General features: G+C 35.5%; 2 protein-coding genes and 1 pseudogene across 2 annotated transcripts; 2 read left to right on the top strand and 1 right to left on the bottom strand.

Moving 5' to 3' along the window:
• Positions 1–8,726: 8,726 nt before the first annotated feature.
• On the top strand, positions 8,727–9,899 carry LOC149842593 (ATP-dependent zinc metalloprotease FTSH 1, chloroplastic-like; annotated as a pseudogene).
• Positions 9,900–9,945: 46 nt separating this feature from the next.
• LOC149842592 (serine/threonine-protein kinase BSK1-like) lies at positions 9,946–28,664 on the bottom strand. Its single transcript, XM_090000696.1, has 9 exons — positions 28,338–28,664; positions 28,118–28,253; positions 25,894–26,027; positions 25,336–25,441; positions 18,202–18,287; positions 13,834–14,022; positions 11,285–11,449; positions 11,051–11,164; positions 9,946–10,360 (listed from the first exon to the last, which is right to left on the bottom strand). The coding sequence occupies exons 1-9, from the start codon at positions 28,662–28,664 to the stop codon at positions 10,100–10,102; spliced, it is 1,518 nt and encodes a 505-aa protein (XP_089856822.1). The 3' UTR covers positions 9,946–10,099.
• A 22,642-nt stretch (positions 28,665–51,306) lies between these two features.
• LOC149842591 (nudix hydrolase 18, mitochondrial-like) lies at positions 51,307–62,937 on the top strand. The gene is made up of 4 exons (XM_090000695.1): positions 51,307–51,429; positions 51,555–51,638; positions 58,766–58,822; positions 62,824–62,937. The coding sequence occupies exons 1-4, from the start codon at positions 51,307–51,309 to the stop codon at positions 62,935–62,937; spliced, it is 378 nt and encodes a 125-aa protein (XP_089856821.1).
• The last annotated feature ends 5,796 nt before the right edge of the window (positions 62,938–68,733 follow it).

The following is a 68,733-nucleotide window of genomic DNA, read 5'->3' as shown; positions in this document are numbered from 1 at the left end:
GACTCATGTCACCCACGGCCATGTGTCATTTTGACATAGTTTTTAAATGTTATGTTTATAAACGGATCCGTTTTAGTTATTACATATTCGAGTCCCAATCCAAATCCGACTTTAATTAGGACATATCCTATTAATGGGGTATAATAAACTGAATGAATCCGTATAGTTACCTTCTTAAGAGGAGTTGAGATCAAAGGAGCTGTCAAGTGACATGACTAAGTGCCATAGCCAATCACATGTCAGCATTGCATTGCATGGGGCCCACAGTTTCAGAGTACAGGCCCCACATAAAACGCTGTTACGTTGTTTTCGCTATGGCACATAGCCGCTCCATGGATCCCTCTTCTCTTAAGAGGGATGCATGCACGCTTTCGTAGCAGGAAGCGTTACCCTTTTTTCAAGAAGAAACATGGAGAAAACTCGCTTCCCATTTCTAGAATACATGTTTTCAACTCGCTTCCTTCTTGCTCTCGCTCAATTTCTATCACTTTCCTCTTAAGTTTTATATTTTTTATGTCGATATTTATCGTTTGCATTTTGTCTTTACTTTACCTCGCTTCTCACTTATTTATATCACATTTTTGTTTTTCACGCACTTTCATAATCACTTTCAAAACAAATTTAGCTTGAAGCTTGATGCTACTTTTTAATACTCGCTTCCCAGCTTCCCCTTCATGCATCACTCTTTGTGTCGATTTTACTTCTTGGTAACTATGACCAGAATTATCAACCACATCCTTGAGTAACCTTCATTAAATTTAGAGTCTTCTTTACTCTTAGGGTGTGTATTTTGATTTGATACGTGTAAATTAATGTGAGTAAAAAGTGTAAATAGAATGTATGGGAAAAGTGAAGGTAGAAAGAAAAAAATGTAATGATTTTTTCAATGGTTCCAGACGAGAGAGAATTTTTCTAAAAAGTAAATTTTTTTTTTTACAGAGAGGGATGTTCCCTGTCAAAAAATAATCATTTAACACACTCCTACTGATCTGATGGTGTGACACCCGATTATCAAAATATTTAATGTAAATTTTTTACTAATTTCCTTCTCCTTAAACTCTTTTTTTCAAAAAATACACAGTAAAAAATTGTTCTTACTTTAAAACTATATTTTGAACACAGGTTTTCAAACCAAGATCTAAATTCATATAACAATTTGCATACTTATGCAAAACATTCATTTCACAAAATGTATCTTATACAAAAATGTTTATCGTTACGTATATTTATGTAGAAAAATTTTAAAAACTACAAAACAACTCTCGACCCAACATGACCACCAAATAGAAACAAAGAGGAGTTGACTCACCCAACTCAGGGGTTGAACCCTTAGGCATCATGGATCACTATGATTACCTACATTGCATGAATATTTTATTTCTCTTTTTATTTAGTTGTTTTTGCATAACATGTCATGCTCATACACATTTTTTGTTATAATTTTGTTATAACCAAGAGGGCATTACTTCTTCGGCACTATGGACATAGTTAAGTCATTCAAGGAGTGTTCATTCATCCATTTCATTTATAAAACTCCAGATAGTCAGTATGATGTTTGCATTAGAGTTTGGGACCCTTCGTCAAGGCGTCCCTCTCCCTAAGACCCAGAGTTTGGGACCTTATTTCACTCCTTATAGTTAACGTAGTACACTACTAGGCATATTGCAGCAACTTCACCTCCGCTTCGAGTATCAGAGTCTAGTGCTCTCTAAGTCACCATGGTGGGAAACATATTCATTCGATCAAAAAGACAGGAGCTCACTCAACTGTTTAACTTTCATGGGGTTGTTGCATGCTTGTTCACATCTGACAAGATGACTCAAGCCATAAATACTGACAAGCTCATGTCACTCTTCGTGACAACATATAGTGTATCTTGTTTTTAATTAAAGTTTCTTATGCAACACATAACATTTTCATGTACCCTCTTGATATCTTAAGTCAACACCTAAACAAGATACATCTAAGGTCATCACCATAAAATTTCAATTGTACATATACATACCTCTTTCTTCTCATTGGTATTACGATCCTTGTAATACTCATAATTGAAAATAGCAAGTCTTCACGTCCCATTGCAGTAAACAACATACAATAAGAAATATGCATCTATGCACAAACCGGGTCCCTCTTAAACCAACTGAAATCAAATTAGTGCTTCATTGCATAAAAATTACTCAAAATCAACAAACATTGGTACCGCCAATCCATACGCAATTGTTTTGACTGATTATCTCATATCCTAGGCTTAATAACTCTTATTCGCACAAAAATCCACCATATAAATCACATAACTCACTCAGAAGTTGACTCTTCTAAGTTCAGGAGTCAACTTTTGAGCCAAATATAACTTAAATAACATACAAGAGTCGGCTCTCTTGATTCAGGAGTCAGCTCTTGGGCTATAGGAGTCAACTCTTACACTGCAGGAGCCGACTATAGGGGTTAACTCTTATAGTGTAGGAGTCGACTCTTTGATTATAGGGGTCAACTCTTATATTGCAGAAGTTGACTCTTTGTCCCTAAAAAACATAAACAATTAGGAAAATGAGGAAGTCGACTCCAAATCTGCATGAGTCGATCCTTGGAGATAGAATATAGAGCATGACAAACGGGAGTCGACTCTGAATCTGCAAGAGTTGACCCTCGACTAGGACAAACCAAAAATCCAAGTTTCAAAGCAACAATATAAAAAAAATCATGATTTTTTGTCATAAAACATAAGATAAACAGTTCTAGCATAAATTTTTATGAGAAACATGTTTGAAATTAGCACTTAAAACTCATACCCACTTAAACACACATGTATGCTTTTAAAAATACCATTTTCTAACTATACAACACTCATAGGCATGCAAAATTTTTGAAAAACTCAAATTCGAACATGGTTTGTCAACTTCATAAAATCAAGTAGTATACCACAAATTTCTCAGCAGAAAACACTTATGATGCACACATTAAATCACCTCCCAAACATGCCAAAAATTCAAATAAGCTAGCATGGTTTTAAACAAAACTTCATCTACATGCTTACATGCCCTTGAGGTTCATGAAGTAAAAAAATCACACCTTGATAATTGTAAGAAAACCAAAAAATTCACCAAACTACAAGCTATAAGCACCCAAATTCGCAAAGACCCTCACTTAGTTGATGAATTTCTCCAAAACTCGTTGGCTAGGACCACCAAACGTGATTTTTGAAGGATGTAACCTCTCTTCCTCAACTAGAGTGTAAAGAATGTGAGGAAAAGAGGTGAAATCAAAGGGAGAGGGAGTGAAGTGTGGATGAGGGAGATGAGAAGAAGAGTGAGGAGATGAGAAAGAGAAAGAGGGAGAGAGAGATTAAATTAGTTTTAAATAAAACTATTTAACCTAAATCATTACCATCTTAATACATGTCAAACAAAGCACATTGGTGGGGGCTGAGCTGTGCATTTTAATGACAGTTGCCCTTACTGAAAATATCAAAATGCCCTTTTTACAAATTAAATTCTCCATCATAACCTTCTACCAATTTTTTTCTTAATTTCTCATCTAATTACCAAGATACCATTATCCATAAAAAAACAAGATATTTTAAGTAAATTCCTAACCTATCCCTTGACAAAATAGTCCTTCACATTTTCTAAAATTTTTAGCATGTTCCTTGCCCAAAAATTATGGTTTTTCTCCTGGATCAAATCATATCTGATTCAAACTTGATTTCAATGATTTTAGGGTCCATCCTTCAAGAAATCTAATATTCGATAATATTAACCATGAATTGTACGTAAAAACTCGTATAATTATATTAAAATATAAAATTATGGGTTACAAAAATAGGATGTTACAGATGGAGTTCTCTGACAACCAGTTCGTAGTGATCTGGTCGGGAGATGGGAAGCTCGTGATGTGGATGAACTCCATCTCTCAGATGGGTTCTCTCTACAATCTCATTGTGAGAGAAAAAAACCATCTACATAATGGAGAGAGATAAGGAGAAGAATGGTGGGATTGATAGTGGTGAAGGTGGTGGGCATGAAAACAGTGACGACAAGAATTATGTATTTGGACCAATGTGATTAAATCAAGGCAAGAGAGGTGTGTTCTGATGCAGCATAGCAAGGTGATAGTGTATGCATCTTGCCAACTAAAAAATGCACAAAGTAAACTACCCCACGCATGACCTGGAATTAGCTGCGGTGGTGTTCACTCTGAAAATATGGAGGCATTATCTATATGGCAAACAATTCGAGGTGTTCACCAGCCACCAAAGCAGAAAGTCAAGAGCTTTAGCCAGATTAGCAAGATGGGATTTATTCTCTTTAGTGGTTCACCAGAAAGTGGAGGCGCAGTGCCTTTTAGACCGAATATTGTTCATGCAGACCACCTTATGATTTGAATTATGGGATCAAATTAAAAAGAAGCAACTCTCAGATCCAGAGTTGGAAAAGATAAGAACAAAATTTTTAGATAAGGAAAATTCAGATTATAAGGTGGACAATCAAGGAATTTTAAGATTTTGAATATGTGTGTGCATTCCTAAGGATGAGGGACTTAGGAGATCGATATTGGAGGAGGCACATCATTATAGGTATTCTATCCACCCTGGTAGTACAAAAATATATAGAGATTTGAAAAAAAATTATTAGTGGAATGGAATGAAGAAGGATGTTGAGTTTGTCATCTTATACTTGATATGCCAATAAGTGAAGATCGAGCATAAAAAACCTGGAGGATTATTGCAACCACTGCCCATTTCACTATGGAAGTGGGCAAATATCATAATGAATTTTGTCATTGGATTTCCAAAGACCAAAGAGGAATTGAATGTGACTTGGGTAATCGGCGATAGATTAACTAAATCTGTTCAAGACAATGTGTTCTTTCGAATAGTTAACTCATCTCTTTATTCAAGAGATTGTAAGATTGCATGGAGTGTCAGATTCTATCATTTCTGATAGAGATTCAAAGTTTACCTCTAAGTTATGGCAAAGTTTTGAAGAAGCGATGGGGACGCAGTTGAAAATAAGTACCGCATTCCATCATCCAATGGATGAACAATCAGAGAGAACCATCCAAACATTAGAGGACATGTTGTGAGCCTGTTCATTAGAGTATCATGACTCTTGGCACAAAATTCTACCACTAATGGAGTTTGCATATAATAATAACTTTCAAGCTAACATTGGTATGGCTCCGTACGAGTCTCTTTATGGAAGGCGTTGCAGAACACCTCTATGTTGGGATCAGGTGGGCGAGAGGAAATTGTTGGGACGTGAATTAGTTTAGCAGATGGAAAAACAAGTCAAATTTATTCATGAGAAATTGTTAACAGCTCAGAGTTGCCAGAAAAGTTATGCAGATCAAAGGTGACGAGAGTTGAAATTTGCATAAAGTGAGCATTTCTTCTTAAAAATATCACCTTTCAAAGGGATCATGAGGTTTGGAAAGAAAATAAAATTGAGTCCAAAGTACATTGGGCCCTTTGAGATTTTGCAAAGAGTGGGCCCTACTGCCTACAAACTTGATTTACCTCCATCATTTTCAAGAATGTACAATGTGTTACACGTATCGATGATAAGAAAATATTGTCAAATCCCTTACACATATTAGATACGGTCGAATCGATATTGGACATTCATGAAGACTTGAGTATTTGTAAGGAACTAGTCAAGATTTTGGAATTTAAGTAACATGGATTAAGGGAAAAGGTGATCCTGATGGTTTTAGTCAGATGGAGACATCACAATAAAAATGAAGCTACTTGGGAGTGCGAGGTAAATATCCTGACACAGTTCCTACATTGGTTTATAGATAAGATTTGAGATGAATCTTTTTTTAAGGAGAGTAGAATTGTAACGCTGCCATTATTAGCCTCCTCTCCAACGATGTGAAATCGTGGAAGAGTGGAGAGGGGGAAGGTTAATATGAAGATTTGTTCCTCTTAGAGGAACAATTTCTCATATTAAAGCAGGTTAGTGGTGGGTGGGGGTGGGTGGGGGGGGGGTACCCTCACCTTCTCGTGGACTTTATAAAGAGAGCCCACGAGCTCTATCTCCCTCCCTATTTCTCAGTGAGAGAAAGAGAGCTTGACAGAGAGGGGGAGGGGGGGGGGGAGGGGGAGGAGGGAGAGGGTAGTATAAGAAGAAGGTGATGTGGGAAATCGTCTTTCGGTGACTGGTAAGTCACCTATTCTCCTCCTCCTAGTCGGCCAAATTTGGGGAAGGGTGAGACAGAGAGATGCCCATCCAGGTTGGTGTCTGGCCATATGAGGACGAGACGAAGAATTTGTCCCCTCTGTCTGGATCGAGTAACAACCCACCACCAGACTGGTCGGTCTGATGAGAATCAAGACGGAGAGCCAGGGCTCTCCACCTCGATTTGGCTAGATTTTACTTGGCCGACTTGGTCTGGGTGAACCCAGACTGAACCTGGCTATAGTGAATAGAATATATCTATATATATATATATATATATATAAAATCTAACTTGGTCCGAGCTTGATCGGACCGAGTCTATGGAGAACCGGCTTGCATGTAGCCTAGGCCGAGTTAGACTCAATCTGGGTGAGTTTTCAGACCCATTTCATGTTTAAGAAAAAGAAATAAAGATATGTATATATGTGTATGTATTATATACATGTATATATATAATTGTGTGTGTATATATATGTATATATATATATGTGTGTATATGTACATGTATATATATATACATATATATATATATATATATATATATATATATATATATATATATATAAACACATAATTATGGAGAAAACCTAGATAAGGGGTATCTTGATTTTCTACCATAACGTGGATCCAATAAGACCCAGGTCAGATTAGACCGGGTCAGGATTGAATCCAATTAGCAGATTTGGATCCATTAGAATCAAGCAGGAATAGAACAAGTTTGGATCCAATTCGGACCCAAACCTAGACTGTATGAGTCGGGTTTCAATTTTTGCACCAAAGCGGAGAACCAAGGTCCAAATCTGTTATATCGACTGAATCTTTATCCAGTTTGGTTCTATAATAGAATAGATTTGGATTTGGATCCAAGTCAAGGAATCCAGAACTGAATCAGAAAGGTTCAGGTTCAAATTAAACCTAGACCAAACTAGTTCTAGGTTAGGTTAGTGAGAAGTTTAGATTCGTAAGATCCATATTAGTTCAAAAAGTAAAAATAACTATTTTGCCCTTGTCAATAAATTCGGCATAACCCTTTACTCTGAGCCCAATATTGGACAAATCTTGGTGTGTGTTGGATTCAGGACATAGAGAGGAATCTGATTGTCTCGTTTCTATAGTTAAACACAACATAGAAAAACAAGTATCGATAGATTTTTTTGAGGAAGGGTAATTTGATAATTTTATAAAGTATGAGAAATGTCAGTTTGACAATTAAGTAAGTTTTATGTGTTGAACATGATTCAACTGCAGGTTAGAAGTTCAGTATCAACATATCGAGGTAAGAGATATTATAAACATGTTTAGTTAATAATACTATGTATGTTTGTTTCTTGTATGAGTTAGCTTACATGAAATCTTTTATGTTTGAGAACATAATTGTATCTTGTATTTTATACAATTGCATTCTATAATGTGTTTCATGTCACATGAGAGAGAAAAAGAATGCACATGAGTTTGTTGTAATGCCAAGAATGATTTCATGTATTTAAAAGTTCTCAATTCAAGTTGCATGTTAATAAGTTGTGATATTTTATACAAAAATACACATAGAAAATGTAAAATTACATACATGAGAACAAAATTGAGTATTTGAGAAAAGTTCTAAGAGTCCTTGCTTTCAGTTAGTTACTGGAAGCTTAAGTCAACTTAGCATGCTAGACTTAACCCCATAAATTTCTGAAAGAGGTGACAAATGAAAAGGGCTACCTGATGGTTGTTAGAGTAAGAGCTGCCATAAAAGTGGACCACCAGTGATTTATTGATGTAGTGTTACTACATCGTCTGCGTGCTTAGATCTTGGTGATATTAGAACTCTAGGAAGAGCTTGAGAAACTTAGCTAAGTTACAAGGAAAATATTGAGCTCGAGGTAGTTCATGTTAGAAAGCAATGAGTTGCTTAATGCATCTTAGGGATTATATTTCATACAATATTTGGGACTCTATGCAAGCCAGGATGTAGCATGAACAATGAACCCTAGAGAGCATGTATAGCTCTCTAGTCTAACTTCTCGGCTAGCTACCGGTGTGTCCTCTTTCATTGTAGTGCCTTGTAGCTTTCGTAGGAGCACAAATAGTGGTTCATAGTTTGGCCAATACTGTAGAATTTGGGTATTCTACACGGGTTGTTATGTTCAAAGTAGGTTATTATAGCCAATTTAGCATAATAGTTAGCATCAAGAGGATGATAACTTATGAGATTTGAAAACATTAATGAGAGAGATTTAAAAGAAATAAATATGTGTGTTATGTGATATAAAAAGCTAAACTAAAGCTAGGGGCTTAGAACCCACTACAGTTATAGGCTAAAGTTTTCAATTGTTTATAAATATTGCTTATTGAGTTGTAGACTCATCTCTCTTTTTATAATTACAACTGTAGGTTTCAGGTAATTGACCAGAGACAGACAGAGGTCGCTACAGTTCTAGCAGGTGTCCTTAGGTGACTAATGGAGATAAAACTTTATTTTATTGAACTTATGATATGAATGTATGATGTAGCCTGCTTTGAGTTATGATATTATGATATTAATTTAGAAAAAAAAATTATGCCATGGTTTTTATTGTGCTCACTTTGTTCTCTTCCCTCTGGGAAGTAATACCCACGAACCCAGACTCAAGATGTCCTGGATCGGGGTGTTACAAAAATCTTATGAATGAAGCTGCAATTCTTGCAGCAAGACGAGATCTTAAGGAGATCAACAAAGATAAAATTTCTGATGCTTTGGAAAGGATAATCGCAGGACCTGAGAAGAAAAATGCTGTTGTATATGATGAGAAGAAGAAGCTGGTAGCATATCATGGTAATAGTGCTATCTAAACACCCATCTATCAGTTTCTAGATTTCCTGGTCCTTGGCTCATCATATTAAGCTTGCTCTGTGTGTGTATGCGTGCATTCACATGGATGCAGAAGCTGGGCATGCATTGGTTGGTGCTCTTATGCCCGAATACGACCCTGTTGCAAAGATTTCTATTATTCCTCGTGGCCAAGCTAGTGGACTGACATTCTTTGCACCAAGCTAAGAGCGCCTCGAATCAGGACTTTACAGCAGGAGCTATCTGGAGAACCAGATGGCGGTTGCCCTTGGAGGGAGGTAACAATTCCCCACCAGAATCTGTAGTAAATGGGGTATTGGTGTGATTCAGATATTTCACGCATACTGAATTATTTGGTGGTTTTGGTTGTACAGAGTAGTGGAGGAGGTTAACTTTGGGAAGGAGAACGTAACCACCGGAGCATCAAATGACTTCATGCAGGTTTCTAGGGTGGCGAGGCAGATGGTTGAGAAGTTTGGATTCAGTAAGAAGATTGGGCAGGTAGCAATTGGAGGACCTGGGGGTAATCCTTTCTTGGGTTAACAGGTATGGGAATTTTGATGGATGAGTGTTGCTGTTTTGATGAAATGCTTGGATGCAGATACCATAAACACTTTGGCTTTGCTTGTTGGAAGTGCAGATGTCTTCCCAGAAGGACTACTCTGGCAACTGCAGATGTTGTTGATGCAGAGGTCAGGGAGCTGGTGGAGAAAGCATATACAAGGGCAAGTCATATCATCACCACCCATATAGACATTCTTGACAAACTTGCACAACTTTCTGATAGAAAAGGAGACGGTTGATGGGGAGGAATTCATGAGCCTCTTCATTGATGGCAAGGCTGGGTTGATGGGGAGGAATTCATGAGGCTCTTCGTTTATGGCAAGGCTGAGTTATTCGTCGCTTGATTTGATGTAGATTTTGCCACATGGTTGTATCATATGTTTAGCTGTATTGCACTACATAAATGAAAAATTAAATACATTAAGGGAACATACATCCTCGTCTATACATTCTTTCGGAAATTTAATTTCCAATGACCATGGTGATTGTCTGATAATTGCAAAATGATGCAAGTTACAGTGGAGTGGAAAGAGAAAAACAATGGTTATTGCTGCTTGCTATGTGAACTCCCTTTCTGTCTCTCTTCTAGGCCAGCAGTTTCATTGAGCATATCTGCTGCATCCTTGTGCATGTCAAGCTTGGCAAGGGCGACTGCTTGCATGTAGAAAGCAGTGGGCCACTCTGGGTACACACACTGTGCTTGCATGGCATCCCGTAGAGAAGCATCAGGTTGGTCACACAGGAGATGGCACAGACTGCGCCTTGCATAGACTGTAGGAGACACCATTGTTCCTCCATCAATGAACTGCACCAGGGCAAGAAGATATGGTGATTGGTCTTTAAAAAAATTTATCATGAACACGCATGTATATGGGACACGATAGTCATCTAATGAGAATGCTAAGGATGCTGGCCCTAGAACAGTTATTCTGCTTCAGTTTGCATGTTTTTTTTTTAAAAAGATGGCATCCATGCATGCATTGCTGCCTCCTATCACCTAATGCCATTGCAAGCCAGAATGTGGTGCACTAGCTCCCAAAGTCTCGACTCTCACCAAGGTTATTTATTGATGTAGAACTGTTTATTTCCAACCAATTACTTGCATTCATGTTGCTAACAAACTGCTCGGTAAAGTTTATTCTTTGCATGCGGTTGATATATCTGGTAGGAGCTTCCTACTTAGATCTCCAAATCTGCCCAAATGCATGGAAATCATGATATAGCTTTTCCAGCTCAATCATGATGACTGGAAGAGCTATATCTTTCTTTTTTAGGGTATTTCTTCAAAATCCTCTAAAGAAAAAGGATATATCTCTTTCAACCCAATTAATGATTGGTGACAACGCTAATGTACAAATACATGTATAAAGCATTCCTTTGATGCATATTCTAAATAACAATCTTATATAAAGATTATTTGAGAAATAGATGGGTTTATGCATTTATCTGCAAAGGATATGAGAGAAGGGATAACCGCTATCGGACCAAAATGTACCTGATTATAGCAATCAATGGCTGTTTTGAAATCCTTGTCACGAAATGCAAAGTCCCCACGCTTTCTTGCTTCCAACATGTCTCTCATTTGTTGTGTCCATTCTTGGAATGACAACTGCAGGGCGCATGCGCACGCACACACACACACACACAAAATCAGAAGACCGGTTTTGCAAGCTAGACAAAGAGATGCATATTTCCCACGATGATGAATCTCACAAACTATGCCTTATACCTCATTGGTTCCCTCATCATCTCGATAATGTGTCATCACCAAGATCTGATGTATTGCTGTTAGGTCCATCCTAGAACAGGCTTCACCCATTGGGGAGAGTGTGCGTTGTGGAGTAGGAGGTGCTTCCTTGGGCTTCAAAATTCCCAGCATCACATGAGAAGCTACCTTCATGACCAGAAACATGATCAGGAAAATCTAATGCTAAACATCATTAAGAAATTCTCGGAGAATATCAAACCAGTGAATTTAAAGCACCAGAAACCTATAACACAAATTTTGATTTTGGATTCACATTATGATTTGATTAAAGGAATGGAACACTCACAATTAAGTAAGCAATAAAGTGGCACTTTGTACATGGATGTTTCAAGCCTACAGTAAATAAAAGACAAACTGAAAGAATGGCAGCTATGCTAAATGCTAAATGCATGATACTTCATTAGTCCATCCAAATCTATCTGTTTCAAAAGAGTTCCTTGCAACTGGGTTTTGAAAAGATCTCAGCAGAATGTAGCAGATCAACTAGAAAACTGTGGAGGCTATGTAATATGGTACTTCAATGACCAGTGTGCATGCTGAAATTGGTATTTTAGGGCGCTGGCAACGGGTGCTACTGGATGCTTCCATGTATGCGTATATCATAAATTGTACATATATTATTATATATTTTCTTTTTCTTCAGTGAAGCTCTCTCTCTCTCTCTCTCTATATATATATATATATATATATATATATATAAAAGCTACTATTTTGTACCGTCAACAATACCATCCTATCAAGTAGCCCCATTGATTTTCTAATATTAGGTTGAATGTTTTGGAAATCTAATCATATAGAGGTGCTCTCTGTAGCTTTTTCTTTTGCTTTTTTGAACACATTAAATTAGGAGATCTTAATGGTTTGGAGGGTTTTAAAGGAATCTAAAAGTCAATGACCCACAATGCACCAAAATTTCACAATAAAAAAATATTGAATTTACATCAAGGCAATTTATATCCAAAACATGTTTCTTGATAAGAAATGCATTACAGGTTTACTGAATAAATAATTATTGGCAACTTTGACTTTCTACTACAGTATGGCACTATTAGTAGTACTAAAGAAAACCTCTCTCCTAATATATATATATATATATATATATATATATATACACACACACACTACAGAAAACCTCTCTCATTCTAATATATATATATATGGTGCTTCTATGGTGGTACTATACCACCATAACTTATGGTTGTACACACTTGATTTTCATAGATCTAAGTTTCAAATGCAAATCTAACCTTTGGATCATGTTTAGCATGTTCTTTTTACTATGTTCATGTTGTAAAGTTGACTGAAATCTGATGTTTTATAGCATTTCTAAAACCTTTTATTTTTATGAATTGTGAGCCATTGATTTTTTACCATCTTGAAAACGAAACCTTGTGGTGTATGAAACATGATAAAACCTTCTATCATAGTAATAAATCATACTACACAAGTGTACAGTTAAATCTACTGTTTGGTGGCTAGATTCATACAAACAAAAGTGTGTACCACTACCACCTCATGGTACAGAACCACCATATATTTTCCCATATTATATATATGGAAAATAAACCCATGAGTGAAAGATGTCATTTTTTGAGGGTAGGTCAGACCCTCTAGATGTGATCTACATGCTCAGTTGAGTGGCGACCACTGGCGTGTATATAAGGTTTTTCTGGCTGGTGAAAAATGAACGGCCTACAATGTACCAAATTTTCACCACTCAAAAGAACGTAATTTTTACATTTTGAGCACATATATGGGGTTAGATTTGGTAGACATCACCTGCCCCTATGAGATCCAACTAGGGATCTCAGAAGCCATGAGTGTGATCAACATTTTCCCATATCTATATAAGAAGGCCCCTACAGTTTTTTCTCTGTTTTTTCTCGAATATGATCATACACATGCATTCTACGTGTTTGATTTTGTAGTAATCAATTCTTGCATCGTCCGATTCCGACACACAGGTGGTTTGAAAATCAATGGTGTAAAATTTTTATAAATATCATAAATAACTAAGGCTTAAAAATATCACTTTTTTTAATCCAAAAAACATGATCCAAGTGTCGTTTCCTAGCAAATCGACCATGCTAAACACATCTGTGGAGCCAGATTTGCGACAAACCCGGAACCCCCCCCCCCATTCGCTCATGGTGGGCTGCAGTAGGGACGAAAAGGAGTAGGCAGATACCCTCTACTCTCTCAATCTCTCTCTCTCTCTCTCTATATATATATATATGTATATAGATATTATATATATTTATAGGGTGAGAGAGAGAGAGTCTGATCTCTGATCATGTGCTTGTTCAAGGATGAAACTGGAATGGCTTGAGGACCTTTTCTGCACCACAGGGCTTTTAACCAGGGATTTCATGCAATACCAATTTATCCTTACATCCCTATGAGGAAGAAGTTTCATCCATTGCGTTTAAGGAGACACTATACAGGACAATTTAAATATGAAGCAATAGCTGAAAGGGTATCTAACACAGAATCTTGAAAGAACCACTTACATCTTGTTTTGTCTGAAGTGGTGTCAGAGCAGCAACAAGATTTTTAGGTGTAGGACGTTCACGAGCTTCATATTGTAAACAACTTGAAGCTAGGCCAACAACAACCATTCCTTCTTCTGGTGAGAACTTCCCCTCCAAATGTGAATCCATCAAGACCAAAATGTTCTTTCCCCTTATCATATCAAGAGCCTGCATATATTTTTGACATTCTTATCAATATATCACGAGAGAACAAAGGTTTTGCCTGCACATAAAAGTACAACCACCAAACTAATTGAAATCCAAGCAGAACAATGCTGATCCCACTTTACTAACTTGTTTGCTTGATCTTCAAAATCAGAAGACCCAACCATTTACCTTTTTTCCCAAATTACATGCAAGCCAACAATCTTGAACAATCTATTACATCTAAGAACAAGACCTACGAGACATGAAATGTGAGGTTAGAGGAAATTTGACAATGAAGAAAAGAGTGCTAGTTTTGGTGAAAAGTAAAAACAAGTGGAAATATCCTGAGAAAATGTATGCAACAAGCCTATGCTGTAGCTAGACCATGTTTTTGAGCTCCATGTACCATGAATCTGAAAGGGTTTACCATGAGAGAGAAAGAAAAAAGAAGTCCCTAAAGACACTATTTGGTGGCCTCCCTATTTTCCGACTCGCATCTAATGAAGTTAAGGGTACTCAAAAAGTAGAAAAAGAGAGTAAAAAAGATCCACAGTGTACAAAGCCAGAAGTCTACCTCAAGGGGTGTCAACAGATTGGATTTCAGTCAAGTACTGACCCAGATCTAGTTTCATCAAACATGGTTACAAGAATGTAATTTGATTAGAAAATGGGTAGAATCCATAATCATGATCCAAATGTCACCTGCCACCTCATATAAATAGCAGAGAAAGGACTTGATCTTTGGTGGTTATGCGGTTGAAAACATTATTAACACTAGACAGACACAAGGTCCAAGTCAGATCCATCATAGACAAGGTTAGACCAACTAGATCTCTCTCTGTGTGTGTGTGTGTGTGTGTGTGTGTGTGTGTGTGTGGACATGTTATGCATGAACATGTCTGTAAATCATGTTGGAATGCCTGTGCCTCCAAAATGGCTGAGCACAAGGCAAGCAAACAGCCTAATAAATGTAACGAAAATGTGAACAAGGGGTGTGTTTGGGAACCTTGCAATGGGATGGGTGAAGCGGTTTCCATGCATTGGCAAAACATGGTTTTGAAAAATCATGGTATTGCCAATTCCATGAATTGTTTGGGAACTCCATGGTTTTCAGGTGGTTTTGCCAATGCAAGGAATTGGTATTGGCTACCAAACAAGCATGGTTATGTGAGTCCAAGGGACAAATGTGATTTTGGGTGTTTCTTTTCTCTTTTCACCTACACAGCACAAACATTTCCGTTTCTCCCAATCAAACTAGCAATCCACCAATCAAACTCAAAGAAAATAACCAAATTTTGCAAAAAAGCAATCATGCTGCAACGATTCAAAACCACAAAGAACATCACTGAATCAACCCATAATCAGATACAAGTAACAATAGAAGATTCTGCCAAAAATTCACAAAAAAAATTAACAAAAAATCACTGCACACAACAACAACTACACCTTCATCCCAAAACAATTGGGGTCGACGATATGAACCAAAAAAAGAAAATCATTCTGGGTCTTCCACATGAATCCTTCTCCAATCATTTTTATCCAATGCCATGTCCTCGGTGAGGTTCAAAGCATTCATATCCTTTCCTATCATCTCCATCCATGTCTTCCTAGGCCTACCCCGACCTCTTTTAACTAATATATTTTCCCATTTCTCCATCCTTTTAACTGGTGCATCATTAGGCCTTCGCCGAATATGTCCAAACCACCGTAAACGATTTTCTCTCATCTTATTTTCAATGGGTGCAACGCCTACCTTCTTACGTATCTCCTCGTTCCGAATCTTATCTTTTATTGTATTTTCACACATCCATCTATGCATACGCATCTCAACTACACTCATTTTTTGAATATGATGTCTCTTGGTAGCTCAACAGTCCCTACCATATAGTAAAGCGGACCTAATAGTCGTCCTATAAAACTTTCCCTTCAACCGCAATGGCATTCTACGATCGCACAACACTCCAGTTGCACTTTTCCATTTCATCCACCCAACCTTTATCCTATGATTTACATCTCTATCAATTTCTCCATACTTTTGAATGATACATCCCAAATATTTGAAACAATCATCCACCGGTATTTCTTGCTCACCAAGCTTCACTACACCCCCATCACTACTTCGTTGCTTACTAAACCGACATTCCATATATTCTATCTTACTCTTACTGAACTTAAAACATCTTGCTTCCAATGTCTGTCTCCATAATTCTAACTTAGCATTAACCCCAGCTCTAGACTCATCAATCAAAACAATATCATCAGCAAACAACATACACAACGACATATTTTCTTGAATTGATCTCGTAAGCTCATCCATCACTATAGCAAATAGGAAAGGGCTTAAAGCAGATCCTTGATGTAACCCAACCGTTATAGGAAAATTGGTTGTCACCCCTCCACAAATGCGGTCATTGGTTACTACTCCTTCATACATATCTTTAATTATACTAATGTACTTGAGAGAAACACCTTTCTTCATCATTGTCCACCAGAGAACGTCCCTAGGTACTCTATCGTATGTCTTCTCCAAATCAATAAAAACCATATGTAAATCTTTGTTCCTCTCTCTATTTCTCTTAATAAGTTGTCTAAGAAGAAGCATAGCTTTCATAGTTGATCTTCCAGGCATAAAACCAAACTGATCTTAAGAGGGAAACAAACTAAGAAAAATTAGCACATGAAAATTTTCATCCAATTTTATAGCAAGAACTCACGGTAAAAACAAGAGGACCAAAAAATCTGATAAAAAGAACCCACTATCTCCTCCCAAAGGGAAAAATAAAGGCAAAAGTGAACAAAAATAGTCATTGCCTTTCTTCCATCCCCGTCTCCTTTGACCATCTCCCCTCTTCCCACCTCTTCAAATCCTCCCCTTCCCTTCTTTCTCTGCCCACTCCCCAAGGGTCTCTCTCTCACACACACACACACACCATTGACCATTTTTTCCTTCTTCAAATCCTACTGTGACCGCTCTTATTAGCTTCACCCACACTGGAAAAAAGAAATGGTGTGCATCACGGTAACAAGCTTCTTCAAGGAGTCGCTGGTGAGCCTCTGCCCCACCACCATGCAGGTCCTCCACACCAAGGACGTTGTCCCCAACCACATAATGCAGCGCCTCATCCAGATGTCCGAGTACACCAGCCAGCAGCAGCGCCACCACCACCACGAGGCCGTCAATTCCGACCACCTACTGGATGACCTCCCAGAGATCCTTCGCACTAGAAAGAGGAATCACGATGCCATGAAAAAGGCCGGCGGAGTGGACACCATCATGGGCATATTCCTGGTTGAGAAGGGGATGGGGTGTTGTAGTCCATTCATGGATTTCGTAAAACCCACCTCCTACGGTGGGTGTTGAATCCGTGCATTGGGGAGGGTTTTGGTGCTGCCAAAACCCTCCCCATTACCCATGTTTTGATAAAATATGGTTACCAAACATCAGAGTGCATTAGTGATTCCACAAACCAGCGCCCATGCACTCGGATACTGTGTTCCCAAACACAGCCTAGAATACCAAAGATGGCAATTATGCTGTGAATGCAGGAAAAAAAGGAGTAAAACAATGTAACTTATATAAGGCATGGATTCCATTGATTTAGAGACCTTTAAATCATTGTTAATCAGCCATTCATGCCAGAAAAAAATTAAGTTATTTGAACTAATAAGAATGTCAAAGAACGGTTAGTAGAAAACTTATGAAGAATTGATCTTCAGGTAAATACTTACCAATATCTACGAGGACAAATCAGTTCAAGTGTTCTTGTCCTCATTCGATTCTAAACAGCCCTAATTAAGGAGTAATTTAAGCTGACAATCCAATCTCATAAAGTGTAAGCCTCCTTGTATATGGATTGGTTAATTTTTAGTGAATGGGGTTGTCTCCCAGCATAAAACATTTCTTTTGTATTAGCATAACTTTTCCATATCATAATTTGGCATTAATTCAACAAACATGACAAAGTTAAATTAGTTGTATTTAAAAAAAAAAAGAGAAAATGCACAAACCAATAATCATGAAACTAAATACATACTAATTAAGATGCAAACAAGAAGCGAAAAAAGGACAAACCACCTTTAATTGCACATATGCATACATAGATTGGAATGACAAAGGCTAAACGAAGTTAATAAATGCATGCTTTTGCTTCACTTAAACCATGCACATTATAAAGAGCAACACACTTACAAATGACTTACATGACTAGGAGGAATGTGTTTGCCACTAAGAAGATCCAGCAGAACCGTGCCGTAGCTATAAATTACACTCTCAGGAGTAACCCTTCCTGCAAGCAAACATAGATTCATCAGTATGTTATCATATCACTTGTTCCCTTACATGGCTAAGAAATAAATGTAAATGACAAAAACAGTATGTATGCAAGCACACAATCTGGTTGCATGTCTAAAATATATAGATGGATAAATAGAACATCAGAAAATTCATGATCAAGATGTGGCTTTATGGTTGAAACGATGACCAATGCCCGTAGTTCTTTCCAACATATTAGTCAGATTTATGTGAAGAAAAGATTGAAACTCATATACTAGCTTGTCAAGAGACAACTAAAGCAGCTTGGGGTCTAAATCATTCAAAGAAATTTGAGAATCACTGACCAGAACCTGCCTAAGCCACCTAGGCATCTTAGGTGCCAACATCATTCATTGATCAGGAGCATTAAAAAATATTATTCAAGAAACATTCTGTTTCACAAAATCCACCATGAACCATGCCGAATTCAGTATATATTAATGTCAACATTGATCGTGCAGCACATTAGAGGTAGTACATGCAAAAATATAGTGAAGGCAAAGAGGATGAAAGAGGACAGAAGAGGAGGGAAAGGAAGTGTTAAGAGATTATTTTGGTCTTTTATCACCATTATGGGATGAATTAGCTATGCTTGAGCCTAAGTGGGAAAACCCAAAAATAGAAACGAGACAAAACAAGTTGAGAGAGATTTTTTTTTTTTTGTATGAGATTAGGCCGGAATTCAAGCAAGGTCATCCCTCCATAGAACCTCTCCACCAATTATAAGTGAGGCTCTTGCCGAAGTGTGTCAAGAGGAAACAAGGCTTGGAGTGCACAAGACAAATGAAAAGGTTCTTGCTGTGTCAAGACCCGAGAACCATGTGAGGACATATAAGCCTCTTCATATTGAAAAAAAAACTTATGGAGATTTTGAGAAAAAATGCTAGAGGAAGAAAAATTGTGTCATTTTGTTAATGAACTAGGGCACATAAGAACATATTGCCCTAAACTAAAAAAGAAAATAGCTTAAGTGAGTGAAGAGACTCCTAAACAAGAAGAGACAAGCAAAAGAGGAAAAGATCTCAAAGACTTGTCAATTATACAACCAACAAAATATCTAAAGGCTACCTCATCTACATTCGGTGTTGACATGTCATCCTCTTCCCCTCCAAGTAAGTCCTCTTGGATTTAGATCCAGGAGCTTCATTTCATATGACACCTAATAAATCTTTGCTTTCCGAATATACCAATTCATATTTTTAATGTGTCTCCACAGTCGATGAAACATCCCTAAATGTTCAAAGCATAGAAAATTTGAAAAACTTTTCAAATGACAATTTTTTTTTAAATGTTATTTTTTCGGTTTATCAAATTTTTTATTATGGATGTGAGGTATTCTGCTTATCTAAGGCATGTTGGGTGTAGGATCCCCAGCCAGGGAAGCTAATTGGGCAAGGCCATAGAAGAGGAGACCCCTATTATATGGATTTCTTGTCTTTCTAAAAGATCATTTTGTAACCATGTTTAAGAGATTGACTTAAATCTTTGGCATAAAAGATTATGTCACCCAGGCATATCAAACTTATCTCTTTTTATGTTTTTGAAAAATTATTGTTAGGAAAAAAACTTTGTTTGTAATGATTGTATACTTGAAAAAATGAAAATGTTACATTTTGGATCTAGAACCCTTTAGTTTAACGAACCTTTTGAATTGGTGCATTCGGATGTATGGAGTCCCACTCCCGTTTTATCTAAAGGTGAATTCTCGTATCATGTTACATTTATAAATGATTTTAGTAGACATACTTGGATCTACTTCCTTACATTCAAATCCGATGTGTTTGCATGTTTTAGGGATTTTCATAATCTTGTAAAAAATTAATTTAAGACAAATATTAAGATCTTCCACTGTGATTTAGGGAGAGAATCTTAAATAAATTTCAAACTTATTTAAAAACCTATATTTTACACAAAAAATTTTGTCCTAGAACTCCTCAACAAAATGGAGTTGCCGAAAGAAATCATCGACATATTGTTGAGTGTTAAAAATGTAAATAAATGTATTATGTATATATATAACTAGATTTAGTAACTAGGTTAGTCTTTTTGGTTAAAAGTCAACTAGTCAACTTTGTTGACTAGTCAACATTGTAGTCAACATTCAAACTAAAGAGACATTAGGAGATGGGGCCTCTCCCAACGTCTCTAATAGGGACTGTTGGCTGTGTATAAATAAGGGATGTCTCCCCTCTCTTAAATAGGCTTCTTGCAAATATTGTGATTAATAAAATATTAATTTTTATCCCTTGTGCTTGCCCTTTTACTGGATGTTTATGTGTCAGCCAATTTTGTGGCTTGTGTATGTTCTTTTGGTGCTTTTGTAGAACTCTTTGAGTGTCCACTTTGTTGATTTGGTGAACAACTTCGGAGGACCTTGTTTCCTTTCATTGAGACTACTTGGACATTACTTATTTCAAAAGGAGTTCCAAAATTTTTTGGAGCTGAAGCCGCTCTCACTACGGTTCATTTGATAAATAGAATGCCTTCTCGAATTTTAGAAAACAAGTCTCCGATAGAAAAGCTTTTCAAAATTAGTCCGGACTTGAAAAAATTAACGGTTTTTGGATGCAAGTGCTTTGTTCTTGAAAAACATGATAAACTCTTTCCCAAAGTCATTGAATGTATATTTTTTAGATATGCAGATAACAAAGGCTATTAATGTTATGACTTGAAAAATGATAAACTTTATGTCTCTAGGAATGTTATTTTCCTTGAAAAAGAAAAAAGATTTGAACTTCAAGAATCTAAGGAGGAATCCGATTATGCTTTCTTGTTTGATTTATTGCCCAAACAAATTATTGTAATTGATTATTCAATTGAGAATGTTAATGTTAATTGCAGTGTTGATGAGGAACCAAGTAATGAACCTCGAGATGGTAAAAAATCTACCCATGAACTTATACGTTACCCTAGATATGGTAATGAGGAGCATCCATGTGCACTCGATAAATATAGTCAATCACCTGAAATAGAGGAACCTAGTTTTAGGAGATTCAAACATATATCTAGGATACCAAATAAGTTTGTCTCTTAAGAATCCTTCTCCCCTAGCTATAGGACATGTCTTTTAGCCATACATTCATATCATGAGCCTTCAAGATATAAAGAAGCCAAAGAACTAAAAGAATGGGTTGATGTATGAACCTAAAACTAGAAACATTACATAAAGCTAGTACATGGAAAATTCAACCGCTTCATAAGGGAAAAAAGACTATATGATGTAGGTGGGTTTTTAAAATTAAAACAAGGAGTGACGGATCTCAAGAATATGGTATAGATTATGATGAGACATTTGCTCCAGTAGCTCATATGACTACTGTTAGGACCTTAGTTGTTGTAGCATCAATTAGAAATTGGCCCATATACTAGTTAAATGTTAAGAGTGCCTTTTTAAATGGAAATTTGAATAAAGTCAATATGGATCCTTCTCGTGGTCTAAGTATTTAGAAAAATATGGTTCGCCGCCTTCGTAAAGCTTTATATGGGCTTAAACAAGCTCCTAAAGCATAATATGATCGGTTCAATAGAACTATGTTAGATCCTGGTTTTAAATCTGTTAAAATGTACCCATCAATTGTTGTAATTAGATATATTTTATATATATAAAAGATGATACATATATGGTATATATGTATATGTATCCTCCTATTTATATATATAAAATATATATTTTCCTTTTGTTTAGCCGTAGGGGTATTTTAGTCTTTTCCTCTGTTTTACGCACATTCACTTTATGAATGTGATTGTAATTTATTTTATTTTTCTTTTTCTTTTATTTTTTATTTCTTTTTTCTCAAGTACCAAAAGGTACCTTGGAGGGCCCACTCAAATAGGCGTTGGGCCCCTTCCAACGGTCACATTTGTGACCGTTGGAGGGGCTCCAACGTCTATGAGTGGAGCCCCTCCAAGGCTCCTTTTTGTTGTTATAAATAGGGGCTCTCACCTTTGTATTTCTTAATCCTTGAGGGAGCTCTTGCTCCATTGTAATGGGGTTTTTACCCCTTCTCCATTATTTCTTCAATGATATGCAACTTATGACTTTATGTCATATTTTTCCTTTTTTATGGGTTTTATGTGTTAGCACATTATGTGCTTGTGTTGTTTCCCTTTAATGGGTATATTTGCACTTCACGTGCATAGGTATGGGTTCATTATTGAACCCAATGTATTTCAAGTCATTTTCTAACAAAATCATGTTATTCTAACAGTGATCTTTTTATAAGATCTACATGTTCTATGCTTGTTATTCTACTAATGTATGTTGATGGTATAATCATAACTGGGAGTGATAAGAAAAGAGTTGAAGAAATTGAATTTATGCTTAAAATTTTTTTCGATATGACTTACCTTGGTTTCTTGAGATATTTTTTAGGTATTAAAGTAGCATATTCGCCAAGAGGATACATCTTATCTTAGATGAAGTTTACAGCGGATATTATTGCTCGTCCAGGAATCACAGATGAAAAGTATGCTAACACTCTAGAAGTGATTAATGCTAAAATAAGAGCTAAAGATGGAGTCTTGTTGGATGACCCAACACCTTATAGACAACTTATTGGATCACTAACGTATTTTTCTATTATTAGACTGGATATTGCACATGCAGTTCATACTACATGTCAATTTTAACATGCACCTTCTATCCACATGAGTATTGTGTTGAGAATAGTCTGATACATTAAAAATACTATATCTAAAGGGCTTTTCTTATCCTTTTCATAATCATTAAATCTTATTGCATATACTCACTCTAATTAAGGAGGAGATCCCAATAACCGACACTCAACTATGGGTTTTTGTGTGTTCTTAGGTGATTCCCTTACATCCTAAAGATATAAAAAGCAACAGAAAGTATCGTCATCCACATAAGCTGAATATAGGGCGATGGCTCAAAATTTTCAAAACTATATTGTGATCAAGGTTGTAAGTATCGTAACGTTACCCGTATCGGTCGGGCTCAAAGTAACATCGTATCGTAACGTAAATGCATTATAAACTTTTAATAAAAAAATTTAAAAAACTAAAAAAATAAAAAAAAATATGAAAAAAATAGCAAAAATTCTAAAAAATTCATATCACATGAAACAATGATAAATTGCACAAAATACAACCATAAAAACACATATGAAGCATTTATGTCTCCACAAGTCATAAGATCCATAAAAGTGCATGATTACATAAACAAAAACAAAACAAAAAAACCCCAAGTGTTTCTCAATACTTAAAAATTTTGCATAATCAATTTTTTTAAGTTAAACAAAAAATGAAGACTTATTTTTGCAAGAAATCAAGCCCTAAATCACTCTCAAGTTCTTTAGAAGTGAACACAAATTCACCCTAAGGAGTCTTCTTATATATTTTAAAAAAAATGAATTAAGTACAACATAAAATGCAGTAATTATGTATCGTAAGATACACCTTGTATCGGGATGTATCGTATGATACAAGGGGTGTATTGTACGATACACACAATACAGGTGTGTATCGTACCAATTAGGCACAAAGTAACGATATGTATCTTACCATATCGTACGATACAATACAATACAACACTTGTTGTGATAACAAAAGTGTCATATATATTGTCAACAATCATACATTTCATGAACGAACAAAACACATCGAGATGGATTGTCACTACGTTCGGGAGGAGCACCTGAAGGAAACTATTGATTAACCATATGTTCCATCTAAATTTAAGATCATGGGTTTCTTCACTAAAGCACTTAAAGGCGATTCATGTTTCTCCTTAATAAACTTTCGATGATCTCACCGCAAGTTTGAGGAGTGTTAAAATATATATATATATATATATATATATATATATATATATATATATATATATATATATATATCAGAGGTATTTTGGTCTTTTCCTTATTGTAATAGGGACAACCTAGTAAGGGCTGTTTTGTATTTTTGTCTTTTTTATTTTTTATTTTCTGTATTTTATTATTTCAGGCAATATAACTGTTGGGACAGTCCAACTAGTCATTGGACTGCTCCCAACGGTCATAAATATGACCATTGGAGGCAGCCCAATGGCTAGTTGGGCTGCCTCCCTTGGCTCTTGGCTCTATAAATAGGGTCATTCTCCATGTTGTTTGGCATGCTTTTGTAAGGATTCTTGTGACCAAATACAATTTATATTTTCTATGTTGCGACTCTTGTGGTTTGTATTTTGTGTTCATCTCCATTGTGAGATTGTGATTGGCCCATTGGCGGCCCTTTTGTATTTGAGTTCTCTTGTAGCCATTTATTGGCATTCTATTGTATTTATTGTTTCATTTCATATGGGGAGATCTAAAATGACAATAATAGAAAGATATACGATTAAGTTGACTACTTGCTAATGCATGACCAACAATAAACTTTCAGGAATGGTAGGCCAGACATGGAGCCCAGGTTGCTAGATTTAAAAGCTCAAGTCAACTTCATTTTGCCTGAGAGGCTGAAGGTCTCCACCCATGCCAATTTGGCCTGCCCAATGATGGGCCTCGCCTCTTTTAGGTTAGGTCTGAAGCTGGTCCAGCTCCAATGTTTAAGCACAATCACCAAGTATCAAACAGACTTTATGCCGGCATGAACTCGGTCCATTTGTAGCACTGGTCAAGGACCAAATCAGGACTCAAATCTGGCAAACCAATGTTTAAATGGCAGGACAGATCCACCTCCCTTGTCAAAATAAAGTTTGTCAGATATTGGGGATGGATCCAAAACTAAGACACTGATGAATCTCTGTTCAATCATCACTGGATCCTACCCTATAGTCTAAGACTCTAAGTCAATCTTGGTTCAGTTTTGTCACATATGACTTGGATATGTCTCACAAAAGCTAAATAAAAAATAAGCCATGTAAATATCTCAGCAGCTGTACATCATGATTCCAGTAATATCTCAACAGTAGCATGATATGCCAACATAATGGTGGTAGCCAGCATTATGGAAACAATTATAAATTCTGAGAAAAATGGAGGCAGGCAACCAGCAATTAGACAGCCCCATGCCAAGAAATCAGCTACCAGTTCGTAAATATTCCGGCGGCGTATATGCAAGGTTCGTGCTATAACTCTTTCCATCTCTGCTGTTTTTCATAAGACCAAAGCAAGAAAGTCTTGGATCACCATCCTGTAAGTAAAAATAAGAATATAAGCAGAAGCGCAGCCACAGTCGTGTGCGTGCATGCCCCACTAATGTTGCTCCCAGGAAATTCTTGACAAGGGAGTATTTAGGGATAAAACTCACTTCTCCTGGAAAATATTTTGAGCAAATCGTGAAGCTGTCTGTGCACGTGTGCATTCTTCACTAATGCTGGTCGCAAGAAATTCTTAGGGAGATTTTTAAAATTCATTTCTCCTAGAGAAAAAAATTACAAACAAATCAATGAAGCTGTACAGGGACTCTGCAAGCTATAAACAAAGTCCAAAATTTCCAGCTATTTCCAGCCTTTTCCAGTTGAGAGAAGGGCATGTTCACTCAATTAAACAACTCAGAGTAAATGGCACCAGCAAACTTTTCTAATACAAGACTCTTGCTGCACTTGAGACAAATGATCTTGGAAATAAAGCATATGTTATTACCTGATCAAAGAGAACTCTGTATGCATTGAGATCATGATACAATGGACGGCCTTCACTACTACAATAGTCCAAAGCCTCGGCTATATAAAGAGCAACTCGTAGGCGCATAGCCCACTCAATTGTCTGTGTTTCCCCTATTAAAACAAAACAAACAAACATGGGAGAGCATCAGAGATGAAAACCATCTTGAAGATAAACTCATTAATAGAGCTCTAAAACTAAGAGAATACAACAAATATCACACACACACACACAAAAATTAACATTGCAGTGCCTAAAATCTGTGTTCTTTTGTATAGTCTTGCAGTACACAAGTATTAAAATTTATGCTTGACATCACAAGTGGGAAAAGATCACTGAGTATACAAACCAAATTGACATGGATTTAGAATAGGGATAAAAAAACATGAAAATTTGAAATGAATTAAATATCCTAATACACACTTTAATCATGGTTATTTAGGCCATTGAACTCATTAAAGCACATCAATCATTGAAATCTCAAAAACTATGGGAACATAAAAAGAAGCAACAGAAATTGCTGCAGGAAGAAATATGCTCTTTAAAATGGATGACTTTGAAGTAAGATTCTAACCCGACATCTAGGTTTCCTTCCAATGATGGTAAGAGAACAAAAAACCAGACATCAATTTGCTTACTTGTAGGAAACTTGAGCTTATGCTTCATAAATCCTAGTTATTGGAGATATCTTTGTTGTCTAAGTTGTGCAGGTACGAGGAAATCTACCTTAATTTGTGGAAGACTAGATGCCATTGATGGGTTACCTATGGACTATTGAACTATTATACTATTGTATATTTCTAGGAAGAAATCATTAATAAATGACAAGATGAATTCATCAATAAAAACTCATAGCAAAATTAACAAGTTAACGAATGATCTATTAGATGGAACAAGGCCCTCAGATTCTCCAAGAGGGTAAAGATTCTACAGATTTTGGATGAATCATGTCTCCACAGACAAATACATGCAAGCTGACCCAATCATTCCCAAGAGTTGCAAATGCATGATCTTACATGAGAACCATCTCTGCAGGTTGTTCTTCTGAATAGGAAACTATTTCATTGAATATGTTTAGCATAAACCAGGTGTCATTCCTAATATCTGTCTAGGAGACTAGGACAAAGTTGACCATGCCAAACACACTTATGGGGTTGGAATCACGAAAAAAAGCACTAGAAAAGCCGGAAAACCCATTTGGCATGTTTGTATCTCTCTTCTATTATGTAGATGAATATTATAAAAACATTAAATGATAGATGGATATTGGTATTCTTAACGTATAGAAGAGCTTAGACGAAAAATCTAGCAGAAAAAATAAATAAATAGAACAAATGGTTGCATATTGTGAATATAAAGATACGGGCAAATAACTTTATCTATAAACGTATATGAACATATACATGGCATGCGACAGCATGTATCCTGTGTAATCCCGTGGGTCGTATGGAAACCTCTAAGACGTGTCTCAGTCATCACGGGCGAAGATAACAAAAATGCTAGACTCAAGAACTATATCTTATGCTGGAAAACAAAATGCCTCGAAAACCCTAAATAAGCATGCATTAACCAAGATGATACATTAAACCGCCTCTAAAAGATCCCATGAAAAATAGGAAAATGGAAAATACGTCATATGACAGTGAAATTTTTTCAAATGAAGCCAAGAATGTAAGGCTTATGGATTGAAGAAGCCCAAAAGGATCAATTAAAGAAACAGAAGCGTACACAATCGTTATCAATACATGTACTGGTAATAGTTTACTTATAAGAAGATAAAGAGGTCATCACAGCACAAGCTGGTACCAAGAAAGAGGATTATACAGGGAAATTTTCGCGAGGTTTGGGGACCACCAGACATCAAATTCAAGACAGTACATCCAATGCAAGGCAGACCCTGTCTCCATCCTGAACACACCCACCAATAGTTGCCAAGAGCTCACCCACCAGGGACCTGAAACCATGCAGAGCTATCTGACTGAAACTACACCAAAACAGTAAGCAGCTCACACTGTGCCACCCCATCATGAGAATCATTTCCAATGAAACACTTCTCACATACATAAGATTGGTTAAACTAACTCCATAAGAAAAAACATGGATTCAAAGAAGAGAAAGAAAATACACATGAATTGAATTCCAAACATATGAAATGTGATCAGAAAATAACCAATCTTCTGAAAAGAAGAAAAAAACTGCTTACAATGAAAGAGATGCTTGGCAAGCGTATCATTAGGCATGTATTCTGCAACCAAGAGCCTCTCATCGCCATCACAGCAATACCCGATCAAATTCGCGAGCCTCCGGTGGCGCAATTTCCCCACACCCCAAGCTTCATCCTGAAAACCCACATCACAAAAAGCTCAAAAAATTGGAAGGAAAACGCGCCACTGAATCAGAGGCAGGATAGAAGACGAAGCTACCGCGAACTGTTTGGGGTCGAGCCAGGCCATCTTGGTGAACTTCTTAACGGCAATCCACCGCTTGTTTTGTAGCCTCCCCTTGTAGACAAGGTTGGGGGCCTTCTCCCCACTCTCGGAAACGATGAAATCCGAGCTAAAATTGTTGGTGGCAACCTTCAAATCAGCAAGAGAGAACTCGGCGAAACTGGGAACCCCATCTGCCTCAGATTCCTTGGACCCATTTGGCGTCGACCCATCTTGCTGTTGCTGCTGTTGGTGTTGATTCTGCTTATGGTTTTGGTCTCTGCGGCCCTTCTCCGTAATGAAGCTAGACTCACAACACCCCATTGAGGGAACTTCTTTTTCCAGCAGAGAGAGAGAGAGTAAGAGACTATAAGAACAGAGGGAGAAAGAGGAGGAACAAATGAACCATCATAACAATCTGTCCGAAAGGCACCTCTGCATATATTTTGCTCAACTTGTTCCATTACAAAAATGATCATTGATAGCAACTATTTTATTGGGAAAAGCTAACCAATCTTACCTCAGGCATCCATCACACGATCGTGTCCCTCTCCCTCCATCGGTACATGCATAAGAAAAATCATTTTTCAATATGGGATAATTTTTACTGGGTAATCACAATGCCTGTACTCTGTTTTGTTATGACCAATGTTATCAGTATCGGTGCGTATCGGTCTGTATAGGCCGACACGCATCGGCAGAAAGTAGATTCATCTATTTTTAATAAATGCAAACAAAAATTAAAATAAAAGTAAATTTTTTAATAGTTTTAACATGTGTCACGTTATGATTCACAGGTAATAATTTTTTATTGTTTTTGGCCCATACAAAACGATTCAATTGAATGGTGGCCAAACGATTCAAGGCCGATACCGATACTGACAACATCGGTTTATTGGTTATGACCATTAGAAAATTGTATGGATCATGGCGGTGAAATGTTAAAAAACAGGTGGGACCAACAGTTGTTAGTTTTGCAATAAAAAAAGAAATAAAAACGAAAAGATGCACCATCTCTTTGTAGACAATGTGAACGGAATAATATATTTCTGAAGAATATATATTTACTGCAATTGATTGTACCTGCACTATCTCATGATGTAAATTGAATTGCATGATAGATTTAGTAAAAATCAACCATTGGATGATATTTTTTATCAAAGACATTTTTTTAGGTGGCAAATATCATTGATTTTTGCAAAAAAAAAAAAACAACCTTTATACATATTGGACTCCCATGATTCAAAAGTGGGTTCTTACTAAAACGGAGTATACATCTCACATATATATATATATAAGGTTAGATTTACCAGAAAAATAAAAAAAGGTTTTGTTCAGTTGAGTGCAGGTACAATCGATTGTAGGAAATAGGGTGCCTCATTGCACCAAATTTTTCCCTTTAGAGAGTGGTTTCATCTCATATCATGGCATCCAAGGTTTTCTCCCAAGTTTATTGTTTATTTATTACAATCCTGTAGGTCATGTGGTATGCTTTTGGATGATTTTGTATATATAATTGTGAATTCTAAATCTTGAAAGTGGTTAGATTAGATACCCATTTTGTTATTTTATTTGGGAAGAAATGATATCGTAAGGATTATTTTATCTCGGTTTTGTCAATACACATCATGGCATTAGGATCCTTTGTCCTCTGAACGTGCACTTGGATGCGTGTGTCAGTGCCTATGCATTCACATGTGCTTGTGGAAGCTTGCGCAGCAGAATCTTGTCATTTAAGACCCTTTTACTAACTGTTGAACTTATAAAAGTTTTTACCCTTTTCAAGGGACTAGCATTTAGGGTAGGCCTAGGTATGACTTCCAAGGAGTCCAATAGCAGGAGTCCCATAGCAATGTTCCTGCACCAAAATGTTGGCCAAAGTAGCCACTGGTATTAAGGTCAAGGATGCCTTTTTTAGTTTGCACATGGTGATTATTGACAAAATGGAATGCGTGGTAACTATATTCAATTGCCCTGCATTTTTCTGCTTGACATCTTTGTGGTTTGGGCAAAAAGTCCTACACTATCTTGGACAGCATAATGTGAGCTAAAAAGATGAAAAATATAATCTATGAATTCCAGCAAAGGTTATGCAAAGTGGCTATCGTCACTTTGTGCTGTACCTCAATTAAATTCTTGAATTGAGCAATATAAACATGGTTGCCTTAAGTTTTTCCATGGAGCTAAGGCCTTCACCATGAGTAGAAGGGGAAAACTATGTGCACAGATTTTTTTTTAAAAATCTTGCTAGCTCAGCTTTAGTATGAGAATGCTGTCATGGAGAGGAGGGAGGGGGTTACGAAAGAATTTGCACATGAAACTTGGTTTGTGGTAGGGAAAAACTGGGGCTTGTGTCAGCATGGCAATTTTCTATAATGATGATTTGATGTTTGTTTTACTCATGATGAGAAATGAGAGTAAAGGGAAGCCGGGTCAAAAATTTCTTATTAAAATTGAATGAAACAAAGAGGCCATAAGTTTTTTGTAGCCATGATTATTTTCAAGGCAAAATGGTGTTCTCAAACATACGCAGGTGCATTTCAATAGTTTTACTGTCAAATGTTTCAAATGTTGGCATGAAAAAGAAAAGAAAAGAAAGGGAGAAATTGTTTCATAAGTTTTAGGGTATGTTTCTTGTGCCCACAAGAGACATTGGAATTGTGTGATTCAAATTCACTAAGAGCCCCTTTTGATTTAAATTCTAGCACCAAATGATAAAAAGACTCATAAAGCACTAGGGTATATATAGGCCCCAACCCCACCAACCTCATAAAAGAGGCTAAACAACCAACAATGAATGACCCTTAGTAGCCAAAAGACTAGCAATAAATGCCTCAATGGCTAAGAGAAGAGAGACTATATGCTATGCTAAATCAACGGATAAAAATGACAATTAAATAGTCAGTTATCTAAAAAATGAACGAAGACAAAAGTCAACCATATGGAATAAAAAGGAAGGATATGAGAACATTGGAGCAATAAATTAGCTATGTAGGAACATTGGATACAGTCAAAGAAGGCTCCAATGGCTTGGGTTGACTCTGTCTTAGACCAAAACAATTAGTTAAGGCTCTTAAATGGGTTAGTCAAAAGCTAATGATGATCCGTCTTGGTCTTGGGAATAAAACTGTTCTCAGACAAAAAAAAATGGTTTAAGTTCAAAAATGACCATGACCATAACCAAACCAAAATTAAAATGGGTTGGGTTGGACTGAATCAAAACTGAAACCAAAACTCAAATTCAAGTCCAAAGTCAAATCCAAATCTAAATCCAATTCAAATCTAAAGTTCAAAGTTCAATTGATATACCTCCAATGGGCCTTGTTTATACATATATCTCTACATTATATATAAGGCATGAGACTAAACTTTTGAAGGGTTTAATAAAACTCACCAACTTAGTTAAATATAGGCAAAGAATAAAGAAAACTATGGTTTAATTGAATAGCTTTGAAACAAAAACTCAATAAACCCCCACGTAGATCAAAACTATAAAAAGACTCAAGAGTCTATATTGAAGATTCAATGCATAAATTAAGGTATATTTTGGGTTTGAACTTCTACATTAGTGTTACTTAATCATAGTCAGTCTGAGACCCAATAGTGTCAGCTTTGAATTGAGAATCCTAATTAACTTTCCAAACACAGAAATACACATTTTTATTTTAGGTAATCATAATGTATCTATCAATATATAAAAGTTGTACATTAAGGGTCGTGTACTATATCTTAGTTTCATGAGTGCTTTAGAGATAAAGCTTATGTCTCATAGAAGATAACCTCTACCTTCACACTCACGTAGGTGAGTCCATCAAGGGTATAAACCTATTTGAAATACCTCAACCATAAGGCCTATAGATCTTCATTAAGAGTTTAGTTTGAACTCAACCTCCATACACATGTTTCAAGCACCTGATATCAAAAATGAAAAAAATATAAGTGCTCAATGATTATTATTTTTATATGGTTTGACCTATATCATATGGTTATGTTTTCATCAACAATGATTATTTTTTTATAGGTTTTATCCCTATTTTTGTTGATGTCTTAAAGATCATTTCTTGAGAAATTCCTTTTGCCAATGGATCTGTTAAGTTTTGAAAATATTTCACATCTTTGAGATTACTCTTTCCTAAGCAATTTATTCACATAAATGTTCTTTAGACTTTACAAGTCTACATTCAATCTAAATGTGCTTCTGTGTTTACATGGAGCGTGCTCGACTAGCAATTATAGGTTTATAGCTTGAGGTCTCTATCAAGAGATTTATGAAATTCCACTAGAGGGGGTGAATAGTGAAATTTGATAAAGATCGACAATATAAAAATTAAAGGCAATAAGGCATAACACAGAAAACACATGATTTATACTGGTTCGGTCGAGTTACTGACCTATATCCAGTCCCCAAGTAAAACACTTGAGCTTTTCACTATAACATCCATGTTACGGGATAAATAGTACAATCACCCTCTTTCACAGAGGTCGACTTCTCTCAACAAAGAAGGGATACAGTGAATAACAGAAAGTTACAATACTTCCTAAAGAACCTTCAGAATGATATGAATGCACGAATGAAGATTCTCATAATGTTCTTTTCTTTTCACACAGATGATTCTTTTGTCAAAGAGCTTTTTTTTGACTTTTTCTCTTTCTTTTTTCTAGGCTCTCTTTTTCGAATATTGAATAGAAGTTTTTCTCTTTGTAAGCTCACATATGTATGTCTCTTATTTTGAAAGACTATTTGTTTGTATATATATAGTCTTAAAAAATAGTCATTGCCTTTTTTAAATGATTGTCCTTTTGAGATATGAGGTGTTAGGTCATTTCAAAAAACAACTTTGTGTGAAATGATAAGTGTACTATATTTCTCTTTTTAAAAAGTCTTCTTTCCATAAGTGTAGCATTTGGGGTACATTATTCGTTTGTTTGTTTGTTTTGTAAATAAGATATAATTTGTAATAGGTCTTTTCTCATAATAAATGATTTGTAGTACATTGAACGTTGGAGTGTAATCTATCATGTTATTTTGTCTTTACTCAATTTAATGATTTGTAGTATTTAATATGTTTCTTACAAATCGTCACTTCTTTAGTTAAATACATGTAAGTACAATAAATGCTTTGTTAAGTACTTTATTTATAAATGGTCATTTCTCAAATGCTTTTTGAGATGGCATTTAATGTTTACAGAAAGAATGATGGCTTTAAGTAAGTCGACATTCTTGAGTGTGGATTTTTATCATTAAATAAATAGTCATTTCTCAAATGCTTTTTGAGATGGCATTTAATGTTTACAGAAAGAATGATGACTTTAAGTAAGTCGACATTCTTGAGTGTATATTTTTATTATTAAATAAATAGTCATTTCTCAAATGCTTTTTGAGATAGCATTTACGGTTTACACAAAGAATGATGACTTTAAGTAAGTCGACATTCTTGAGTGTATATTAAATACATAAAAGGTCTTTTCAAAACTTAATTGTCTTGTTTAAACAATAAGTAGTTTTGTATATAAAATAGTATTTGTTTTCTCAATTTGTCAATTCAAGATAGACAATTGTATATTTTGTCTTTTTCTTTCATATTTGAAATCATTAGCTTTTTTATCATTTCAAGTTTTCTTTTTCATAAATGCATGTAAGAAAGTACAATGATTTGTTTCAAAAAAATGATTTTGAAATATCGTTTTCTTTTTATGAAAGCTTTATTTTTTGTAACTAGATGGCATGTATGATATTTAAAGCATATAATGTGAAATATGCAATATGCATGCTTCTGAAGGCTCTGTTACATATGACTCTAAAGAAGAAAAAAAGTCTTCATCTTGAAGTAGCCGAACTTCTTGGATAGACTTTATGAATGTATGACCCATCAACATTTTTCTTCAGAAAGTATGATTCCATCAACTAGTTGTACTTGATTAGGTTGTCTTCATACTTCTTAGGGGAAATAACCTTGCATCAAATACTCGTTAAATGCATGACAAATCATATCCAGTTATAATATAACATTTTTATGAAGGCATATCATCATATCGTATTAAGGCATGTATGACAGCATATCATATTATGTATCATCAAAACATAGTTTCTCAACATTCTCCCCCTTTTTTATGATGACAATATATGCTCCCCCTGTCAAAAAGCCATATGCATAATAATAATGATATCATAAAAAATGCATAAAAAGTAAAAATAGAGTAAAAGTTTGAGTTTAAGAAAACGAGAATATCTCCAACATAGGAGAGACAAGTTTTTCTCTCCCTTTGTCATAGACAAAAAAGAGGGGATCAAAGTATAAAAAGTATTATTACAGACCAATAAAAAAGTTCATTCAGAATCAGATGTGTGATTAAACTTCTGGAGTAGAGCATCTTGGCCGATCTTTAATGATTGAAAGGCTTGGTGCAGAAAAGCTTGGTTCCTCAGTAGGAGATCCTAAGAGTTTTGGACGTCGACAAGGGCGGAGAATATGTCTAGTTCAGAAGTTGTTGCTGGATCTGCCTCACCATGGCCTTCGTCGTCAGAGTGGTGTTGAGGTGACCCTTCCTCAGAGAAGTAGGAGTCATCAAATGCATGAATGGAATAAGAGAGGACATCATTTTGAAGTGGCACTTTGAAATACTTAAGAATGTGGGTGATAAAATAACCGAATGGGAGAGAACGAAAGGTACAAAAATTAATCATGTTATTAAAAATGATGCTGGACCAGTTTATGGGGAAGTTACAGAAGATCGCATAGATAAGAAGAGAGATTTTGTTTGCCACGAATCCCTTGGATGGTTGTTTGGGGAAGACATTGGAAGAGAGGATTTGTGACAACAGCAGAGCATGAAGTTTCAGATTGCTCGTATGCCACGAGAAGTGGGTGAATCGAGTGGAGTGGAGGACCTTTTGAAACACAATACGATCTATAGGTACTATGTTTGGCAATTCGATTCTATAGGAAGAAATGTTAAGAATACAACCTAACATGGGAAAGTCAAATAAAATCATTTTACCATGGACCATGGATGTGATAGTCGATTGGTCCTGGTTGACAGAGAGGTTGGTGCAAAAATTTTTGATTAGATGAGGATAATAGGACATAGAGTTGGACAATCCTAAGATATAAACAAAGTCTTGAAGGGAAGTTTCTAGGTCGAGGGAGGTGAATGCTTCAAAGTGGACTAGTTTACCAGTTTGGATTGACAGAGAGTTAATGAAGTAGAAGTGGTGAATGAGATCAGGATATCAATCATGTTGACATCAGAAGATCTTGAAGAAGATGTCATTGCAAGTAACTTGAGAGAATAAAAGCTTGGAGAGAATAAGAACTTGGAGAGAATAAGAGCTTGTAGGTTGATAGAATTTTTCGAATGAATTCGTGAAGAGTAAATCATTTCATTAAATAAAGGATGAAATTTATTATAATAATAAATGAATGACAATTGAAGTGAAGGAAGTTTGGATTTTAGTTGAGTTGAGAACTCGTGAATTGTAACTTAAGACACTTGTGAATGATAGATCAAATCACTCTTTGGAAGAGTGTGTTGATGAGAGCATATTATATTATGATAGATGACAATAAGAACATAGTTTCAAAAATAATTTTTCTATATAAGGAAATTTTTAATATAAGAGAGTCCATCGTATTGTGAAATTTATCATGGTTTGAGTATGGAGTGCTCTTTGGAAGTATAGTGTGTGATTGAAAAATAAAGAAGAAATGAATGGAGCCAAAGAGGTGAGTTACACGATGAAAATAATGATCCATAGATTTTAAAATTTTCAATTAAAGAGGCGATGAGATGTGAAGAGCCTTGAAAAAAATCGTGACAAGAAAGTGTGTAAGAATTGTATAAAGCAATATGATGTGAGATGGAAGATGAATAATGGCCTAATAAGACAAACAACAAGTTGAAAAACAAATTTACTTAAAGAGGATAGATTCTATATTCGTAAGGGATGCATTTTAGAAAGAGACAAAAGAAACTTATGAGAAAAGAGAGCAAGAGTAGTCAAAGATGACATACATGGATTTTCGAATGAGACATGTATGGAGAAGAGGACAAAAAATAATTGATGATTGACATGAGATGAAAGACATAAAGAAGTGTCATGATTGTCTTGAATTAATGTTTATAGCTCATAGATTGTTGAAGGTCATTTTTAAAGAAACTCGACATGAGAGAGTTCATTGTTTTGGAAAATAAGAAATGGGGTTGTCAAATCTTGTCATAGGGGCCAAAACCACGGTTTTGAGATGACAAAAAGGTGGATTCAAATTACATAGAAGAGAGAGAGAGATGGGACCAATGAAAAGGACAAATAATACTTAAAAAAATATAAGAGGAGAGACATGTTTGTCGAGAATGAGTTTTTGTATGGATTCTTATAGAGATGTGTAAAAGAGGTGATTGGACATAAAGTTGAATGTACTTTAAAAGATATGATATGTTTAAAAGGAAGAGTGACATAAAGCATTTGTTTTAGAGTTAAAAAGCTTGTGGTGTACGTGAATACATGAAAGACTTCTTTTTGGCTTTGGAAAAGGAAAAAGGTGATAAAAAGGAATGAAAACAAAACATGAGAAGAATAAAAAATATAAACACTCGAGTATAAATTATGATGATAGACTAAAATGCAATTCGTAAATGAGTGTGGGAAGACAAAAGATGATTTGACATAAAGAGTTTTTAACATCCTTACATGTTAAGCTTTAGTTTGTAGTTAAATTATAGTTTATTATTTGAAAAGGTGAACTCATGTAGAATGATTTTACTATATCTCAATTAGTCGTAAGAATTAAATTTATAAATCACTTAATTTACAGATTCCTAATTCTCTTCTAATTCGTATAAAGTCTTCATTTTTTAAAGGTTTAGTGAAAATATCTGCTAATTGTTTATTAGTGGGTATAAATTTCAGTTTAATTATGTTGTTTAAGACTTGTTCTCTTAAAAAATGGTGTCTAATTTGAATGTGTTTAGTTCGTGAGTGTAAAATAGGTTTTTTAGACAAATTTATAACACTTGTATTATCACATAAAATAGTTGTATTTTCAATTTTTAAACCAAAATCTTTTAAAGTCTATTTCATCCAGATGACTTGTGTACATGCTAGGCTTGCAGCTATGTATTCAGCTTCAGTAGTTGACAATGATACATAGTTTTGTTTCTTACTAAACCATGAAATTAGTGAGTGTCCTAACATATGACATGTTTCACTTGTGTTTTTTCTATCAGATTTACTTCCAGCGAAGTCAGCATCACTGTATGAGATTAAATCAAATGTAGATGACTTTGAATAAAATAACCCAAAATCAATTATTCCTTTTAGATATCTCATTATTCTTTTTACAGCTTTAAGATGTGATTCCTTTGGATTTGATTGATATCTAGCACACAAGCAAACACTGAACATGATATCTGGACGACTAGCAGTTAAATAAAGTAGTGATCCTATCATACCTCTGAATAACTTTGTATCCACAGTCTTACCATCTTCATCTATGTCCAATACAGTAGTTGTGCTCATAGGAGTATTCTTTGAAGCAGTTGAGTTCATGTTGAACCTCTTCAGAAGTTCATGAGCATATTTAGACTGATTGATGAAGATTCCATCCTTGGTTTGCTTAATATGCAGTCCAAGAAAGTAGGTGAGTTCTCCCATCATACTCATTTCGAATTCTTTCTGCATGGACTTAGAAAAATCTTCACAAAGACTGCTGTTAGTAAATCCAAAGATGATATCGTCCACATATATTTGAACGACTAGGGTATGACCATTCACTAGTTTTACAAATAAGGTTGAATCTGCTTTGCCTACAGAAAATTCGGTTTTTAATAAAAAAAGTTTTAAGTCTGTCATACCAAGCACGAGGTGCTTGTTTTAAACCATATAAAGCACGTTTTAGTTTGAAGACATGATCCAGAAATTGTTCATTTTCAAAACCTGGAGGTTGTTTTACATAAACTTCTTCATTTATAAAACCATTTAGAAAAGCACTTTTAACATCCATTTGGTATAGTTTGTAGCTTGCATATGCTAAAAACATTCTTATAGATTCAAGTTTAGCAAAAGGAGCAAATGTTTCATCAAAATCAATACCTTTCTCCTGATTGTATCCTTGAGCCACTAGCCTTGCCTTGTTTCTTATAACATTACATGTTTCATCCAGCTTGTTTCTGAAGATCCATCTTGTCCCAATGATTTGATGATCTTTTGGCCTTGGTACAAGATCTCATACATCATTTCTTTGGAACTGATTCAGTTCTTCAGTCATGGCATGCATCCAGAACTCGTCAATGATGGCTTCATCAATCTTCTTTGGTTCAAGTTGAGAAATGAATGTCATATTTGCAATCCGTTCCAGCTGAGCTCTAGTTTGAACCCCCTTAGTCAGGTCTCCCAAAATCTGCTTTTGAGGATGATCTCTGATTTCAGCAAATGTTCTTTGAAGATCATCTTCATTTGGTTTAGCTGTGTTATCTAAGAAAAAATCTGTACTTTCAAGATCATCATTGTTAGTTTGCTTATGAACAGATTGATCAATAGATTCACAAAAACTGACATGCATAGATTCTTCAATAGTATTTGAACTCTTATTAAAAACTCTGTATGTTTTACTATGACTTGAGTATCCTAAGAATATGCCTTCAACAGATTTAACATCAAATTATCAAGGCTATCTTTTGTGTTAAGGATAAAGCATTTACACCCAAAGACTTTGAAGTAGTCTATTCTTGGAGTTCTATCATAGAATAGTTCATAGGAAGTTTTATTCAACAAGGGCCTGATAAGAACTCTATTTGATATATAGCATGCAATATTAACAGCTTCTGCCCAAAAATATTTAGCAAGATTATTATGTTGAAGCATAGTTCTAACAGATTCTTGAAGGGTTCTATTCTTTTTTTCTACTACACCATTTTGAGGTGCAGCTCTAGGAAAGGCAAAGTTGTGAGAGATACCATGCAAGTTACAGAAATTTACAAAAAGGTCATTATCAAATTCTCCTCCATGGTCACTACGGATTTTGATAATTGTAGAAGATTTTTCATTTTGTAACTTTTTACATAAAATTTCAAATTCATAAAACGTATCACTTTTGTTTTTCAAAAATATTACCCAGGTAAATCTTGAGTAATCATCTACAATGACAAAAGCATATTTATTATGATTAAGACTAGCTACCCTAGAAGGACCAAAAAGATACAGGTGGAGAAACTCTAAAGGTCTTTTACTTGAAACAATATTTTTTAATTTGAAAGATGATTTTGACAATTTTCTTAATTGACAAGCATCACAAAAATAGTCCTTTTTAAATGTTATTTTAGGCAATTAATGTACCAAATTGTTTTTAGCTAATTTAGACATATATTTTGAGTTAACATGTCCCATTCTCATATGCCATAAATTTTGAGAGTCATTATTAGCTATAAGACAATGTTCAATAATATTCTCTAGGTATAATTCATATATATTATTTTTTCTTATACCTTTTAAAATAATATTTTCGTTGGTGTCTGCTATGAGGCATGCATCATGTTTGAAGCTAACGTTATAACATGTGCCATACATTTGACTTATACTTAAGAGGTTATGTTTTAAGCCTTTAATAAGGAGAACATCTTTGATAAGAGGTTTGTCGATATTACCAATATTGTCAATACCAATTATCAACCCTTTGTTGTTATCTCCAAAGGTGACAGTTCCTCCTCTATGATGAAGAACAACAAAAAGATCTGGATATCCTGTCATATGTTTTGAACATCCATTGTCTAGTATCCATTTGTTTTTCTTCTTTAGAGCCTGCAAAACATCAAGTAAAACTTCTTTTTGGTACCCGATCGGGTCCCTTTTTGTTAGACTTTGGAACCCATATCCATTTAGAATTGGGTTTGTCTACAGATTTAGAGGAGTACATGGTATTAAAATTGAAGTTGTAATACTCCTGTTTAGGCTCAACAGAACCTTTGACAAATGTAGTCCTTTGATTCATACAAGAAGGTTTATTTATATGAGAGTAACCAATACCATTCTTGTAAAAAGAAATTTTTTTAGAGGATAGGAGTTTATCCAGGTTCTTTTTCCCTTTGGTAAACTTGAAAACCGTTTTCATAAGGTTTTCAGTTTTCCTTTCTAATTCTGAAATTTCTACTTGAAGATTTTTTGTCTTGGAACTAGTAGAACTGATTTCATAAGTAAGAATAAAAATTTTCTTTTTCAACTTAGAAATTTCAATACTGAGTTCTTCATTTTTTTGGAGAAGCTATAGATTTTCAGATTTTAAAATTTTGTTTTTGAGAATCGTTTTTCTTGATTCTTCAAAAAGTTCTTGAAAAACATTTTGAAGTTCTTCAAAAGTTCTTGAAAAACATTTTGAAGTTCTTCAAAAGAAAAATCAAAAGATTCACTTACCGAGATTTCTTCTATTATGAAGCACATGTTAGCTGTTTCAGCTTCATCATCACTTGACTCTTCACTTGTGGATGGTTCTGAATCATCCCATTGAGCATGAAAAGCCTTTTTCTTGAATAACCTTTTCTTTGGTTCCTCGGTTTTGGATTTTCTTTTTAGAAGAGGACAATCACGTCTCATGTGACCTGACTTATTATATTGATAGCACATGGTATCTTCCTTAGAATCTTTCTTTTCCTTGTTCTTATTTGATAGCATATTCTTTCTCACGAAGCGCTGAAATTTTCGAGTAAGCAGCGCCATTTCAGATTCCTTTTTTGAGTCCTCATTCTCAGAAATGGCTGGGAAGGCGAGATTTTTCTTCGTCAGTTGTTCCTCTTCCCTTCTTTCCTTCATATGAACTTCATAGGCCATAAGATTGCCTATTAAGACATCCAGAGTAAGCTTGGATAAATCTTGAGCTTCTTTAATAGCTGTTGTCTTTTTCTGCTAATCAGTTGTGAGAGATCTCAAGATTTTCTTCACCTTATCGGTCTGAGAATAGGTTTCTCTCAGAAATTTAAGATCGTTGGTGATGTTGGTGAATCTTGTAAACATCTCTGTGATGGGTTCATCTTTATTCATTTTGAATAGCTCATATTTTCGAACCAGAGATAAGATCTTAACTTCCTTTACTTCGTTGGTTTCTTCATGGATAACCTTCAGAGAGTGTCAAATATCATACGCAGATTCGCAGACTGATATTCTGTTGAATTCATTTTGATCAATGGCACAATACAAAGTATTCATGACCTTTGCATTAAGATTAGCCATCTTCTTTTCTTCATCAGACCATAAGCTATAGTCTGAAGATGGAGATATGTATGAACTTTCAACAATTTTCCATATAACAAAGTCTATAGATTTGAGAAATATGGCCATCTTGCATTTCCAATATCCATAGTTAGAGTCGTTGAAGAAAGGAGGGCGAGATGCATGTTGTCCTTCGATGTCACGAGCATAAGAAGTTGATGTCATTAGTGCTGGAAGACTTGTTAGGTCGAAACTAGCAAAACCTGCTCTGATACCAAATGAAGTTCCACTAGAGAGGGGGTGAATAGTGAAATTTGATAAAGATCGATAATATAAAAATTAAAGGCAATAAGGCACAACACAGAAAACACAAGATTTATACTGGTTCGGTCGAGTTACTGACCTACATCTAGTCCCCAAGTAAAACACTTGAGTTTTTCACTATAACATCTGTGTTACGAGATAAATAGTACAATCACCCTCTTTCTCAGAGGTCTACTTCTCTCAATAGAGAAGGAAAACACCCTCTTTCACAGAGATCTACTTCTCTCAACAGAGAAGAGAACACCCTCTTTCACAGAGGTCTATTTCTCTCAACAGAGAAGGGAACACCCTCTTTCACAGAGGTCTACTTCTCTCAATAGAGAAGGGATACAATGAATAACAGAAAGTTACAATACTTCCTAAAGAACCTTTGATATGAATGCACGAATGAAGATTCTCAGAATATTCTTTTCTTTTCAAACAGATGATTCTTTTGTCAAAGAGCTTTTCTTGATTTTTTCTCTTTCTTTTTCTAGGCTCTCTTTTTCGAATATTGAATAGAAGTTTTTCTCTTTGTAAGCTCACGTATGTATGTCTCTTATTTTGAAAGACTATTTGTTTGTATATATATAGTCTTAAAAAATAGTCGTTGCCTTTTTGAAATAATTGGCCTTTTGAGATATGAGGTGTTAGGTCATTTCAAAAAACAACTTTGTGTGAAATGATAAGTGTACTATATTGCTCTTTTTAAAAAGTCTTCTTTCCATAAATGTAGCATTTGGGGTACACTATTCGTTTGTTTGTTTTAAATAAGATATAATTTGTAATAGGTCTTTTCTCATAATAAATGATTTGTAGTACATTGAACGTTGGAGTGTAATCTATCATGTTATTTTGTCTTTACTCAATTTAGTGATTTATAGTATTTAATATTTTTCTTACAAATCGTCAATTCTTTAGTTAAATACATGTAAGTACAATAAATGCTTTGTTAAGTACTTTATTTATAAATGGTCATTTCTCAAATGTTTTTTGAGATGGCATTTAATGTTTACAGAAAGAATGATAGCTTTAAGTAAGTTGACATTCTTGAGTGTGAATTTTTATCATTAAATAAATAGTCATTTCTCAAATGCTTTTTGAGATGACATTTAATGTTTACAAAAAGAATGATGACTTTAAGTAAGTCGACATTCTTGAGTGTATATTTTTATTATTAAATAAATAGTCATTTCTCAAATGCTTTTTGAGATGACATTTAATGTTTACAGAAAGAATGACGACTTTAAGTAAGTCGACATTCTTGAGTGTATATTAAATACATAAAAGGTCTTTTCAAAACTTAATTGTCTTGTTTAAACAATAAGTAGTTTTGTATATAAAATAGTATTTGTTTTCTCAATTTGTCAATTCAAGATAGACGATTGTATATTTTGTCTTTTTCTTTCATATTTGAAATCATTAGCTTTTATATCATTTCAAGTTTTCTTTTTCATAAATGCATGTAAGAAAGTACAATGATTTGTTTCAAAAAAATGTTTTTGAAATATCATATTCTTTTTATGAAAGCTTTACTTTTTGTAACTAGATGACTTGTATGATGTTTAAAGCATGTAATATGAAATATGCAATATGCATGCTTCTGAAGGCTCTGTTACATATGACTCTAAAGAAGAAAAAAAGTCTTTATCTTGAAGTAGCCGAACTTCTTGGATAGACTTTATGAATGTATGACCCATCAACATTTTTCTTCAGAAAGTATGATTTCATCAACTAGTTGTACTTGATCAGGTTGTCTCCATACTTCTTAGGGGAAATAACCTTGCATCAAATACCTGTTAAATGCATGACAAATCATATCCAGTCATAATATAACATTTTCATGAAGGCATATCATCACATCATATTAAGGCATGTATGACAACATATCATATTATGTATCATCAAAACATAGTTTCTCAACAATTTATAGTCATTCGACTTTCATACTAGCTGAAGCTAATGCAATCATCTATGATTTCATTGTTTAATGGGTTATCACTATTTGTTTCTTAAATCCCTAGGCAATTGTTTTAGATCCAAAGATAAGCATGCATTCTTTTATGGATAATGATTAATTGGAATTAGAATTCTAGTTCATGCCATTATGTCTATTGTACACAGTGAATTTTTTTTCATACTCTTGAGCTCCTTTCAAGTACTTTAAGACTTGCTATGTAACATCTTAATGCTCTTGTTCGGGATTACCAACATATTGGCTCAACTTACTTATACATCAAACTACTTTTTACATATAAGTATGCATGGGTATAACCCTCACACCCGGTACCATTCACATCATACATGAGACAACCAATAGCAATCATATACTTTTTTCAGTGTTGATAGTTAGTTTAACACTAGGGTAAAATAAAATTAAAAGAGAATTTTAATTATAATGATTTTCAAAGTAGTGGAATTGTGTAAATGCATGACCACACACATGTTTATCTAGGTATAACATCAACTAAACTCATTTCTTTCAGGAAAGAAAGACATTTGGCATTATCCATGCATTTTACACTATTAATTATAATTAACATGTCATCAACAAACAAATGTTATAACATCACTATGCTTCTACTTGAAATATATTTCATTTGATGAAATAATGCCATAATCTTATTGAATTACAAGAAGGTTGGAAAAACAAATATTTTCTCATTTTTTTTAATGTATTGAGACTTAACAAAATATATCTTCTCTATAGATTTTAAGTTGAATCTTAAGTCAACCCCATCAATTTTCATAATGGGTGAATAAGTCATGCATAAGGGCATGACGTGGTCAGTAAATGAAATCATGGCACTAGAATGTGACGTATGACCTTAATGAAAAATTACCTGGGACTATGGGTCCTTATGAGACATCGATAAATCCAGACTCTTCGAGATGACTTAGTTCATTCCGATCTCAATGAGATGGTTGGGTCCATCCCGATCTCATGTCTTCTTTGCAGAGGGAAAGGCAGTAAAAGCCTTGTAGGGCATTGAAAGTTTATGTAGGACAAGAGGCGCTTCTCATCCTCATCCCACGAAAGTTAAGGGGACAGGTCTACCAATGGATCTTAGGCGATAGTAACACAATTCTACAGAGTTAAGGATCTATGCCTGATTTTAGCACAACAATGTATCAGGTTAAGATCGCTATGAGGACTATGAGTCCATCTCCCAACTACTGCACTACAAGATTGATCATTCGAGATAAACCCATTTAAGCCTCCAGAGAAAATACTAAAACACATAGCACAGTGAATTCTCCGATGGTTGTTTCTGGGTGGCTATACCCTCTTTTGTATCAGATGAGTCTTAAATAATCAAGAGAAACAATGCATTAGATTATTAGAATAACTTTCTATCATATGCACAAACATAATGATGTAGACATGTAGATTGTTAATGTTTATAAATGTCATTGCATATGAGTATGCATGTAAATGAAAAAGGGCATGCATAATTGGTCATGTGATTGACCAGATGATTTAAGTCAAAAAGTTGATTGAAGTGCATATGAGATGCATGTGTGTGTGATACACACTGAAAAGATCATGAGAATTGACTTATTCTTCTGATATGAAAATGCAAGAGTGTATATTATGGTAATGAGAATTGACCTATCTTTCTTATTTTTGCATTTAAGGAATTTGAATGCCATAAATTGTTATAGACTTGTATGCCTTGTTTGTTTGAGAAGCATGTGTATATGATATACATTGAAAGGTCAAATGAGATTTGACCTGTTTGTTTATATGTAAACTACAGATGCGTATGATATGATTGTGAGGTACTCACATGTCTTGAATTGTTTGAAAAGCATTTATGTGTGTTTTACGCTAGAATGGTCAATGGGACTTGACCTATTTTCTAATTGCAACTATATATGATATGTTTGATTATTTAATCATTATGTAAATAATTGCAATAAGAATGAATGGATGATTGAATGAATGAAAATGTATGAATGTGGATTCCCTTAACCCTCATTTTATAAATAATGGGAATCACATTATGTTGGTACCAATACAAACTTGATTGCATTCTTCAAGTTTAGTTTTGGGTTTCTTACGGACATGTATCAATGCCCTATAACATTATAAATATCATTTTGGGGTATTGATGTAGAGAGATTGGTCATGATGCACTCGACAACCACATTGTTACCTATTACGATCTGTTAGAGATCTAGTCTTGGATTTTTTTATAGACTTGTAAAGACTTATAAACCTTATTAATATTTTGGAATGAGATGACATTATGGATGTTGATTTTTTTTTTTATGTATGTGAGTTGAAGTTTTATCTCATATGATTATTTCTTTCATTTTTCTTCTGTGACTCACCCAAAGTCTTAACCTTCTTGAGATAAATTGTTTCCGCATTATTATCTTTAAAGACTATTTCTGTTAGGACTTTCCATATGTAATAAAATTTAATCAGGTAGGATTATGGGTGGTTTTGTACTAGACCTAGTGCTAAGAATACGAGCTCGTGCTTGTGCTCAAGCAGTTCGTCTAACACTTGGTTCAGTTGGGACGTAACCATTATTAAACTTGTTGATAAATTACATTTCAGAAAGTTTTAATCCGTCAATGTATTAAAAAAATTTACCTCAAAATTTTTAAAAAAGAGAAAGTTTTTAAAAGGTTAGATTTTGGGGGTGTTACAACAGTGGTACAACTTGTGTGGACCCTATTTTTTCTTGTGGGCAAAAGGTCTCACTGGTCCCCCAGTTCACTGAGTTAGGGGACCAGACTACCAAAATGAGTCCTAGGCGGTATATCCATGTCTCTGTTGAGTTCAAATTGATCATGTTTGTGCCACTGGTGAGTTTCTCTTAATGTTGGACCACTCCCAGGTGGGTTTAGCTCAACTAGTCACTTGGTTTTAATTGAAATGCATTGAATAATATACTCTGAGTGGTTTGGATTGGGTTATGGTTGCTCTTTGGCATGCTCAATAGAGCTGTTAAAAAGAGAAACAATGTATTAGTTGAGTAAGGACACTTTACAAATATTGCATGCATGTTCATAATTGCATTTATGTTTAAAGCATACTCTTGATTATGTTGATGATTAATTGTCACATATTTGGATATCATGTTCCCTGAATTTGACTGTTTGATTAAATGCCTATGATGGTTAATTGCATGTGCATATATGCTTTGTGTTATGCATATATGCTTTGTTGATGTGTTTTCCTACTCAGAATGTGGAAGTCTAACCTTATATTTTAAAATCAACAGATACATATATAATTGAGTTAGAGTAGTTGTGGGTGCTGCAGGAGAGCCATGCGAATCAACTATTGATCCCTAAAAGACTTTTTGGATTTTTATATTGTTTAATTCATTTAATTTAAACTCATAAACAATTGATTCATGGAATAAATGGATTGCATTTATTATGGTTTGGTGGTGATGTTTTTACATACCCGTAACTCACCCAGAATGTTTAACCATTTTTAAAATAATGTTTCTAATGTGAATTGTAATTTAAATGTGATTTTTAAATAAAGGGCTTTATCAATTGGTCATCTTATCTTAAAAGTTGTTTAATGAAGCTAGTAAAAGCCGGTGCTTACGCAAACTGACTCCTTAGAGCTCATGTAAAACCCATAAATTTTGAGAATTTTTTAGATAAATAAAAGTGAATTTTTTTGCAAAGAAACATGGTGATGTCAAATTTGGAATGATTCGACGAATTGTTAATGGATCCGAACTAGACCACATGGGTTCAATAAAATGGATTCGGTTTTAGAAAATTGGATTCAAACTCCAGGGAAACCCGAAAAACCAACCCGATTGCAATTGGATCCCGATGGATCCGAACATCTTGTGATCCTTATTCGAGACCCGAAAAACAATTAATAAAATTTTGTAGGTGTGTAAGAGGAGTTGGGAGAACCCACTTGGAAATGGGGAAGCCCGTCAAAAGGGAAACACTGAGCGAGAGCTTATATAAATTAATTCAGACAAAATATGCAACGAATTGGAATGTGGCGCAGTGGAGAGACTCGTTACCTCTTGGGGTTTGACGCAGGATCAAAACCCACTATACAGAAACATGTTTTTCCTTTTTGACAAAACAAATTGAGACTGGACAGGCTTAAAGGGACTAAATGATGCACCATTTGCAACGAAATGAAACTTGGTGCAGTGGTGGGGTTCGTTGCCCCTTTGGGGACCAACCTTGGTTCAAAACCCCCAGTGCACAAAGCTTGTTGCACTCTGGCATTTTGAACCTATGTTAAGGTTAATATTTGGTAGTTTGCATGCGTTATAGGTGCAGATCTGACATGTTGATCCATACATTATACTGCTGGATCGTGCGATGCAATAGCTATGTAAAAGGTAAAATATATAAATATTTTTATTTTTCACAACAGAAAGAAAGAATGGGGCAGATCGAGTTCCCAAGTCTCTGCAGTCGAATACTCGATCTTGCCTTGTCACATAACCATCGAGTTATGTGGTGGCATCCAGGACCGACTTACACCAAAACGTTTTATAAAAAAAATGTCTCGATATGCACTGGATGCACGTTATATGGCATTAGGTGCAGAAATAACTCTTAACCAGGATGATTCTAACTGGTTGTATGTTCTTACATACAATCGAATGGTGCTGCAACATACTTGTGTTGCAGAGCACCAAACTCATACACGTAGATAACATACCCCTTACCTCGATTTGAAGAACCGTGTCCCGAAAATGGTATTGCTTGTCTTCATTTCCGGCTTGAGCTTTCTCTTAGTGTGAGAGGGATAATGGTGGTTCTTAAAAGTTTAGGAGAGGGTTTAGAGAGGAGAAAGAAGAGAGAGAGAGAGAGAGAGAGAGAGAGAGAGAGAGAGAGAGAGAGAGAGAGAGAGAGAGAGAGATCAAAATCGCATGTCAAGATTTTGGTGTAGTTGCCCCCCCTCCCCTATTTTATCTCCCTTTTGTTAGGCCTTCAAAAAATTTTGAAAGAGAAAAAAGTGAAAACGTCCAACCCATCACACAATTTCTCTTTTCTAAACTCTAAGTCAAATTTCCTATGTTGCCCTTCTCCCTTCATGAGCATTTGATTTCTCAACCATTTTTTTTCTCTTTTGTGGTACCCTTCCTAATCTTGTGGTGCAAGACTCCACTAAAATTGTGGAGAGTGGGGGAGAGATCTTAGCTTCTTAAAACTTTTAGCAAGTGGTAACTCCCCACGTTACCACTTACTTTTTGATGTAGTAAAAATGTAGGAGTTTAGTCTCACTTTTTTTTGTAAAGTAATGAAGTTGCATCAGTTGCATAGTTGGATTGAGCATGGACCGATCACTCAAACCGCACACACCACACATAGTCTATATCAGCTTATTGAGAAATCAGAAAGTTATTTTTTGTAGTTAGTCATGTGAAAGACCATGTTGATCGTTGGTTTGCACACACCACTTCAAAATGATCAAATGATCAATACAACATGTAGGTAAGTTTTATATTCTTGTAATTTCGTTTCTAAGTATATGGAAGTGTGGGTCTCATTCTATGTTGTGTACATCTCCCATGGATTTCTAAAAATGTAGATCTAGCATGTAAATGCAAAAATGTACTTTTTGAATCATATTTCTTTTATGCATGGAAGTAGATGATTGACAACTAGATCAGTACATACCATGTTCATTATAATCGGAAGTATGGACTCTATACCTAACTATGCACGAACATCCTATATGGACTACTTAGGCGTTCAAATTTTTGATGGATGAATGGCCATGCAGGTGGATCTGTAGTTTCATTTGTGGATGTATTTTAGCGACAGCATATGCGTATTTGCTATTAACGTAAATCTGCCATTGAATTTCATGTTGGTAACACTGTAGCATATGCAAGTTTGCTATTGGTACGAATCTGTCGCTGATATCACGCAAGGCATACACCAACATATGTAGATCTGTGACAAACATGATTACAAGATTGTATTGCACTATAAGAAAAATGTTAATTGGTGACAGAAATAATCCATCGCAAATTTGAGACGGATTAGCTAGAGAAAACTAGTTGTCCCTAAAATTGGAATTAGTTGCGGAATTAGCGATGGAAATATTTTGTCTCAAAATCTGTCGCTAATTAGTGATGAATTAGCGACGAAAACATTCTGTCTCAAACTTCGTCGCAACTTAGCGACGGATGAGTGACAAATTTTTTTCATCGCTACTCTGTCGCTAATTTATGGTAGCGTTTGAGACAGAATGTTTCCGTCACTAATGTGTTGCTACTTTTCGATACAAAACAACCAACTAGGGTGCGAGTTGCGACGTCGTTAATCTGCCCCTCCTTCGATAAGTAGCCTCAGTGTTAAACCCTCAGTCCAGTCTCTCTCTCTCTCTATATATATATATTTCTTTATTTTGCCTCTCGTTGTTTTCTCCCTCTCTCTCATTCAGAGCGATCGTGGGAGGACGGTTTCTGTAATAGTTTTATGTTTAATCGAGGTAAATCTCTCCCATTTCTGGTAGATCTCTCTATCTGTAGAGGTATCGTGTACTTAGTTGCTTTGGCTTGTAGCTAGGGTTTTGGATTCCATTCTTTGTTTATTTCCTTCTTTTCCCCCCCATTTTCCCATGTTTTCTTCTTATTATCGGTACAGATGAAGGCTTGGAGTTGATGCATCTTCGTTCTCGCGCCTCAGGATGGGAGGATCATGGACAAATGTGTTGTTATCTGATGTCCTACTGCTAGGGTTAAGTTTTTATGTGATGTGATTTTCTCTCTGTTTTGGAGTTGCATAGAGGTTTAGGGTTTTGTTGGGTTAAGTTTTTATGTGATGTGATTTTCTCTCTGTTATGTGATATAAGTTTTTACCTAGTGGTTTAGATGTTAAAATCACACCAAAATCAAAATCAAATTTTCAAAATTTGCAAAGATAGAGAAGGTGCTTGCGAAATCCACTCAACACAAAGAAAATAAGGCAAGCCCTATATAAAAATTTTATCTGTGTGTATTCGCATGTATGCATGTGTGTGTGTGTGCACTTCTATGTCTGAGTGCATATGTTGCATGTTATTCAAACAATCTAACAGTTATGCTTGTGTATATATCCCTAAGGCATGAGATTTTCACACTGTAAAGACCATTTATTGGTTGATCTTTTTAGTTTTATTGATTAGATCCCATTTGACCTGAATCATCATCATCACCATCAAGCCTTTTTTTAATGGTATCTAGTGCCAAAATCATCAACTCTTCGGAGACATTTGGTCTTTTTTGTGTATATTTGGTGCTTGTCTGCTATGAAACTTGTCGCCATTATTGTCAAAATGTTCTTTGAATGACTATGTAAATTTCTAATTTCTTCATTTTCAGTTTTTTATTGGTATAGAATTACCTGTAGCATGACAAAATCATATATATTTTATAAATGCTTGAGATGTGAAAGTAAATCCTGTATTCCATTTATTTTTTAAGCTATATGCTTACAGTCCTTTGTGCGTGTTGGATTACATCTATGCCAATCAGGTGCATACCTTATAAGTTGAAGAAAGATGTTGAACAAATTTGTACTTTGGAAGACATATTGGAGGGTCTCATGGTTTCTATGCCAGATAGGGATGGCCTTGTGTTCCCAAAGGTGTGCATCATATGGTTCAACTCCTGAAGATTTAACAGTACATCAACATTTCATATAATAGAATCAAAGAGATTCAAATTCATCATGTTATGATTCATGTGGTCTTTGTGCTGATTTCTTATTAGGGTGGGTGGGAAGATGATGAGTTTGTAGAGGAAGCTGCATGTCATGAAGCATTGAAGGAAGCAGGAGTAAAAGGTGATTTTGATGTAAGTGTTTCTTATATCCTGTATTTGTTTCCCACTTTAATCTAATATATTTAGTTTTTAGTTATTTTGCTATTTTTCTTGCTTCTTCATGATGTATGTCCTACACAGAACTATGACTGTAGCATATACACATGCATGTGCACCGATCCAAAGTTATATAACTGATCCAAATAACATTTTTATTTGTTAGAATATGGCTCGTGGAGGTCGCAGTGATCGAGGACAAAGTGGAGGCCATGAGACAACATTAGGTAGATGTCTTTGTGTTATATTTAAATATAGGCATTCATTATGTTTTTGCTTATATGTTGATATAAAAATTGTTACTTGTTAATCATCTTTATAGAATCCCAGCTCAGTAATCGCCAGTCTCAACCTTTGTCTTCACGTACAACTTCGATAGGTATATCATTTAAATAATTATATACTTAATTAGTTTAAATATGCACTGTGTGAATTTCTAACTCATTGTTTTATAGATGATGTTTCGCCTGTACATGACCCACCTACATCAGCTACTCATACACATCACGAGTTAACGTCGGTTGGTATGTATAGTTCCATAATGGTTAAAGTTATTTACTCAACATGTAGATAGAATGTATACATGGATTTTCTTATTTTTGTACAACAATCCAAGAGAGTCATATGAATGCTGGGTCTTCTCAGTCTGACACGCGATGACTCATTGAAATAATGTATATCGATAGTCGACCGTAAGTATTTTATTGTCACTTGTCCAATACTCATCTTATAAATAGTGTATATCGATAGTCGATTATTAATGCATACCAATTCATATGTAACGCGAGGCTCGAGCCATAAGAAGTGATTCAAGAAATTAGGAAGTCACTAGTTCAGCATCTTCTAGGATCGGTCGCTCAATAGAAAGAGTACCTAAAGGAAGTGCTGGACAGATTATGGTCTTCATTCATGGTATACAATCGTTTATCATAGCTAATATGTTTCATATTTAATTTTTTGTTATAGTCATGTGTACTAACTTTCTAAAATTATTTGTAGGCTTTGAATCGCTTCGCGACTAAGAAGGAGGAGCAAGATGCGAGGCTAATATGGCAGAAAGTGGTTGCCAGTCGATTTACTGACATGCTTCACAATATGAAGACTGCAGCAATACAATCAACTGGTGGGATAGATGATCCACTACAGTGGAAGGGCCATGGCCCTTCTACTATCAGGACAAATTATTGGAATGCAATGTGCGACAAGTAGGTGAGCCATGAATTTTGAAACCGCTCAGCAAAGGTTGCACAGAATCGAGCAAAGATGCTCGATGCCCATCTACACATAGGTGGTTCTAGGACTTTTGGGAGCCACCAGAAGAAAATGGTAACTCATCAATATATATATATATATTGTCAAATTTATAAGTATTTCTGCATACTTTCTAATTGATTTTTTTATCATTTAACCTTGCAAGAAGCCGAAAAAGGAGACCATGTGCCTTACAAGAAAATGTTTGTTGAAACACATAAATGTAAGAGCATGGGAGAGTTCGTATCAGAGAAGGCGAGAGCGACAACGGTATGTATTTATTGTATTAATAAACGTTGTAATATACAAGTTACCATGAATTACATTATCATAAATATTGTAATTCTTAATTATTAATTCATACTATAATCATTACTTTATAGGAGTCATACGAGCAGCAGATGGTAGAGCGATATGGCAGTGACTCTACTCAACATCTGTCTTTTGATCCTACAACATGAGTGACTGCAACCGGTGAAACCAAAAAAGGTCATGTGTTCGGGTTTGTGAGTAATATGAACACCCCAACAGTCGTTGTCTCCTCCAGCCAGAGCTCTCAGAGTTCTCCTGTCATCATCAACTCTCAACGTCCGATTGATCCTGCTATTTCTTGGGATGGTGTCCGCCAACTTCTTCAAGACACAATGCATGACTTTTTATATGAAGCCATTCACAACCTTATCCATAATGAGTTGTACAACTTTTTTTGGGATAGGGGAACTTCATCTACCTTCAACATGAGCTCATGTGTGCATAACGTTTATTTTAATACATATCTAAAGTTTCATGTCGTTAGATTTTAATACGTATATGCCTATAATATTTCATTATGTCATTAGTTTTAAGGGACTCTACATGTATTGTTTGTTGGCCTCTAAATTTTGTAGATGTCCTTCACTTTATTGCTAGTCTATGTGTCATTCAACCATGTTACTTTGATTGCCTTAGATTAGATGCATTGCATATAATTTATTTCATTATATTTTATTTATCAATACCAACATTTTAGTTCTCTTGTAAGATGTTGGAGATGATCAATGTAGAGGAGCTGATGGAGTTATAGATGGAGGGGCAGATCAAGACAATAAAGAGGATGATGCTCCGAATCTTGGCGAGGAATAGCTTCATGTGTTGAATTTGTTTTACGTACTTGTTGTTTCAAACAAAACTCTTTGTATATGTTCACCTACTTGTTGTTAAATTTGTTTCACTTATAACTTATGTTAAATTTGTTTCACCTAATTTGTATATGTATTTTTTATGTGTACTTTGTCTTTTATACACAGGTTATATAAATTGTATAACGAGAAATTTTTTCTCTATATTTATATTTCAAACAAAATTATTTTATTTTTTAAAATTTTGCGATGGATTAGCGATGGATATTATTCGTTGCTAATATTCAATGATAGATTTTTTGAAGAAATTCAGTCACAAAATGGTGACGGTATTTGGTGATGAATAATATCCATCATAAATTTAGCGACAGATTAGGGAAGGATATGTATCTATCGCAAAACCAAATCAGTGTTTATTTAGCGACAGACTCACGATGGATCATGATATTCGCTAATCCATCATAAATTAGCAATGAAAGTAGTGACAAATTAGTTCTGTTGCTAATTAGCGACCAAGGAATTGCGATGGATGCTATCCATCGCTAATCCATCGCCAATCCATCACTAAACAGTTCAATGATGAATTTATGATGGATTAGCGTAAGATAGCATCCATCGCTAATCCACAAAATTCTTTTAGTATTGGGGAATACAAAATTTGGCTGTGTGTGAATCTGCAATAGCACACCGGGCTATGAATAAAAATATATATAGGCGAAAAAGGCAAATGCACATGACCCAGTTGAGTGTAAAGTACGAGTAAGACTAGGTTCTATTATCATGGATGAATAATCTTTCATGTTGTGACTCATGTACAAGTCTTGGTTTTTAATGAAAACCTTATTGGTACTTTTTTTCTTTCACATTAGATCTGATTGGGCACATTGCTGGACCACCCAAATGTGGGTTGGGTGCTGTGATCATCGCAAATTTTTTCCTCTTTTGTGGTTTCTCTCTCTTCTTTCTCTTTTCCTTTTCTAACCTCTATTTTCCTCCTTTTTAAAGGGAGAAGAATAAAAGACAGAAAAGAAAGAGAGAAGAGAAAAGAAGGGAAGAGAAGAAGAGGAACTCTTTTGCAGGGTCTCACTTGACCTTGATTTGAAAATATTTAGAAGATAACTCGCCTCCGTTTTTGAAATATATTGCGGGAAAAATGGAGAGACGGAGCTCGCTCGTCGGTATGAGGTTCGACCGTTCCTGACGCCTTTACCAGGGGTAATCGAACCAAGGATCAAATTTATGCCTTTTTGCTTTGCCTAAATATTATTTAAGAATTTATTCTAAGTCTAAATGCACAAAGAATCATGTTTGTGCAATGCAAGGATGTATGCTCTTTTGAAAGATGATTTGAAAATTTCCAAGTGTTCTGAGATGAACTTGATAATGGAGTGAAGAAATAATTGAATTTAACTTAGAACTTTGAGATAGATCAGGGATTTGAAGTTCTAAGTCTTTTGGAATGATCAGAGTTGGGAAAATAAATCCTTGATTTTGAAAAGAATGATTGGAAGATGAATGAAAAGGAAATGAAGCTTCAAAGTCAGAAACAGACTTTGAATTTAAATTTTAAACTTGGATTTAAGAGAAGGAGATAAAATTTGAAGTGATATTGAATTCTAGATTTAAAGTTTGAAATAAGGATGGAATTTGGATTTGAAATCTAGAATTCGGGAATGGAATTGGATTCTGGATCCTAAATAGAATTGGATCCAAGATCTGGAATCCAAGATGGAATTGGATTCGGAATCTTAAAACGGATTTTTGATCTTAAAATGGATTTAGGATCTTAAAATGGATTTAGGATCTGAAATATGAGAAGATAGAGTTGGACTCTGGACCCTAAGATGGATTTTGGATCTGAAATCTGAGATCCAAAGTGGAACTGGGTTCTGGATCCTAAAATGGAATTTGGATCTGAAGTCTGAGATCCAAAGTGGAATTGGATTCTGGATCCTAAAATGGATTTGGATCTGAAGTCTGAGATCCAAAGTGAAAGTTAAATTCTGGATCCTAAAATGGATTTGGATCTGAAGTCTGAGATCCAAAGTGGAAGTTGAATTCTAGATCCTAAAATGGATTTGGATCTGAAGTTTGAGATCCAAAGTGGAAGTTGAATTTTGGATCCTAAATGGATTGTGGATCTGAAGTCTGAGATCCAAGGTGAAGTTGGTTTTCGGATCTAGAATCCTAAATGGGGATTGGATCTGGAGTTCAAGATCCAAAAGTAGAGATTGTACTTGAAAATCTGGATCCAAGTTGGGATTAGGATCTAACTTTGGATTTGGATTCTGAAAGTCCAAATGGGACTTTTGAATATGGATCTGGGTTTTGGAAACCCATATTGAATTTAAAATTTAGGAAAGGTCAAGCTTTTGAGATTCAGAATCAATCTCAAACTTTGATTTTTGAATTTTGAAAATAGGAAGATAAACTTGGTTTTGAATATGAAGAGGAATCAGAAACTTCAAAGTTAAATTGAACTTTGAAATTAAATTTTGAATTGAGTTAGAAATTTGAAGTTTGAATGTAAAATGATTTTGGAATTTCAAAGTCAAATTGGACTTTGAAATTTGAGATAGAATTGGAATTTGAAATAGAAATTTGAAAAAAAGAGGTTCGAGATCACTTGGGTTTTTGAAAAAGATTTTGAAAATATGATGCAATTCTATCTTAAATGATGAATGAATCTAAATTTTGAAATTGGATTTTGAAGATCATATTTCATTCTTTAAATGAATTAAAAATGAGATTGAAGATATAATACATCCCTGACTATGGTCATTGAATGTATTATATAATAACCACATTTAAATTCAAGTGAAGAATAAAACATTTTTGGTGTTTTTTATAGAGTTTAAAATGAAATTAACTCTCAATATACCCTGACTATGGCCATTGGTATATATATTGAATTAATTTTAATTTAAACTTTGATAAAAAGAGAAAAATATTTAAGAAAAATATGATGAATTTTGAAAAGGATCCAGTGTGGATCCAGTGTTATTTTATAAGAGATAAAAATCCTAAGTTTTGTTTACATCCTGACTATGGCCATTGATGTAAATCATCAACTTAGGATTAATTACCTTTTACGAAATGGTGCACGTGCCATTCGTGTTTCACCATTTTGAGATTTTAAGAAACAAAGGCAAAAAGCATGAAAAACAGACAATTTATGATATTTACAATGCTCATTCATTCTATCTAAAAGCTGGAAACGTAATATTCTCATTAAGTCCTAACTTATCACAAGGTTTAAATTTGAAAATACAAATCTCAAGTGATGACATTCTCCTCACGTTCCCTGCAAAACAATTGGATTAACGTGAAAATAGAAGAAGAATGACATATATCATAAGCAATGGAGGTGTCATGACAGCAACCAATGAATGATGGTGAAAAGGTAATGTACACTGCAAGTAACTCTACAACTGGTGCTATAACATGAATATAGAAGCTAAAGGGGTTGTGGATGTCGGGAAAGTGTATTTGTATTTGCAATAAATGAGCAGAATATATATATATATATATATATATATATATATATATATATATATATATATATATATATATATATATATATATATATATATATATTGTATAATGCTGGAAGAGGTGCTGGGCAAATACTACAGTAGCCGGTGGTGTGGTGACATGTGATTGGAGTGATACCAGTAAGGGTGCAGTAATGTTGACAGGGTGGTGGCAAGGGGGTGTCACGGTAGGTGTTAAATGAGCATGAGATGTGGAAACCACATTGGAAGGTGAATAATATACTCAGCAAGAAAATACTGTGATAAATGTGTTATGTTGTGATGTATTTATGTTGTGCATATTAGCTGGTAATGATGGAAGATGAATGATACCTATTCTGGATGGAGATGCTTACACCAAAATTTAGTCAGAGCTATCTCAAATCCATAAGATAGCTTCAATTTTATAGCAAATATTTCTATGAACATAAAGACCAAAATAATGCTACCATTACGAATATATGGGAGGCACTAACTTTCTTTTGCAGATGAATATACAGCATCACTTTACAACAAGTAAAAGTATCATGTACATGTTATTTAAGAAAATCTCATACTCTCTACTGCCTTAACCTTGAGTTTATGACATGGGTATGTTAAACCCAAAAATGAATGGATGGATATACAGGGTATGCAAGTAAATAAATAACTAAAAATATGCAAAAAATTAATATGGGGTGCTGATGCACAGATGATGGGGCATGGGTGCTATGTTTAAACTGACCACTTGTGATTATCACAAACGAAATACAGGCAGATGAGATGAACTAGTCTGATATGACATGTATACATATTCAGCAAAGTGCAAATGGACCATGCGCAGACTTTGGAAAGGGTCTATGATCTAGTTAAACTCAGCAACAAATGATAACAAATCTGACTGATGATATCTTTGAATTCAGATGAAACTTAGTTAACATGATTAGGTTCTATAACAAAAACCCAATTAACAATAGTAAAACACAATAGTGACAAACAAAATCCCATGAAATTTAATATTAGTGGTGAAACTCAGGAAAAGAAAACATCAAACTGCTGGAATCTCAAGCTACTGGAAATCTCAATCTTTGCAGATTGTCAATGACTGCCAATTCAAGAAAACCTAGATAGACCCTGCATCGATTACCAACCATCAGCAGCCGTGGGTCATGCAACTAAAGAAGATAATGAGTAGAGCTGAACCTGAACTTTTGATTGGCAGGGGAGGGCAGGGAAGCTGCATTCTGTACATCAGAAGGCTCTTGATCAGAACTTCCAAGTATCTTTGACGTGCCACCACAGGAGGCTGAGAAATATGTTAAACTCCATAATATATCCAAGTGCATCACCAAACCTCAGAACCCACATCTAAGGTGTTTTCGTGAAAAGTTAGACCATCCCAACAAATTCTCAAACCAATGGCAGGACACAGAGGTATCTCTTGGTACAGAAACGAGAGCTCAACAATATCTAACAGAAGGTTTTGTACTTTAATCAAAATGTCACCATCCATAGAGCTTTCATGATGGTGATTTCTCAAGCAGAAGTTGTAGTACAACATACTAGACACGAGTATCAACCAGTAATTTTTTTTCACCAATGCATTTATATCTAGAAAGGCATATTCTTGCATCAGAATTGCATGTGGTGTCGTGGTGGATCTATTTAATAGATGCAAGAGATTATCGTTGGGGGAAAAGGGCCTACTTGCTCGAGCCCATGGTTCATTCCTCGCTTAGCAATAATGAAAAAACAAATGCACCGTACAAATAGGAAGAACATGCTACTTTTCTCATCGCTTTTATTGTGGCAAATGGTATGAAGTTTTAATGATTTTTTTCATTCCGCGCCGGATTGGAAGACCTACCATGCTGAAAAGTCTTGCCGAGCTATGGTCACTGCTTTGGCCTTGTGATGAGAAACACACATCTCAGTTGTCGAACTCTCGGCGTACGTCCTTCAGCTTGAACACCTTGAGCCGACACACCTAACCAGGTGTTCAGAACCCATATGGGTAGAAGTGGAATCGACCTTGCAAAGCTAGAAATAGAATATTACATGCAATCCTTTTTAGAATTTTTACATGCTTCTCCTTGCAAATAGCTCGGCACATTGCTACGTTCCCTTTAGATTCATTTAACTAGCTTGACCTAAACGACAAGAATGGTCATTACCATATGACAAAATCTATAAAAATCATTTTATCAGCCACATAATTTTTGAAAAAAAATAAAAATTTTTGGTTTCTCATGTATTTTTATTGAGCAAGTATAGGCAAAATTAAACAATTATTATACACAATATATTAAAATGAATACATTTATCATAATACAATTGTTGATTTTTTAATACCATATACATATATACGATTGGGCATAATAGTGGACACCCAATCATTGAACGCTCATTCATTGTTTTTTTTTGGGATTTGGGGCATTTAGCGGCAGTCTTGGACAACTGATAATTCTCTGGGTGAAAAAAATGCCCTCTAGCAGCGGTCAAGAACCATAGCTAAAGGGTGTTTTTTTTTGTTTAAAACAACACCCACTGGTAGGCGTGCATCCAATAATAGTGGACAACACTGTTATATATGTATATATATATATTATTTATTTATTAGGTGGTAGAAGCCTACCGGGCTTTTAAAGGGTTTTTTTTTCAGGTTTTCCTTAAATCTGACCATGTAGGTGTGTTCTACATGTTTGATTTTATAGGAATCCTCTCTTTGATCATTCGATTCCAATACGAAGGTAGGTTTTCATAAGGTTTAAAAATTGATGGGTTTAAGATATTTATAAATATTCAAGGGTTCAAAAAATCATATTTTTTATTGAAAAAACATGATCCAAGTATTGTTTCCTAGCAAATCAACCTTGCTGAACACATTTGTAAGGTCAAATCTATGAAAAAACAAATTGAAAAACACATGCTCACTAGTAGTAGGCTATAAAAATGGTAGGCAGTGCAGCTACCACTTTTCTATCCCACCACCCGCCTATCGGGCTTTCTCTTGTTTTTTTTTTTAAATCTGATAGTATAAATGTGTTCTACATGCTTGATTTTGTAGGAATCAACTCTAAGATCATCTGATTCTGTAGGTTTTTATAAGGTTTAAAAATTGACAGTCTAAATTTTTCATAAATATTCAAGACTTAAAAAATTATGTTTTTTAATAAAAAACATGATCCAAGTGTTATTTCTTAGTAAATCGATCATATCAAATACATATTTAGGATTATATTTGTGAAAAACAACCTGAAAACCCACCATTCGCTCATGATAGACTAATGGTAGGTCAGAAAATTGGTAGGCAACTACCACAACCTTGACAACTTTTTCTTGGCTCGACTCTTTTTTTTAGAGGAAGACGCTGGGGGATTTCCCTGAATTCTATAAATATAAGAAAGTCAATTACATCTGATCCAGTGTCCAAAATAAAGAGTTACACGATCGCAAAAATAAAAAACTATAACCCATGGCCAAGAATGAGCCCTTACAAGAAGCACTTTCAATGCGGAAACAACGAGAGAAACATGAGGTTGAAGAAGGAGATGCGCCCTCCACACACAGATGAAAGCAAACTGCACCACCGTCTACTACTAGACACCACCTGCACATAAGTTCTGATAAAAATTACCCGGAAAAGGTGACAGCATTTCTCTTCCATCGGCCTGCTCTCATGCGGCCACTTCGAGCCTCCAATAAAAAAAATTTTAATCATGGTCATAAGCATCAAAGGAGACCAGATCAAAACCCCTAAACAAAACTGAACCAAACCTAAAGGTTATCATGTTCACATTCCCCATCTAGAATGGGTCTGTCACAATACCTCCTCTGTCAAAAATTTGCACCATCTTGCCCAACTCTTTTAGGCCAATCCAATGCAGGGAACTGATTCGGGCATACCGCCCAAACACTCTCAATGCCTACCTCTCTTCCTAGAACTCCCCCTCGTGATAACAAGTATTTTTTTCAAGCGCCAAATTGTTCATAACATCACCTGAAAAACTACATCCTAGCACCTTTTAAGCCACGGGAATGAAAATTGAATAGACCTCCACCATATAAGTCCGCAAATGATATCCGAATGATACACATTCTTGATATTAGATAGACACATTCTATCTCTTTTCAAAAATTTTATGATTCTTAAGCGTTTACAGTTGTTGCCGCCATGTGTGAAATTATCAAAGTTTTGGAAATTCCATTTAGGGGTCAATTTTTTGCCCTTATTTCAAAAATATGCTTTCATGTTTTTGAATTTTCTAATGTGGGCCTGTGTTTTCCAACAAAGGCCTACTTTTATCAGACTTTATTAACTAAAAGTTAAATCATAAGAAAATGACAACAATAACCTTCACAAATCAAATGTTCAAAATATTTATCTTTTTTCTTTTTATGAAGATGAATGAGTAGTTTTTAGTTTCAAAGGACAATGAAAGAAACTTTTTTTTTTAAACAAATCATGTTTTTCAAGAAGATGAATGTTAGTCTGAGATCCATACTAGATGGCCTGGGACATGACTTCTATTTATAGGTATAGGACTGTGTTGTGTTCCCCATTTCTGTGAACTTAGCTCCTGATTCAAATGAGGAGAGCCCAACCTCAAGTGACCTTGATCCAATTCCTAGGGTCCAAAACTTGCAAATGGATCTCTTTTAAGACAAACTAGATCCGTTACCCAAGCTCCACTTGTTGTAGTCATGCCACATGAAGGACTACCCATTAGCCATGCAGCCACATCAGCTGATGGGATCCCTTGGGTAATCCCTCATTTATTGGCAAGTGAGACCCACATGGGGCATTCGCTCTAGAAGGAATAGAAGAAGAGTGAGCCTCACCCATTGGTGCCACCCAAGAGCCTTCAAGGCCCTTACAAGGAAGTTGTGTAGACCCTTAGAGTCCTCTTAGATAAGCATGTACAAGGGAGTAAAGACGATTCCTAGGTAATACCTTGGCTCTAAGGAAGGTGTTACCTATTTTGAGTTAGGTGTTATCTAAGTTTAGGTTTAGTCTCTTAGGATTTTCTATTTGCATTTAAGTTTTTTTGAACTTGTTAAGATGGTTAATGCCTCCTTTGAGCCTATAAATAGAGGCTCTATTTTGTAGTTGGATAAAAAAATTATATGAAAAGGAAATGAAGCTCCCTCTCTCAAATTCGTCTCTCTCTTCCCTTGGCCCTTAGGCCTTCGTTTGATCGAGTCCCTTCTTTGACCTTATTGTGAGTCCTTTCCCTTGACTTATCTCTCTTTTCAGTAAGGTCCAAATCTTAAATGCAGTGGCTGATTTCTAGTGGCTCTATTCATTACAAGAAGACCAAGGCTACGACCAAGGCCCTCTATCTTCAAGGTGTACCAAGCCTGTTCAGTGGACTCAAAGCTTACCAGGTGTAGTCGTGCATTCTGTGCAGTACAAGGCTAGATCAATCATGTCAACCTTCGTAAACCATTCTTAGCAAGCCTACCTAAGTCCATTAAGTGGTTCCAACCTTTGTCCTAAGCCCCAACCCATCCAAGAACTTTCCTAACCTGTGTGAACCTAGTTAAGGCTCAGTTTCATCCAGCCGATAAATGCAGAAGCTAAACTGAATTTAAGTAGTCATTTTTATAACTAGAACGAGTTTGGTACTTAAATTTTAATCATAACTCCTTCTACATGTCCTTAGCTTCTTTGCCAAAAATCAGCCCCAAAATTTAACCCAATTAAGAGAACCAACCTATTTTCCAAACCATGCATAACCTGAAACCCAGTCTTGTCCTGAATCTTAGTTTTCTATTCATAACTTTATAAAACCCAAACCCCTTGAAGTTAGTCCTTCAAAATTTAACCAAACCTTACCGGACATGTCTAGATTAATCCTTAAAAATTTGAGATTTTTTTGCCTAACCATTTAGGAGAACCAAATTTTATAGTAAAACTTATCAAAACCCAACTGAACATGTTTCATGTTTACCTTGTTTTGATCTATCTAAAATTGCTTTTGGATATAGTCCAAATCCCATAGGCCCAGAACATATCAAACTTTGTCTTCTACCTAGATTTAGTGGATTCTTTGCCAAATAAACTAAATCCAAATACCATACAGTTACCTGAATCTGATTAGCTAGAGATTTGAGGTGGCACAATCTAGGATTTAATGTTAAGGCCTAAGTTTTATGAATTTGGTAGCCAAAAGGGGGTTACGCTAGGGTCTTTGGAAGGTCTAAAGGAAGAGTTTTGAGATTTTTGGCAAGTTCTAAGGTCAAAAACACCTTCTAGGTGCAAATTGGACATATAATAGCAAGTTTTTAGCTTGGATGAGAACCTAAGTTGCCATCTGAGTAGAGGTGACAACCTAGGTAGTCATTTGAGTGAAATGGGTCCAGACCTAGGTTGGATTCATTCATTGGAATAACAACTCAAGCTATATGGGTGCCAACTCAGACCAAATATGATCCAGATCTAAATGGTAAGAATGACAACCTAGCTTGGATGACAAGTGAGCTTGGATCTGATCCAAATCCAAATGGTAAGGACAATAACTAAACTGAATATATTCCAGATCCATTTAATTCAAATGAAAAGTAGAGTTCAGATCTAAACTTAAAACAAAAAGTAGGGTCCAAATCCAAATAGTTGTAACACCAAGTGGGTTTAGATGACAATATACAGATGACAAGTGAGTTTGGGTGAAAAGCAAGAATGATTCTAGATTCAGAACCACATTTAAATAGCTTAAAAACCTTGTTTTTGCCATAACTTTTGATCCCAATATCTATTTGAGGTTTTCTTTGGTGCATTGGAAAGCTTATGATGTCCTTTTTAATTTCAAAACATCATTTTTAGGCCAGGAATTCATTTGAAGCAGATCTAATAATTTTAGATAAAAGACATCGATGCTTTAAGAAAACAAACATTTAGACAAAATCTCTGAGACAATGATTGGTTAAAATTAGGGTATCTATAAATGCCTCTCATTGTTCTCGAGCGTCCAAAATTCAATTGATAATAAAGAAGTAGACACACCAATTTTGAAAGACAATTATGAAAAGCTTGACAATCAAGAGATATTTTTAAAAAGGCTTTTAATGAATGACATTGATTGGTGTGCACTTTGTAACCTTTCGTGCATGTGTGGCTTTACATGAGGATCTCCACTGTGCCTAATGTTGGGAGGTCTTGTCAATTAAAGTCAAATTTACAAGACAAAGCAAGCATCTTGTCCCACATGAGGGTTTCCTAAGTTTTATGCCTAATATATGGAGGTCTTGCCAAACAAGGTCAAATTCCCAAGATGGGACACATGCCTACAAATGTGAGATTTCATGAGAGATAGAAAGATTCCAAAAGATATCTTTGAAAAGATTTTCTGAATGATAGGTTTTACTAAAATGAAACTTGTAGAGAGGACATTGTAGGTTTGATTGTACTTGTCTTTAGGACTCATACTGCTTCTTCAGTCCATGGAACAACCTATAGACCAAATATCCTTTTATCTACATGAGAATTTTAAGATAGGACTTGGTAGGTTTACCTATAGTTTGGTTTGCTGCAAAACAAAGAGAAAGTTAGTGCAAATGTGAATGATATGCAAAATGAATGTAATGAATTCCTTTGGATATGGATCTAGATATACTTTGGATTCAATTGGTTTAAATGAAAACTTAGCTCAATTGTCAACTTGGTTGAAACGACAATGTGGTTTAAACAACAAGCTGGCTCAAATGACAATTTGGTTGTCACCCCTATTGGGTTTCCTTATTTCTCAATTGTTTCCAATTTGGAGTTTTTCTCAGCTTATTTGAGGCTGATTTTTTTTTAATTTGTTGTTCTGAAGATTATTTAAGAGTTCACTATAGAAATCAAATGTGAAAGTGTTTTTCCTTCCTTTTGTGGCCATGAGCACAAATATTTCTGACTTTGAAGAGGAGACTTGGTAAAGCATTAACATTCTTATGCCTTTCCCTTTTATTTTCATGCTCTTGATGCCTTTTGCTTCTTTTGCTATATAAAGAATATTGATCAAATCTTTCCTTCATTCGTGAGTATTCTGGTGTTGGTACCAAGCATGGGTGAAGCCTTCATTGCCTTTATTGAGCGGTTCATCTTAGCAAAGTTGAATAGGATGAAAAACTTCTCATTACATTAATGAAGTGTTGGAATCCTCAAACTATCACTTTTTCGCTTTCTTGATGAGATGATGATTAAGCTTGAAAAGATTGCCGTGGATTCCTATTTTTAAAAAGATTTTTTAAAATGAATTTTAAAATATATTTGGTTTTAGTCTTTAGGAGACAAGGGTTTCATTCTTTAAGAACACGAGTCGTTCCTTCTCTGATGAGCAGGGATCAGTCAATTTAGGGGTGCAACTTTTTATTTTATAGTTTTGGGTGCGCAATCTAGACGTACCTCGATCCAGCGGAGCACCACCAACAATTGAAAAACATGGGAAACCAATAAAAGTATAAAAATTAGAGATAAATATGTAAAAAAATAAAATAAAATAAAAAATAAATAAAGAAAAGAACTTACCATGAGCTTAGATAGCCCTCCTAATGACTTCGACGAGCATAACAAATTTGACAAACACTCGATCTCCAACTTCTGGTGTATGTATCTGTATGGCTTGAAGTTTGTCGGTTTGGATTCTGGCGCAACAAAAATAGTGTGATCATGTGACCGTGAGGGAGGACGACCTTTTGGCTCCTCAAACACGGTGGTTAACTCCTAGAGTAAGGTTTTCAGATCCCCTTAGGTTGGCTAAGGAGTCATGGGTGTCCTATTCATTGCCATTATCACATATATCTAGAACATGCCCTCCTATACAACTTTGGCGAGTTGTTTAGACTCGACCATAGTGGGAGGCACACAGAGATGCATGCAGATCTTTATGAGTCTTCTATTGTACCCAAACTCTATGGTTATGTCCTTAAAGTTCCACCGGATAGACCCAAAGGACTTCAACCAATGCATCCCTAACACGATGTTTGTGCCCTTAATGGGAAGCACATACATGTCCATAGTCAAGATTGTTCTCTGGATCTCGAGCTAGACTCCAGGGCAACGGGTTGTGCACCTCAGTTTGATTTCATTTTCAACTACCACCTCGAAGGGATATTGGGTTGTCATCTCACACTTGTTCCTCTTGGCTGTTTGAGTGCACAAGAAGTTGTGCATTGACATGTGTCTATCAGAACCAAGATACTCAGCTGGCTGATTCTCCTAGGTACTCGCATTGTCTATGATACCTCGACACCAACTAGGGTGCGATACGAGATCTTCATGACCACCTTTGGAATGACCTCACCTGCATCTTCCAACAAGGACTCATTGTCCTCGCTGTCTTTGCTATCCTCGGTCTCATTGTCACACAGGTACAGGTTGAGGGCCTTGCATCTATGGACCTTCACCCATACTTTATAACAGTTGTAACAAAGCCCCTTCTGGCGATGCTCCTCCATCTACTCATGGGTGAGCCACTTCACCTGCATCGAAGGATAATCTTCTGACTTGCGCCCTGACAGGGGGTACCGATCCCTGACCTGATTACACTTGGTCTCTCCTATGGATCCCAAGGGCTGCCCGACTAGGGGCTAATTTCCTTGAGACGTGTACCTCTAACTAGACATCCCCCTATCCTTAGCCCAATGTGAGCTCTGCTGGGATAGCTTATCCTCGACCACTCTCATCAACTTGAATGTTTGAGTCAAGGAGGTGGGCCTCACGACTTGGACCTCGATCCAAAGATCTAGCTTGAGCTTGGATATGAACGCACCGATCAAGGATTCCTGGGACCACCCGATCATTAGGTTGCTCACCTGCTCAAATTTTGCCTAGTACTCCATGATGCTGCCTTGTTAGTAGATCTTGAACAACATAACATGATGGTTAACATAGGCAGAAGGGTAAAACAATATCACTAAGGCTTGGGAGAAGGCCTCTCAAGGAATCATATCCATTTACGTCTCCAACCAATTGTATGAGTGAATGGCCTCATCCTCTAAGTGGATCAAAGTAAATGTGACCTGATCTTCCTCCAACGTTTTGGCAATTTTGAAGTATTGTTCTTCACAAAATACCCAACTACTTGGGTAATCACTGGCGAACTTCGAAAAGTCTAGCTAGGGTTGGTGGATGGAGTAGGGTCCCTACGTGGATCCTGTTTCTAAACCACTTGTGCCAAATCCTCCAGAATGCCCTGAGGGCTTACCCTAGGCTCCACGATTTTGCATAGAGTCCAAGATTGTAAGCACCTACTGGAAGCGCCCATCCACCTTACAGTTTAACACATCTATGTGTTTGTTCAACCTAGTGAACCTTTCCTCAAAGTGATTGTTGTGAGCTTGAATCTCCGTGTGGAGCTCGCCACTCTGATCTTAAACCCATGTCATACTTGGAATTTCCAAGGTATATATGGATTCAAGAAATGGGTACCGAGGACTCGTAACCAAATAAGAACACCTCACGTGTATCACCCACTAGGCAGAGGGCTTGTGCATGAAAGATTGATTATTCAAGGTGAATTTAGCGACATGCCTAGGTTGGTGAGAACCTCTCAAAATCAGCCTTATGCCCAGCATGTTGACAAAAAAAGATTGTCTGATACTAAAAAAGAATCTTAGGTGACACCTAGGGACTAGACCCAACAAGAATTGCAAGAAAAGGGTTAGATAGCACCTAGTCAGAATTTGTGAAGGGCGTGAGCCCTTGTTGATGCACAAAAGTATTTGATCTAGTCAATCTTGATCCCGAGGAAGACCTCTCTTTGATACCACATGGCAAGATCTGACCTTAGGGAAGGATGATTCCGAAAGATCTAGACGTGAGGGTGGCCTGGGCCTAAATCCTAGGAGAGGCATCAACATGAAGGAAGAAAATCATTCTCTCCTAGCCAGTGTCATGCACAGAAAAAGTGATAGGGCTATGTGGAGGGAGAATATTGATCTCTCAGGATTGAAAATCATGAATAAAATCGAAGAATAAAGACTCACTCAATAAATTTTATTAGAAAACAAATTAAGAACAAACACCTATATGTAGGCTACCTCAGAGTCTAAAAAGAATCAGGAGTCCTAAGAAAGTAGAGAGTTCAAAAGAAAAATAAAGTGCAAGAAATAGGAATCCAAAAGGGTGGAACATCCTCCAGTCCCGACGTGGTTGGGGCTCTTGGGCGGATCTAAGTCCAGATCATGGGAATTGGGTCTCACTCT

This window comes from Nuphar pumila, chromosome 3 (genome assembly GCF_984573655.1).
Source record: "Nuphar pumila chromosome 3, dmNupPumi1.hap1.1, whole genome shotgun sequence".
Lineage (NCBI taxonomy): Eukaryota > Viridiplantae > Streptophyta > Magnoliopsida > Nymphaeales > Nymphaeaceae > Nuphar > Nuphar pumila.
This window is presented reverse-complemented; position numbering and strand designations above follow the sequence as displayed.

Excerpts from the sequence above, each read along its gene's own strand:
- LOC149842592 (XM_090000696.1), bottom strand. The coding sequence starts at position 28,664 with ATGGGGTGTTGTGAGTCTAGCTTCATTACGGAGAAGGGCCGCAGAGAC. Across the intron at positions 28,254-28,337 it reads TCGACCCCAAACAGTTCGCG|GATGAAGCTTGGGGTGTGGG; the intron begins GTAGCTTCGTCT and ends GTGGGTTTTCAG. Across the intron at positions 10,361-11,050 it reads CCATTGATTGCTATAATCAG|TTCATTGATGGAGGAACAAT; the intron begins GTACATTTTGGT and ends GCCCTGGTGCAG.
- LOC149842591 (XM_090000695.1), top strand. The coding sequence starts at position 51,307 with ATGCCAATCAGGTGCATACCTTATAAGTTGAAGAAAGATGTTGAACAA. Across the intron at positions 51,430-51,554 it reads ATGGCCTTGTGTTCCCAAAG|GGTGGGTGGGAAGATGATGA; the intron begins GTGTGCATCATA and ends ATTTCTTATTAG. Across the intron at positions 58,823-62,823 it reads CTCTTGATCAGAACTTCCAA|TGGCTGATTTCTAGTGGCTC; the intron begins GTATCTTTGACG and ends TCTTAAATGCAG.